The sequence below is a fragment of the Bubalus bubalis genome, chromosome 8, assembly GCF_019923935.1.
Source record: "Bubalus bubalis isolate 160015118507 breed Murrah chromosome 8, NDDB_SH_1, whole genome shotgun sequence".
Lineage (NCBI taxonomy): Eukaryota > Metazoa > Chordata > Mammalia > Artiodactyla > Bovidae > Bubalus > Bubalus bubalis.
The window spans coordinates 58,237,369-58,309,457 of NC_059164.1; the positions used below are offsets into that span (position 1 = coordinate 58,237,369).

The following is a 72,089-nucleotide window of genomic DNA, read 5'->3' on the forward strand; positions in this document are numbered from 1 at the left end:
CATCTTTTAGGGGGGGTGAGTTTTAGAAGGTCTTGTAGATCTTCATAGAACTATTCAACTTCAGCTTCTTAAGCATTACTGCTTGGGGCATAGACTTGGATTACCGTGATATCAAATGGTTTCCCTTTAAACAAACAGATCATTCTATCATTTTTGAGATTGCATCCAAGTACTGCATTTTGGACTCTTTTGTTGACTATGGTGGCTTCTCTATTGCTTCTAAGGGATTCTTGCACACAGTAGTAGATATAATGGTCATCTGAGTTAAACTGATGCATTCCAGTCCATTTTAATTCACTGATTCTTAAAATGTAGACATTCACTCTTGCCATCTCCTGTTTGACCACTTCCAATTTGCCTTGATTCAGCACCAAAGATTCCAGGTTCCTATGCAATATTGCTTTTTACAGCATTGGACCTTGTTCCGTCACTAGTCACATCCACAACTGGGTGTTGCTTTTGCTTTGGCTCTGACCCTTCATTCTTTCTGGAGATATTTCTCCACTGATAACAGTAGCATATTGGGCACCTACTGACCTGGGAGTTCATCTTTTAGTGTCCTAACTTTTTGCCTTTTTGTGCTGCTCATGGGGTTCTCAAGACAAGGATAATGAAGTGGTTTGCCATTCCCTTCTGCAGTGGACCACATTCTTTCAGAACTCTCCACCATGACCCTTCATCTTAGGTGGCCCTACACGACATGGCTCATAGTTTCATTGAGTTAGACAAGGCTGTGATCCACGTGATTAAGTTGGTTAGTTTTCTGTGACTGTGGTTTTCAGTCTGTCTGCCCTCGGATGGAGAAGGATAAGAGGCTTATAGAAGTTTCCTGGTGGGAGAGACTGACTGAGGGGGAAACTGGGTCTGTTTCTGATTGTCAGGGCCATGCTCAGTAAATTGTTAATCCAATTTTCTTTTGATGGGTGGAGTACAGTCTAGACTGAATGGCATTCAGTTTAAACTAAGTTTAGTAAATAAGGGCTATTAAGGACAGCCTCCACATGTTTGTATTGAAATTTATTACTTTTCTGTAATATGAGATAACAAATTTTGAAATGAGAATACACTGAAAATCTTTTTTGGGGCAAATCACTCCCACAGTCCTTGAAGCAGTTATTTGTGAATTGCAATAAACTGATGATTTCACCCCACCATTGCTAATGTAAGATGACATACACCAGATTATATTTAATTTGATGGTGTTGTGTTCATTCAGCAGTCCTAATTAACCATCAAATAGTTGAAATGTTGCTTCTCCTCAGGCAAAGCTACAAAACCTTTGAGGGAAGAGAAAGTTGTTAGCTGTCACTGAATTTTGCTTCTGATATTTTCCTTTGCTCTGTCAAATGTCAGAGCTATAAATCAGGAATTGAAAACCACATCGAAGAAAGGTGAGACCATGTTACAGCAGGCTTGGGCCAACACCGCACCAAGATTCCCACCAGCACAAAGTCTCCTCAGGTGAGGTGCTGTGCAACCTTCCACTGAGATACAAGGTATTGATCCACTTTTTCTGTCATTTTCAGTCACTTTTGTTCAGCTGGTACCCATTAGGTGTAAAGTTCAAATGACAAAATAAGCCTGCAATCATGGGTGGCTAAAGCACAGGTGCATCAGTATGTCCAGTGTCTGTCATTTTGACAGGGCTTGTCACTCCAGGGTAAAGATTGGTATTAACAGACATTTCAATAAATGGCTTTAAAAAAAACGTTCTTCTCTGGATACTTTCATAGGAGAGAATCAAGGAGAAACAAAGGTACATTTTTTAAACTGATGCCGGGGTAAAATATTGATTTGGAAAAGAAAAGTTTTCTTATAAGTATTTGTGAAAATGGTGATCACTCTCTCACTAACCTTCCTGAAAGCTCCACATTGGTGAAAAAAAAAATGCAAACTGAAGGTGTATTTTGTTGGTAGGGCCCCTCCTGAACTAAGTCACACAAGCTTGTTTGTGTGTCTGTCCTGTGCATCGTCTCTCACTCAGCCCTATATTCTCTGTTCTTTCCTTTCCCCCTGCTAGGTATCTGTTAAGCTTCAAAAGGGTAAAAGAAAACAAAGCTGAAAATCAACTTGAGTGTCAGCTTTTCTTCAAGCAGTATAAGAGGCATAGCAATGAGTTCATGAGCACAAGGCCTAAATCGTTATATGGGATTTGACTCTCCTGTTGTTGTTCAGTCACTCAATTGTATTAGACTCGGTGAGCCCATGAGCTGCAGCACAGCAGGCTCCCTGTCCTTCATCATCTTCTGGAGCTTGCTCAAACTCACATCCATTGAGACGGTGATGCCATCAAACCATCTCATCCTCTGTCATCCCCGTCTCCTCCTGCCTTCAATCTTTCCCAGCATCAGGGTCTTTTCTAACGTGTTGGCTCTTCACATCAGGTGGCCAAAGTACTGGAGCTTCAGCTTCAGCATCAGTCCTTCTAATGAATATTCAGGGTTGATTCCCTTTAGGATTGACTGCTTTGATCGTCTTGGAGTCCAAGAGACTTTGAACAGACTTCTCCAACACCACAGTTCAAAAGCATCATTTCTTCAGTGCACACCCTTCTTTATGGTCCAACTCTCACATCCATACATGACCACTGGAAAAAGGATAGTGTAGGCTATACAGATCTTTGTTGGCATAGTAACGTCCTTGCTTTTTAATACGCTAAGTTTGTCAGAGCTTTCCTTCCAAGGACTAAGTGTCTTTTAATTTCATGGCTGCAGTCACCATGAGCAGTGATTTTGGAGCCCCCCAAAATAAAGTCTATCACTATTTCCATTGATTCCCCATCTATTTGCCATGAAGTGATAGGACCAGATGCCATGATCTTACTTTTTTGAATGTTGACTTTTAAGCCAGCTTATTCACTCTCCTCTTTCACTTTCATCAAGAGGCTCTTCAGTTCCTCTTTGCTTTCTGCCATAAAGGTGATGTCATCTGCATATCTGAGGTTATTGTTATTTCTCCTGGCAATCTTGATTCCAGCTTGTACTTCATCCAGTCCAACATTTCTCAAGATGTACTCTGCATATAAGTTAAATAAGCAGGGTGACAATATACAGCCTTGGCGTACTGCTTTCCTGATTTAGAACCAGTCTGTTGTTCCATGTCCAGTTCTAACTGTTGCTTCCTGACCTGTATACAGATTTCTCTAAGGGCAGGTCAGGTGGTCTGGTATTCCCATCTCTTTCAGAATTTTACACAGTTTATTGTGATCCACACAAAGGCTTTGGCATAGTCAATAAAGCATAAACAGATGTTTTTCTGGAACTCTGTTGCTTTTTCCATGATCCAGCGGATCTTGGCAATTTGATCTCTGGTTCCTCTGCCTTTTCTAAATCCAGCTTGAACATCTGGAGGTTCTCGGTTCACATACTGTTGAAGCCTGGCTTGGAGAATTTTGAGCATTACTTTGCTAACCTGTGATATGAGTGCAATTGTGTTGTAGCTTGAAGATTCTTTGACATTGTCTTTCTTTGAGATTGGAGTGAAAACTGACCTTTTCCAGTCCTGTGGCCACTGCTGAGTTTTCCAAATTGCTGGCATATGTAGTGCAGCACTTTCACAGCATCGTCTTTAGGATTTGAAAAGCTCCACTGGAGTTCCATCACCTCCACTAGCTTTGTTTGTAGTGATGCTTCCTAAGGCCCACTTAACTTCACATTCCAGGATGTCTGACACTAGGTGAAATGAATCTGCTGTAGTCTAGAGTTCCTTCCCAAACAGACGTTCCAATGACCTCTTCCTCCACAAGAAGAGGAGCCAATCCAGGGTTAACCGTTCCATCGTCTACCTCGTTAAGTTCAGGTCAGTCACACAGTGGTCTCCGACTCTTTGCCACCCCATGGACTGCAGCACACCACACTTCCCTGTCCATAAACTCCAGGAGCCTACTCCAACTCATGTCCATTGAGTCAGTGATGCCATCCAACCATTTCATCCTCTGTTGTCCCCTTCTCCTCCCATCTTCAATCTTTCCCTGCATCAGGGTCTTTCCTAATCAGTCAGTTCTTCACATTAGATGGCCAAAGTATTGGAGTTTCAGCTTCAGCATTAGTCCTTCCAATGAATGTTCCAGACTGATTTCCTTTAGGATGGACTGGTTGGATCTCCTTGCAGTCCAAGGGACTCTCAAGAGTCTTCTCCAACACCACACTTCAAAAGCATCAATTCTTCGGCTCTCAGCTTTCTTTATAGTCCAGCTCTTACATCCATACATGACTACTGTAAAAACCATAGCCTTGACTGGATGGACCTTTGTTGGCAAAGTAATGACTCTGCTTTTTAATAAGCTGTCTATGTTGGTCATAATGTTCCTTCCAAGGAGGAAGCGTCTTTTAATTTCATGGCTGCATTCACCATCTGCCATGATTTTGGAGCTCTCCCCCCACCCCCCCAATAAAGTCTGTCACTGTTTCCACTGTTTCCCCATCTATTTGCCATGAAATGATGGGACCAGATGCCATGATCTTAGTTGTTTGAATGTTGAGTTTTAATCCAGCTTTTTCACTCTTTCTTTCCCTTTCATCAAGAAGCTCTTTAGTTCCTCTTTGCTTTTTGCTGTAACTGAAGTGGTGTCATCTGTGTATCTGAAGTTATTGATTTTTCTCCTGGCAGTCTTGATTCAAGCTTGTGCTTCATCCAGCCCACCGTTTCTCATGATGTACTCTGCATATAAGTTAAATAAGCAGGGGGACAATATACAGCCTTGACATAGTCTTTTCCAAATTTGGAACCAGTCTGTTGTTCCATGTCCAGTTCTAACTGTTGCTTCTTGACTTGTATACAAATTTCTCAGGACGCAGGTGAGATGGTCTGGTATTCCCATCTCTTGAAGAATTTTCCACAGTTTCTTGTGATCCACACGGTCAAAGGCTTTAGTATAGTCAGTAAAGCAGGAGTAGATTTTTTCTGGAATTCTTTTGCTTTTTCTATGATCCAACTTATGTTGGCAATTTGATCTTTGGTTCCTTTGCCTTTTCTAAATCCAGCTTGAACATCTGGAAGTTCTCCGTTCACATAGTTTTGAAACCTAGCTTGGAAAATTTTGAGCATTACTTTGCTAGCATGTGAGATGGGTGCAGTTGGGCAGTAGTTTGTGGCAACCCACTTTGATATTCTTGCCTGGAAAAATCCCATGAACGGAAGAACCTGGTAGGCTACAGTTTATGGGGTCACAAAGAGTCAGACACGACTGAGCAACTTCACTTTCTTTCACTTTCTTTGAAGATTCTTTGGCAGTGTCTTTCTTTGGGATTGGAATGAAAACTGACCTTTTCCTGTTCTGTGGCCACTGCTGAGTTTTCCTAATTTGCTGCCATATTGGATGCAGCACTAGCACAGCATCGTCTTTTAGGATTTGAAATAGCTCAGCTGGAATTCCATCCCCTCCACTAGCTTTGTTCATAGTGATACTTCCTAAGGCCTACTTGCCTTCACATTCCAGAATGTTTGGCTTGAGGTGAGTGACCACACCATCACGGTTATCTGAGTCATTTAGATATTTTTGTACAGTTCTTCTGTGTATTCTTGCCACCTCTTTTTTAATATTTCCTGCTTCTGTTAGGTCCATACTGTTTCTGTCCTTTATTGTACCCATCTTTTCTGAGAATGTCTTACTGAAAACTCCTTGAAAAGCGGCATGTTGCATTGGCATACTTATCTTCGTGCTATTTCATGAATTCCACCATTTATATCTGCAAGACCAAAATGAACCTTGAGCAGGTTTTGGCCAGCCAGAACTTTTTGGAAACATGCCCTAACTACCATGTTGTATGAGAGACCAGCAAAATAATGTCATCACAGTCTAGAATAGAAAATGTCTGTCCTTAAAAATGACTTAAGTTCAGTACCATGATTCTCTAAAACAATAAATATGATTTTTAAAATATACCTGTGACTGTAGAAAAAATAACTCCTTTAAGTAAAAGGAGTCTAAATACACAATGTGTGTGTCTAACTACACAATGATAAAAAAATAAAATTATATAATAATTAGATCCAACCAGTCTATCCTAAAGGAAATCAGTCCTGAATATTCATTGGGAGGACTGATGCTGAAGCTGAAACTCCAATACTTTGGCTACCTGACACGAAGAACTGACTCATTGAAAAAGACCCTGATGCTGGGAAAGATTGAAAGTGGGAGGAGAAAGGGCCAACAGAGAATGAGATGGTTGGTTGGCATCATTGACTCAATGGACATGAGTTTGAGTAAGCTCTGGGTGTTAGTGAAGAACAAGGGAGCCTGTCCTGCTGCAGTCCATGGGGTCACAAAGAGTCAGACATGACAGAGTGACTGAACTGAACTGCACTGATATGAAATTGCTAATATTCAACCCTTTTAAAAAAAAATTCCAATTTCATGTGGTTTCATCTAATATTAAATTGTTATCTGTATGAGTAAAAGCCTCAAAGATCATGTATGCATCCATCCTTATGCTGTAAATAGATCATTCATTTTCATCATTTAATGTCCAGATATGTCATTATATTTTGAAAGTCTTCTGAAATATTCATTTTGATCAAATTATTCATAGAAATGCTCTACTTTATTTGTTTTGCTCTTTTTTTTCTCAGCATTTAGAAATTGTGTTTAATTCATATAGTATCTCACTCATAGAAAAGAAATATCTATTTTGTACAACTTAAGAAATACACCTCAGTTTTGCTGGGAATTTGAACATTGTTAGTGAAAGCTTATTTACCAAAAATGAGATAAACTTCCCTCAGAAGTCAAAGCTCAAGCCAATTATGCTGAAAACACAATCCTATAACCAGAGCAGTTACCACTGAAAGGTAATTAGGCCTCTGGTCTCTGACATCCAGTGCAGTGGTTGGAAGTAGGCCTTGCAAAAATGCCCTTCTGATACCCCAATCTTTTATTACTTCACGAATAAATGTTAACCCCCTGACAAGAGTGCTCTGTGGGTGATGTCTTCTATTTAATGTGGTCACTGAATAACCAACAGGAATAAAAATGTCCCCTTGTTTCACATCACACTAATTCAGTTACCAAGTTAACACAACAAAATGTGAAATTATACAATGGATGTGTGAAGTACAGTTCACAAACAATGTGAAGCTCTGGTCTTATGGTACAATGAGCAATGTGAAGAGTAGTTACATGCTATGTGCATATACAACTTTATATATAAATGTCATATTATCAGAAATGTTATATATTGTAAGATAGAAATATTAATAAATTAAGGATACCTCTCCTTGTTATTTATGTATTTTCAATCTCTTGTGAAACCTCACATCTGACTTCTGTAACTTTTTACAATATGAAAGTTAGTTGCACAGTCATGTCCAACTCTTTGCAATCCCATGGACTGTAGCCTGCCTGACTCCTCTGTTCATGGAATTCTCCAGGGAAGAATACTGGAGTGGGCTGCCATTTCCTTCTCCAGGGGATCTTCCTGACCCAGGTATTAAACCCAGGTCTCCTGAATTGCAGGCAGTATTTTTATCAACTGAGCCACAAAGGAAGCCTGCTTTTTACAATATAGACTTATTAATTACCCATCTACATGTTTATTATTAAAAAATAATATGTTTTTTAATTTTCTAATTTGTTCTTTGCAAATAATAATATGGATTTCTACTCACCAAGGCTCACCAATCTATGGCTACTAATGAATGCTCCATTGACCAAACAGAGATTGACATTGAGTCCCCAATATGGCTTCTTGGTATCAGACTGATTACTCTGAACCACTTCCACTATGGGAAGTATTTTGTTCTTATTGGAATAGACATTTACTCTGGAAATAGATTTGCCTTCTCTGCATGTGGTATGTCTGGTATAACTACCATCCTTACCCACCATCATGATTTTCAATTATGCATCATGATTTCTGATTCCTTATATGTATACTAAATTTTTTTTATAAGATACTGGATACAGTTTTGGGTTGTGTTTTCATTATTCTTCTTCAAAGCATATTGAACATTTGCTTGCTTATTTTTCCAGGCAGGTATTAATTTATTTTGGTTTGCAGCTTAATTTTTCAACCATTAACTTACTTCCAGATCATCTTGACAATGATGATGATGGCAGCTTTATTCTAAAGTACCTTTTTTCCAGCAAGAAAGTTTAATTCTCCTCTTCTCCTCTGGAGAAGGAAATGGCAACCCACTCCAGTATTCTTGCCTGGAGGATCCCATGGACAGAGAAGCCTGGCAGGCTACAGTCCAAGAGTCAGACATGACTTAGCAACTAAAGCACCATCACCTTTTTTCCCAGCAAGAAAATTTAATTCTCCCCTTAAAGGAAAGAAAAGAGAGTTTAGGATTCTTCACTAAATGTCTCAGGTGTTTAACAAGGTCTCTGTTTTGTCAGATCTCGAATACCTCCCAATCCTGTGTAAGCTATAGGAAATGTTCCATTCATAAATTATTGACAATTGTTTTTTTTTCTGCTCATTTTTCTTTCCTGACTACCTGGAGTCTTATCTTCAAATGCCCACATCAGGACTGTGCAACAATTCAAAGGAACACCTATGCAGATTTGATAGTTACTTTTCTGTGTATCTTCCTCTTATAAATACTTTTCTATTTTAGTTAACCCACACCCTAATCTCTGTCTCTGCAGTCTCTCAAAACCAGTTTTCTGCATGAATTCCCCTTCCTGTCTGTGCTTTGGTAAAATCCTCCTATCAAAAAGTTAGCTGCAGGGCTTACATCATTTGTTCTCTATTCTGAGGGCTCATAGTCTTATGTTGCCTTCATTCAATGCTGGAAAGCAGGATTTATTTTTGATTTATTTTGTTCAAATTTCTGGTTGTTTATGAGAAAAGACTAGTTCAGTTAATCCTTATGGCCAAAAGAAGAAGTCCTGGAGAACAAATTTTAAACGACAAATTCCAATTAGATGGGTCCCTTCAAAGAAGTACAATTTAAAAGAAGGTTTAGGGTAACAAAATGAGAAAATGTGATAGATATAATCTGAATAAATGTTAAGTGATTAGTTAAAAGTGACTGAAGTCATTTGATAATGTTTATTTGGCATGACTAGTTAAACCCACCCTAAGTGTTTGGTTCTTCCCTTCTTCTGTGTGCTAGCTCAAATTTATTCTTCCTTAAAGGTATTAGTAGATATCTTAATAAAGCTATTAGATAGCATAGTTATTTCAGTTCAGTTCAGTCACTCAGTCGTGTCCAACTCTTTGCGACCCCATGAATTGCAGCACGCCAGGCCTCCCTGTCCATCACCAACTCCTGGAGTTCACTCAAATCACGTCCATTGAGTTGGTGATGCCATCCAGCCATCTCATCCTCTGTCGTCCCCTTTTCCTCCTGCCCCAATCCTTCCCAGTATCAGAGTCTTTTCCAATGAGTCAACTCTTCGCATGAGGTAGCCAAAGTACTGGAGCTTCAGCTTTAGCATCATTCCTTCCAAAGAACATCCAGGGCTGATCTTTAGAATGGATTGGTTGGATCTCCTTGCAGTCCAAGGGAGTCTCAAGAGTCTTCTCCAACACCACAGTTCAAAAGCATTTATTCTTTGGCACTCAGCTTTCTTCACAGTCCAACTCTCACATCCATACATGACCACTGGAAAAACCATAGCCTTGACTAGACGGACCTTTGTTGGCAAAGTAATGTCTCTGCTTTTCAATATGCTATCTAGGTTGGTCATAACTTTTCTTCCAAGGAGTAAGCGTCTTTTAGTCAACATTAATAGCACCAGAGATAGTGCTCAACATGTAATTGGCCTTTTGCTCAGTGAAGTGTAGTTGCTCAGTCGTGTCCGACTCTTTGCAACCCCATGGACAGTAGCCTAGCAGGCTCCTCCGTCCATGGGATTTTCCAGGCAAGAATACTGCAGTGGGCTGCCATTTCCTTCTCCAGAGGATCTTCCCAACCTAGGGATCAAACTCGGGTTTACCGTCTGAGCCACCAGACAGACGCTTTACCGTCTGAGCCACCAGGGAAGCCTAAAAGGTATTAGTAGATAACTTAATGAAGCTATTGGATAGCATAGCCATTTAGTCAACATTAATAGCACCAGAGATAGTGCTCAACATGTAATTGGCCTTTTGCTCCCGAAAAAATGTGGCAAATTGAGAACTATTAATAATAGTGCTTCTAGTATTAGCAATCACTTTAATAACATCAGGGCTTCCCTGGTGGCTCAGAGGTTAAGGCGTCTGCCTGCAGTGCAGGAGACCTAAGTTTGATCCCTGGGTCAGGAAGATCCCCTGGAGAAGAAAATGGAAACCCACTCCAGTATTCTTGCCTGGAGAATCCCATGGACAGAGGAGCCTGGTGGGCTACAGTCCACAGGGTCGCAAAGAGTCGGACACGACTGAGCAACTTCACTTCACTTTAATAACATCATTTGGATAACAAGTTCTACTCTTCAAAGTGATTATATATATATATATATATATATATATATATATATATATATATATATAATGTTTTATTGGTCTGCTTGGGTTGTCATGACAAAATAACATGGACTGGTCGATCAAACAAAAGAAACTATTTTCTCAGCCTGATGACTGAAAGTTCAAGATTATGGCACTAACAGACTTGGTTTTTGGTTAAGACCATTCTTCCAGGCTTGCAGAGTGCCACTTTCTAGATATCTTTACATGACCTTTTCTCTGAGAATGTGTGTGAGAGAGAGCTCTCTCTAGTTTTCTTCCGTTTCTTATAAGGACACCAGTCTTGTGAGATTTGGGTCAAGCCTTTATATCTCATTTAACCTTAATTACCTCTTTAAAGACCCTATCTCCAAATGCTGTCAAGTTGAGGATTAAGGCTTCAACATATGAATTTTGAGAGGACATGGTTCAGTCCAAACAAATACCTTATTTCAGGGTTATATATTATATTTAATATATGGGTCTATATTTAATACAATTAAATAGTTTTTACATCATCAAACAAGTATAAAGAATCCATTTTCAAAAATACTACATTGATTGCACAGATAGTCCTTATTTTCAACCTGAATAATAATGATATATACAGAAAACTTGCACGAATACTATATGTAGTACTTAAAGAAAGATACTAATATGAACACTGCTGTTATCCTGCTGATTAAGAGACAGAACTTTTGTGTTCCTTAGATACCACATCATTCAATTCCAAGCCACTGTGTTCTCCCTCCATCCTATCACATCTCTTTTTTCCACAAAAATAACTCCTATCTTAAATTTTGGACTTCCCTGGTAGCTCAGGCTGTAAAGATTCTGCCTGCAAAGCAAGAGACCTGGGTTTGCTCTGTAGGTTGGAAAGATCCCCTGGAAAAGAAACTAGCTAGTCACTCCAGTATTCTTGCCTGGAGAATTCCATGGACAGAGAAGCCTGGCAGCTCAGGCGGTCGCAAAGAGTTGGACATGACTGAGCAACTAACACTTTCACTTTTTTCATCTTAAATTTTATAATAATAATTTTCTTTATTTCTATAGATTTGCTGCATAAATATGTAGACATAAACAAAAATTAATGTTGCTAATACCTAATTTTTATTAATGGATTAATAGTGTGCATATTTTTCTGAGGATTTCCTTTTTGCTTGACATATTTTTGAAATTCATTCTTATTATCTCATGTAGCAGTAGTCACTCATTTCCAATACTATTAATATATAATATTCTGTTGGTTGTGTACATAGTCATTAATTATTTTAACCCTTATGAAGATTTGGGTTGTTTTTGCTGCTGCTTCTGTGATGAATCTGCTCCTATGGGTCTCCTGATGCATTTGAAATAATTCCTTTAGGATCATTTCATAGGTAGAAGTTGGATTTCTGAAAACTGGTGATACACATGAATCCTAAATTGTCTCCAGTATGGTTACCAATCTGCACATTCACCAGCAGCACATGAAATCCAATTTATAAAATCAAGTCTTTCTGAAACTCCAATAGCATCTATGATGAAACTCCTCTTCCTGTGTATGATAGGGACTTCTGTGGATTCCATGAATGGCTTCAAGATCAGTCCATTATTCCACATCTATCTTTGATAAATTTATACGTTCTTCTCTTGAGTTTAAGTTGCTGAGTAAATCTATCCATTGAGTTTCTATTGTTAATACCATGATGTATATATATGAATATATTTAACTCTTGAAGATCTATTTGGGTCTATTTGAAATTTGCCTTCTTTTACTTTTCACTATCAATATACCTCAATTTTATTATTAAGGGCCATCTCCTGGCTGTTTTGTATGCTTTGATTGACTCTGTTTTTGCTTTAAATTGATTCTTAATTCCAAATAATGTGCTTCATTTTCTCTTATTTGTCTGTTTTGTTTTTAATATGATCCCATGCAAGTAATTTCACACTATTTTCTCTATGCTAATAATATTCCTTAATTGCCTCAAGATATTTTGTCAAGTACTTCTGTTTCTACATTTTCTCATTAAAATTTCCTCTTATTAATATTTAGTGTTCTATTAAATTTGCTCAGTATATTCACTCTGAAATTTTAAATACTTTTTAAAAGTCTTAGTCTCATTTAAGCTATCGGTTTCATTTTGGTTAACATAAAAATAATCGGGTATCTATCTATCTTTATATCATTTTTAAATTTAGAATCTAAAGCATTTTCTTCACTCTTAATATGGATTATAGACATTTTCATTAAAAAAAAAAAAGGCCTTCCAACAGGTGTCATTTCTTTCATATGGTTTATCTGGAAATAATACTACACTTTTCTAACAGTATGCAGAATTGGTAAGGCTTTGAAAGATTTGTCATATAATACTAAATAAATTGCACATTTGTTAGACAGGTATATGCCCTGTTTATAACACTACTCTAAGTAACCAAATATGACATAAGATGATACTTCATTACATATGCTCCCCTTCTGAGATAAGAAAAATATTGCCAATGAAGGTAACTATGTTGTATCTGTACTATACATTTAATAAAAGATTAAACAGTAGATTGGTGAAGAAAATAGACACTCAAAATGACAGATTTCTAGGGTTAGCAACATAGTTATTTTTGTTGCTTAGAAATAATAAAACCTAACATACCACTTCACCTTTCATTGTTTTTTTAGTCAATATAGTTCACAATTTTGAAACCTAAAAATTATTATGATAGGTTAATCAATAAAAGTTGCATTAAAAATGAATCTCAAAATGCATAACTCAGCAGCTAATGTGTCAGCATGTGGTTAATTCAAAGGTTTACTGATTTGAGGCAGACTTTCCTATGAAATTGGATGACAGGCACTTGTAAAGTAACACCATTTTTTGGTGAGCATGATTTGAATCTATACTTGATAATAATCACTGTGTCCAAGGGTAATTAGAGTAGACATGAAAGCTGTAAAAGTAAGCACAGGTTCAAAATGTTGGTAATTTAATCATATTGTAAACTTAATTCTTTGCTAGTTTGTCCACTCACTCATCGTGTATCCCTTCTATAAAAGTAGAATACCTCAATCAGGCAGAATAATGAAGACATGCTAGCATATATATTCTATTTTTTTATAGAATCCTTTGCTATTGAGTCTGTTTGTTAAAGACTCATGAGATATTCTTCCTTCCATACTTTTACTACATCATCTTTAATTAATGAGATCATTAGTGTGACAAGTGTTTTAATATCAGTTATGCTTAAATGCAGGAGAAGGTGATGGTACCCCACTCCAGTACTCTAGCCTGGAAAACCCCATGGATGGAGGAGCCTGGTAGGCTGCAATCCAAGGGGTCGTGAAGAGTTGGACACGATTGAGTGACTTCACTTTCATGCATTGGCGAAGGAAATGGCAACCCACTCCAGTGTTCTTGCCTGGAGAATCCCAGGGATGGGGGAGCCTGATGGGCTGCCGTCTATGGGGTCACACAGAGTTGGACATGACTGAAGCGACTTAGCGGCAGCAGCAGCATGCTTAAATGCATAGCTTAATATCTTCATGGTGGAAATATACTTTTCTCTTAAGCTAAAAGCTTTGTTAAAATTACATACAATTACCTTAATGCTGCTAAGTCACTTCAGTTGTGTCTGACTCTGTGCGACCCTGTAGACGGCAGCCCACCAGGCTCCCCCGTCCCTGGGATTCTCCAGGCAAGAACACTGGAGTGGGTTGCCATTTCCTTCTCCAATGTATGAAAGTGAAAAGTGAAAGTGAAGTCGCTCAGTCGTGTCCGACTCTCTGCGACCCCATGGACTGCATCCCACCAGGCTCCTCCGTCCATGGGATTTTCCAGGCAAGAGTATTGGAGTGGGGTGCCATTGCCTTACAAAGGCAGTAAGAAACAATCTTCTCTGCTATAATATGTCAGATTACTATGGAGCAAACAAATTTCTCATTGAAATACATAAAAATACTCTTTATGATTTTCAAATGCACCTTCACTGTAAACATTGATATTTCTGTCAGTAAGTTACCATGTTTTGCCCTTTGACCAAATTACTTCTGACAATGAAGGTGAGTTACTCATTAAAGTTCAACGTTTTTTAATAGACTGATCAAATTTAATTTAGAAGGGATTTCCCTGGTGGTCCCTTGTTAAGAATCCACCTGCCAATGCAGGAGAGATGGGTTTGATCTCCAGTCTGGGAAGATCTCACATGCTGCTGAGCAACTAAGCCCGTGCACCACAACTGCTGAGCCTGCGCTAGAGTCTGTGCTGCACAACAAGAGATCACATCAGATCAGTTGCTCAGTCATGTCCGACTCTTTGTGACCCCGTGAATTGCAGCACGCCAGGCCTCCCTGTCCATCACCAACTCCCGGAGTTCACTCGGACTCACGTCCATTGAGTCAGTGATGCCATCAAGCCATCTCATCCTCTGTTGTCCCCTTCTCCTCCTGCCCTAAATCCCTCCCAGCATCAGAGTCTTCTCCAATGAGTCAACTCTTCACATGAGGTGGCCCAAAGTACTGGAGTTTCAGCTTTAGTATCATTCCTTCCAAAGAAATCCCAGGGCTGATCTCCTTCAGAATGGACTGGTTGGATCTCCTTGCAGTCCAAGGGACTCTCAAGAGTCTTCTCCCAACACCACAGTTCAAAAGCATCAATTCTTCGGCGCTCAGCCTTCTTCACAGTCCAACTGTCACATCCATACATGACCACAGGAAAAACCATAGCCTTGACTAGACAGACCTTTGTTGGCAAAGTAATGTCTCTGCTTTTGAATATGCTATCTAGGTTGGTCATAACTTTCCTTCCAAGGAGTAAATGTCTTTTAATTTCATGGCTGCAGTCACCATCTGTAGTGATTTTGGAGCCCACAAATATAAAGTCTGACACTGTTTCCCCATGTATTTCCCATGAAGTGATGGGACCGGATGCCATGATCTTCATTTTCTGAATGTTGAGCTCTAAGCCAACTTCTTCACTCTCCACTTTCACTTTCATCAAGAGGCTTTTGAGTTCCTCTTCACTTTCTGCCATAAGGGTGGTGTCATCTGTATATCTGAGGTTATTGATATTTCTCCCAGCAATCTTGATTCCAGCTTGTGTTTCTTCCAGTCCAGCGTTTCTCATGATGTACTCTGCATATAGGTTAAATAAACAGGGTGACAATATACAGCCTTGACGTACTCCTTTTCCTATTTGGAACTAGTCTGTTGTTCCATGTCCAGTTCTAACTGTTGCTTCCTGAGCTGCATACAAATTTCTCAAGAGGCAGATCAGGTGTTCTGGTATTCCCATCTCTTTCAGAATTTTCCACAGTTTATTGTGATCCACACAGTCAAAGGCTTTGGCATAGTCAATAAAGCAGAAATCCCACCACAATAAGAAGCTTTCACATCACAACTGGAGAGAAGCCCCCATTTACCACAATTAGAGAAAGTCCACGAAGCAATGAAGACCCAGCACAGCCAAAAATAAATTGATTAATACTTTAAAAATTATATATAAATTCTAAGATGATTATAAAACACTGCTTAAATATTTTATACATCATAGCTAGCTGATTTAATAAAAGTCTGACAATCAAAATAGTTGTGCAAATAAGTTCTATTTACTTAAAAGTAGGCAATTTCTTTGGAGAAGTCACATAATAGTAAATGTATTTAGAGTTTTTATTTACAAAATCTACCTCATGTTGGACAAGTCAACATGAGATTGAGCTTCTAATTTCCAGTGAGATATCAAGGGCAAAAATAGGACAAATTTTTTATGCCAGGACTGGACTACTGTATCAGGACTGTGGAAATGTTTGTATAATGCCTGCCCATGCTATCTATTCTTGGCACCAGTGAATACAATAAATCTTCACCTCAGAGACTCTGAAATGCATTATATAGCTTCTCTTTAAAAAAAATACTGCCACAACTTCCTATAAAATAGGCAAGCTTGTAAAACCTGAATGTTGCAGAAACAATAGACTTCCTGCCAAAAAACATGTGACCAAGAAAAGAGTAATTGACTTCACTAGCAATGGACTGAGCTTTGGATTAATTGTATTTGTATGCAGACATTTGAGCCTTCTTCTCATAAACACATTTAACCAAATAAAGTTTATTGAAGAAATGCCTTTATTGTGATAATTTGGAAAGATCTAAAAAAATATATTCTAATAGAATTATGCAGGGCTTCCCTGGTAGCTCAGCTGGTAAACAATCTGCCTGCAATACAGGAGACCCTGGTTCGATTCCTGGGTAGGGAAGTTCCCCTGGAGAAGGGGTAGGCTACCCACTCCAGTATTCTTGGGCTTCACTGGTGGCTCAGATGGTAAAGAATCCACCTGCAATGTGGAAGACCTGGGTTTGATCCCTGGGTTGGGAAGATCCCCTGGAGGAGGGCAACCCACTCCAGTATTTTGCCTGCAGAATCCCCATGGACAGAGGAGCCTGGCAGACTACAGTCCACGGAGTTGCAAAGAGTCAGACAGATTGAGCTATTAAGCACAGCACAGAATTATCCAATGTTTAGAAAATGAATTTTACTTCATTCTGAACTTTTAAAAATGCCTTCATTTTGGTACCTTATGACTGCATAATTTATGCACAGGTGTGATTGGATCTATTATGCATTCCAACTCTTCAAAGGCTTAGAAATGTCATGAACATTACTCTGATTAATAAGCAAAGGAAAACCCTCTCTACCCATTCTGGAGAATACTTTTCAATCAATTTTGTAATCCATATGTGTCACAACTTCACTAAGAAAGGGCAAGCTTTCATCTGTGTTCTTTCTTCAATTCTGTCCATTGTCCATTTTTTAAATAGACATGTGCTATTATTACCATCAGCCTACTCATTGGATAAGTCCCTGATGCTGGAAAAGACTGAAGGTAGAAGAAGAGAGCATCAGAGGATGAGATGGCTGAATAGCATCACCAATGCAATGGACATGAACTTGGGCAAACTTCGGGAGATGGTGACAGACAGGGAGGCCTGGCGTACTGCAGTCTATGGGGGTTGCAAAGAGTCGGACACAAATGGGTGACTTAACAACAAATTATTACCATCATCAAGACCTTTTAGGGTTAACATGTAACTGGCATAATAACATATGTATCCAGTTCCAGTTCCAATTCAGTCACTCAGTCGTGTCAGACTCTTTGGACCCCATGAATTGCAGCACGTCAGGCCTCCCTGTCCATCACCAACTGCCGGAGTCTACCCAAACCCATGTCCATTGAGTCGGTGATGCCATCCAACCATCTCATCCTCTGTCACCCCCTTCTCCTCCCACCTTCAATCTTTCCCAGTATCAGGGTCATTTCCAATGAGTCAGCTCTTCACATCAAGTGGCCAAAGTATTGGAATTTCAGCTTCAAAGTCAGTCCTTCCAATGAACACCCAGGACTGATCTCTTTTAGGGTGGACTGGTTGGATCTCCTTGCAGTCCAAGGGACTCTCAAGAGTCTTCTCCAACACCACAGTTCAAATGCATCAATTCTTCTGTGCTCAGCTTTCTTTATAGTCCAACTCTCGCATCCATACATGACTACCGGAAAAACCATAGCCTTGACTAGATGGACCTTTGTTGACAAAGTAATGTCTCTACTTTTTAATATGCTGTCTAGGTTGGCCATAACTTTCCTTCCAAGGAGTAAGCATCTTTTAATTTCATGGCTGCAATCACCATCTGCACTGATTTTGGAGCCCCCAAAAATAAAGTCAACCACTGTTTCCCCGTCTATTTGCCATGAAGTGATGGGACCGGATGCTATGGTCTCAGTTTTCTGAATGTTGAGCTTTAAGCCAACTTTGTCACTCATATGTATAACTTTTTAAAATATTCTTCATTATCTGCAGCAAAGTCCAGTGTTTTGTATTTAAGAAAGAAACCAGATTTTTAAAAAATAATGTATCCTTCAAAAACACTTCCATCACTAATCATCTATGATATTAAATGTAGATGGCATGTCATTTACACTTAAGCATCATTATGATGCTGTTCTTCAGGTGTGAGTGAAGGTTGCCCATTATAGATAGTATCTAGTATTAGGGAAATTAGTAATGATATTTTAAAAATTCTATTCTCTCACAAGTAGATACGCAGCAAGTTTTAAGCATAACTTTCTGGTATGGCGAGATAGAATAAAGTTTCTTGAGATATTTTCTGGTTATATGGCATCTTGTACCATACATGTAAATATTGGAAATGTCTGGAAGTGAACTGAAGAACTGTTTTCCACCTTAAGGCTGAACAATAGCCATCTTGTGAGCCACGGACATGTTTCTCAGAAGGAGCATATATTTGAGGTATTGAAAATTATGTATTAGATTACATTAAATCAACAAGTTCATGGAGCTCAGAGTAGGTTATATCTCTTTCCCCTGAAAATGCTAGTTGAACAGCTGATAATACTCTTTAACAGATATTTGAAGGCAAAATATTAGATGGTGGTTGACACAATCCTCAAGATTTTCTTTTCAAGTCAGAATGATTGACAAGGTTTTTGATTGCAAGTGTTGATTTAAACTTTGAGACTGCCTAGTTATTAAAATAAAGGCAGAATCTAACACCTTTTAATAGAGGGAAATGTGAGAGCAAGACAGTTGCAATGTAACAAATATTCTTGGCAGCTCAGACACTCATTTTTCTTCTATTACAACCAACAGCAACATTTTAGTCAAATAAAAAAATATTTTATCACTTTTCTTGGTTGAAATAATTTAGACTTCATTTTTTTTATAAAAGTGATTATAAATGTTAATCTCCCTGATGAATTCAGAGATAATTTGCTACTGAGAATTATCAGTCACAAGTGATAATTTAACTTCATTGGATTTGATGACATTGAATCCACTGATGCTTCACTAATAATATTTTAACAAAAGATGGAAGAGTGACCTAAACTAATTACAGAAGAATAGTTCAAAATTGAATGATATTAGAGTTCTAGGAAGGAAGTATATGATATTACAATATAGTAATTGTTAAAGAATTATTAACTGGGAACATTTTGATGAAACCTAAACAAAAAATCTACAAAGTTTTCAGACCCCCAGTGAAATGTATATGTATAGTGTAGATGTATGAAATGCAGATGCATAGATCTTACAGATCTATACAAAATTTGTATGTTATTGTCATGGTTGATCACTTTTTACACTTAGGTAGAAGTAGGTAGAAAAAACAAACATAAAACACTGGATCAAATTTTGTCCTGATTTCAACTTTCATATCATTTTCATTTCAAGCTAGTGATTTGCCTGTTACCCAATGGCCAGTTTCCTTATCTACAAATAGGAGAAAATAATGCTTACTTTATTATATGAACATTTCAATTTAATATATTTCAGAAGTATTTTTAAGCTAAGTTATAAGTTATTATTATTATTGGAGTTGCCAATTTTATACTTAGTGAAATAATAAGACACAGGTGGTCAGATATTACTGTTACTCCAAAATACATTGCTGAAAATGATTCTACTCTAAACTGACATCTAAACATTTTATTTTAGCATAGGTAAATGAAATTGTGATATTATTTAAGTATTGACAGCAATAGAACATGAATACTATAATAAATTTATATCACCATCATTCATTTAAAGTATACAAGGGGACTTCCCTGGTGATCCAGTGGCTAAGACTCTACGCTCCCCATTCAGGGGACCTGGGTCTGATCCCTGGTCAGGAACTAGATCCCACATGCTACAATTAAAGACCCTGCATACCACAACCAAGACCTGGTGCAGCCAAATAAATAAATAATGAAAGTGAAAGTGAAGTCGCTCAGTCATGTCCAACTCTTTGCGACCCCATGTACTGTAGCCTACCAGGCTCCTCCCTCCATGGGATTGTCCAGGCAAGAGTACTGGAGTGGGTTGCCATTTCCTTCTCCAGGGGATCTTCCCAACCCAGGGATCGAACCTGGGTCTCCTGCATTCCAGACAGATGCTTTAACCTCTGAGCCACCAGGGAAACCCAAATAAATAATAAAAAGTATTATTTTATTTTTTAATACCAAATTATTATTTAATAGGAAATTTTATACCATTAATTTTGTCTACTTGAATTTTTATTACCATTCAAATTCTGCAACATTAATTTATCCTAAAGTATGATTTTATTTATTTTTTCTTTTTTTTAATTTTATTTTATTTTTAAACTTTAGATAATTGTATTAGTTTTGCCAAATATCAAAATGAATCCGCCACAGGTATACATGTGTTCCCCATCCTGAACCCTCCTCCCTCCTCCCTCCCCATACCATCCCCCTGGGTCGTCCCAGTGCACTAGCCCCAAGCATCCAGTATCGTGTATCGAACCTGGACTGGCAACTCGTTTCATACATGATATTTTACATGTTTCAATGCCATTTCTATTGACCATCTTATTGTATTTTTCTACAGATATTTATTTTTAAATTTAAATATTATGTAGCCATAAAGCTCTATATATCTCTTAGCGTGACTTTTTATTGAAGTATTACTTGTACTTGATTTACTTTAAATAGGAAAAATATAATGAATTCTAATAAATACTATTTTTATAAGTAAAATTCATTTGAGATGGTCATGGATTACTTGAAACGGTTGTGGAAATGTTCCTATATTTGCCATTCTGGAGATTTTTCCACATCAGGACAAGCACTGGAGGGAGTTTTGAGATTGCCATATGCCTTTTTAAAAAAATAATAGTGAAAAAGATTATTATGTAAGGGGGAAGAGAAAAGAAAAACCTTCAAGGCAGACAACTTTTCAGGTGAATCAATTTTATAATAGACTACAAATATAACTTAAGAATACTATATCTGATTTCTTTAAAACTATTAATACTTTAATTTAATAGCCCTTTGTTAAAACTTTGGGAACTGCTAAGAGTACAAATTAGAAAACGATTTTCCTAACACTCCATTGCTCCCTCAAAACATCAAACCTCTGACACTCTTTATTGATTCTGAGTAGTCAATCATCTTTCCAGTCTATTTCCTTCAGTGACTGAAATTGTCTTAACAGTGATTGAAATGGAAAAAACATAATTCAAGAGCGGCCAGGTGGACCTAAGTAAGGCTAGCCTAGGTAGAACCTAGTCAGATCACCTATGGAGAGAACATTTGTGTGTTTCCATTGAAAGTTTGACTGTGAAGAAAGCTGAGCACCGAAGAATTGATGCTTTTGAACTGTGGTGTTGGAGAAGACTCTTGAGAGTCCTTTGGAATGCAAGGAGATCCAACTAGTCCATTCTAAAGGAGATCAGTCCTGGGTGTTCATTGGAAGGACTGATGCTCCATTGGAAGGACTGAAACTACAATACTTTGGCCACCTCAGAATGCGAAGAGTTGACTCATCGGAAAAGACCCTAATGCTGGGAGGGATTGTGAGCAGGAGGAGAAGGGGGCGACAGAGGATGAGATGGCTGGAAGGCATCACCGACTCGATGGAAATGAGTTTGAATGATTTCAGGGAGTTGGTGATGGACAGGGAGGCCTGGTGTGCTGTGTGATTCATGGGGTCACAAAGAGTCAGACACAACTGAGCGACTGAACTGAACTGAACTGAACTGAAGCCTAGCCTATTCTCTCTAGTTTTCTATAGCTCAGAGAATTTAAAGTCTCGGAAATACAGGGGTGGAAAGAGCCACCAATGTAATTAACAGAAGGCAATGGCAACCCACTCCACTACTCTTGCCTGGAAAATTCCATGGACGGAGGAGCCTGGTAGGCTGCAGTTCATGGGGTCTCAAGGAGTCAGACATGACTGAACGACTTCACTTTCACTTTTCACTTTCATGCATTGGAGAAGGAAATGGCAACCCACTCCAGTATTCTTGCCTGGAGAATCCCAGGGACGGGGGAGCCTGGTGGGCTGCCATCTATGGGGTCGCACAGAGTCGGACACGACTGAAGCGACTTAGCAGCAGCAGCAGCAGCAGTATTTATTGCACAACCTATCACGGAGGTGGATTGGCATGAGGCTTTAAAAACCCTCAGGTTTTAAGTCAATGTAGAGAGGCGAGAAACTAACTTTATGACATTGAGTCCAGAGAGCAGCCTGTGGTGAAGAAATCTCCAAATACCAGTCTCCTCAGCAATAATTTCATATTAATAATTTGCTAAAGAAAAAACCGAATTTAAAACCACATACCCATTAGTTCTGTTTGTTTGTTTGTTTGCTTGTGTAGCTCAAGCAGAGACATTTTGAACTCAAGTTTAATTACCTTGACAGAGGAAGCCAAGATGAAGGAAAAAGCTCCTTTGTAAAGTGTTTTCAAACCTCTATCTTCTGTAAGACCTTTGAATCACCCTAATTAAGGGCATTGTATGCTCTTTTGTGGCTCTTGATTTATATGCATAGATTTTAGAGTAAAACACAAGAAAAGAGCAATCACCTGGACCCACACTTTTATTTGAAAAAGATAAAACAGTAAACCTGGGATAGTAAATACCTTCTCCAAGATCACACAGGTAATGTCAAAACATCTCAGTTCAGTGCTTTTCCCCTTTGTTTTCAGGCTAAGGTAGTGCTCAAAGTATGGTCTCTGGACGAGCAGCATAAAAGTCAACTGGGAGCTTCTTAGAAAAGTTAATTTTATAGCTCCAGACTGTTGGATCCAAAACTCTGGGTCTGGTACCCAATAATCTTTATTTTTAAAAGTCTTCTAAGTGATTCTAATGTAATATAACATTTGCGAACCACTGTTTAGAAACTAGAGATCAAAACTTTAAGTTCTAATGGTGTTGTCTTAAATGGCCTCGGTTTTGGTTCAATGGAGCAATGTCTGTGTCCTGATTCTGGAAGGGTATTGATCACCATCTTATCACAAAATAGAAGTTGTACCATGTAGTATTCAAATTTTGAGCTATAAATATCAGTTTCTATGTCCACCTCTCAATTTCTATATTATCTTGGTAAAAAAGATTTTTAGATTTTGAATTTTAATAAAGTTTTTTGTAAAGATCTATATAGTGAAATCGCTCAGTTGTGTCCGACTCTTTGTGACCCCATGGATTGTAACCTACCAAGCTCCTCTCTCCATGGGATTCTTCAGGCAAGAGTACTGGAATGGGTTGCCATTTCCTTCTCCAATATGAAGAAGAAGTAATAGAAACAAACAATAGCTAGAAGACAAGGAAGACTACCTCAGTTCTTAACACGTAAATATAATAGGTTATTTTCTACATGTGATAAAAGAAGGATCAACTCTACTACTAGTCCTTCACAAAGGGCAGCCTTATGCTCACAACTGAGAAATATTTCAAAAAGCTATATGAAGGGGAAAATCTGATCATCCATATGTTTGAATAGATCAAGTTTACTTTTTTAAAAGTTAAAAATAAATGTATTTTGAAAAGAAGCTAGTTATAGTAATTGTTCAAATAAAAAGAAGGTGAGAATGATATGGAAGTTCTATGAAGGATCCTGATTTAGAATGAATTTTATGTTTTTCAGAATATGTAATTCGAAGTAAGTTTGCTTATAGAGGGACTGATTTCCTCACCAAAGTCCAAGGAATAGGTGTACAGTATTGAGAGAACAGAATGAAATATTTTAAGGAATGAACTGTTGTTTATGTAAAGTGCAATAATCTCTGATACTCAGCTACTCTATAATCACATTTATAATCCAATACAAAATTTAAACTCTTGTTTTCAAGTCTTTACTTAATTTGCTGAATTATTCCTGTTGCTCAAAGCAAATATACCATAACAAATTATACCATCATTTCACAGAATAATCATACAATTAGTATACAATACAAATAGATTATTCATACATTAAAAAATATTTTTAAATTGTTAACAGGTGACAATTTACTATTTTCTTTATAGCCAAAAAATTTTAATCATGAAACTAGTTGTAATTCAACAAGTAAATTATTTGAGAATGCTTTAAAGAATTATCAATTTTTACTAAACAATGAACACATCCATACACCTTTATCAGTCCTATTTATTTTTATTGTTCAATAAATTTAAAGCTACATAAAGAAGAAATGAATACAGGCTTTCTAACCATCTTTCCCATATGCTTCCAATATACAATTTGGAAGGTAAAAGAGTGGTTGGTAGCTAAATTACCGAATATATTTCCTTGCAGTAAAAAGAAAAGTGCCTTTGTAGAAATGCTGTGGAATTTTCCTATTAAACATGGTGGAATAATTTCTTACCATCTGTAGCATCCATTTAAAATATGTAAACAGTGGTATATTTGCCATCTGTTTGAAGGAGTTTTTATGATACTTTTGAATCTGTCATTCAGTGATATCACCAATTTTATCATCTATGGATGATGCTTAAAACTATGATCAATGACATTTTTGGTAGCCAGACTTGCCTGCTGTGGAAATGTAGCAGCAAAGAACTATAAAAATGGCCAGTAACAACCATAAGAGTTCTGTTAACACCAATAAAACAGTACAGAACAGCTATTTAAAAACATTTAACATCTTGCTGAAGGTGAAGAGAATAATATCTGCAGAATGAGTGCTGTGTATCAGCTTACTCCAGGTAGCTATTAAACAGGTACATTACAATCCAAGCCCTTCCCACATCCTTGGAAACGTGTTGAAAAATGATTCTGCCCACAGAAGTTCTCACCAGGTTTTCTACCCAGCCTAATGTTCTGAGATAATTAGTGAGTTTCTCTACATGTCTGAGGAAGTAAAATATGGACTAATTAACAGTTTACTGAATAAAAACAGAATAGATAGATGTAGACATTTATCTTCAAGAAAATGCCAATAAATCCATTAGGATTTCCTATGCTGAGGTGGCATAAATACTCAGATATTCATAGACTAAGTTTTCAAGGTAAGTTAATAGTTATCATGGAATTCAAAGACCTACCAGGTTCTGAGGCTTGGAATATTTAGACAAGAGTAAACAAAACCAGTTCCTTATGATAGCACATTATTTAAGAAGAAAAGTTACTCTAAGATGTGTTTTCTTCAAATTAGAAAAATTTCACTAGTTCTTGGGTGGTTCTTCACCACCTACTATTTTTGGCCTGGCACAGGGTAGTGAGACAAACAAATTAAAGTCAGTAGAATTACAGGAAAGAAGGTTGTATCCTTAGTGAACTTCACTTAATGGTAAATACAGCTTTAGCCTATATTGACTGATCTTCAAAATGATGTCTGGATTTTTTTTTCCAGTTTTGAATATTAGACATCTTTCTAAAATTCTCTGTTAAAGGTGAACTTTAGAGATTTCACTTCTATATGCTTGGTCCTTTCCTGAAGTTAAGGATTGGGGTTTCCTAAAGCATTTACTATTTTATGATAATTGTGTAGCAATATAATACAGACTGACTTTGAAATGCAATTCACTACTATTAGAAATCAGATTCAAGAATGATCTGTATAAAAAGTGGGGAAAATAAAATTAGAAAAAAATACATATTAAGCTAAAAAACATTTATGTGATATTGTGGCTGTGCATTGTCAACTGAAAGAAAAATGCACCCTATAAGAACTGTGAGTTGAGTTTTATTCAGGGTCTTACTGAAGACTATAGCTTGGGAAGCAGCCTTTCAGTGAAATCGCTGAGAGAACTGCTCCTGGGAAGTAGAGGGAGAAGCCAGTTACATACAGTATTTTGCCTAGGGAATACAGGCAGTCAAACATGCGTGTGTGTGCTAAGCTGCTTTAGTCCTATCCAACTTTTTGCGACCCTATAGACTGTAGCCTGACGGGCTCCAATGTCCATAGGATTCTCCAGGCAAGAATACTGGAGAGGGTTGCCATGCCCTCCTCCAGTATATTTTCCTGTCCCAGGGGTTGAACTCAGGTCACTTATGTCTCCTAAATTAGCAAACAGTAAAGCGTCTGCCTACACTGTGGGAGACCTGGGTTCGAGCCCTGGGTCAGGAAGATCCTCTGGAGAAGGAAATGGCAAGCCACTCCAGTACTCTTGCCTGGAAAATCCCATGGACAGAGGAGCACGGCAGGCTACAGTCCATTGGGTCGCAAAGAGTCGGACACAACCAAGTGACTTCACTTCACTTCTTTACCTCTCGTGCCACCTGGGAAGTCCATAGTCAAGCATACTCCTCTGTAAAAAGGTCACTGCTAATTACAAGGAACAGCTATCTCAAAGCTTTTAGAGCTTTTATGTGTATAGGAAGATTCAAGAATCTGGACTCATTAAAATTCTTCTTTAGATTTATCTAACTATCTAGCAGGTCTGCTTTTCCAAAGCACAGAGTGCCTCATGCTGTTTTTCCTTCTGAATTCCCTTTGGGGTATACTGTTGGTCAGCACCTGCAGGCTAATGATTTAATCCTTGTAGAACCAGGTGATGAGCAACATTCTTTGTTTTACAGTATTATTTGTGTTAGCAAAAATATATTATATTTAAATAGCCATTTGTATTTCCTCTTATTGATATGGGTTTTGTAGTAGTTATAATTTCCAACAGTATATTATCCAACAAGACATCACTAAAGTATATTGTCATCCCAGAGGAGAATGTGGCTAGGAAAGTTTAGCTCTGCTAATATACTGATATATTTATTTAAATGTAGTATTTTATTTGGGAGGAGACACATGGGAGATTTTCAGGCAATACCATTTTATTCCTAAAATATCAAGAAAAGCATAATATTTACAGTACAAAGGACTATAGTAAAATAGCTTGGCATAAGATAAATGCACAAAAATCAGTTATTTTCCTATATAAGACAGTGAAATTATTTTAAAAATGTGAATTCATTCACAATGAAAATGAAATCACTTTAAAAAACAACTAAGTAGGTATACCAAGAAAAGATGAAAACTTTTCAAAAAATAAAAAGACTGAATAAAAGGAAAGACATATCATGATTTGAATGAGTAATAAACTATAGTATGTTAATCATACTCTAAATTCTCTTTGGAAAAAAACAAGAAAGGTGATTCTAAAACTATTTGGAAGAAGACTCACAATATCATAGGTCAGGAATTATTGAATATGATGATGCATTTTTGTGACTTATAAGAACTATATACATTCAGATGATCAAAATGTATTTCTCATATGTATCTTATCTTCATCCACAGTTCCTGGCTCACAGTTCTCCAAATCCTTGGAATTTCCTAAGTGTTGACAGTGACAAATGTGTCTCTTGTTATATTAATGAAGTGCCTTTCTGGACCCCATCTAAGGATGGGACTGGTTGCTAGAAGAACCAACCATACAATTAAAGGGGTGGAACTTTCAGTCCCATCCCCTGACCTCCAGGGAAGCCAAGGGACTGGAGGGTGAATCAGATGCCAGTGGCCAATAATTAATTGACCATGACTATGTATTGAAGAGCTTCCCAGGTAGTGCAATGGTAAAGAATCTACCTGCCCATGCAGGAGACACAAGAGATATGACTTTGATCCTTGGGTCAGGAAGATTCCATGGGGAAGGAAATGGCAACCCACTCCAGTATTCCTGCCTGGAAAATTCCACAGACAGAGGAGCCTGGCAGACTACTGTTCAGGGGGTTGTAAAGAGTTGGACATGACTGAGTGACTGAGCACATGTATTGAAGCCTCTATAAAAACCCAAAATGATGGGGTTTGGAGAACTTCTGAGTTGGTGAACACATAGAGTGTGAGGAAAGGGTTAGCTGCTGGAGAGGGCATGGAAGCTCCTCACTCTTCCCCCCACCTTGTCCTGTGCATCTTCTCTCTGGCTGTTCCTAACTTAGATTTTATTTATATAATAAACTGGAAATCTAGTTAGTGAAAAGATGTTCGAGTTCTGTGAGCCATTACAGAAAATTAGTTGAACCCAAGGAAAGATTGATTGTGGGAACTTCTGATTTATAGCCAGACAGTCAGAATTGCAGGTAGCAACATGGGCTTGTGACTAGCATCTGAAATGGGCCTTGGGGCAGTCTCATAAGACTGAACCCTTAACTGGTGGAATGTGATGTTCTCTGAGGAAGATAGTATCAGAATTGAGTTGTGTTGAGTTAAATTCTTGCATATACTATTGGTGTCTGAGAGTTGCTTGTTAGCGTGAGAAAATCCTCCCTTCTATACCTCCCTCCACCCCCGCCACCTCCACATTGGACTTGACTCCAGAACTCTTTTAATGAGGTGTGAAAGGAATTTTCTCATTCTATTGGCTATTTAAACATATGATAATTTAAACACTGCAGTATTGTCATAAAATTTGAAAAGTGGACAGAATATAAGAAATTGCCTCCAAATGGATATTAATATATATAATGTAATATTTAAATAAAGAAACATGTTTAACTAATAATATAGGGGAAATTGTGCTATATTAAGAAAAGAAATAAATCAAATCTTCACCAGAAACCACACAAAACAAATCTTTGACAGATATAGTTAGTTAAAACCATAAAAGCCCTTAGAAGGGAGTGTTAGATGAACAGTTAAATTTCCACTGAGGTAGAATTTTCTGAATATGCCAAAGAAGCTATTAAATAATATTAAAACTGTTTTCAATTATAATACATTAAAATATACCATAAAAGCAAAAAAAAAAGCTAGTAAGCATATTTGCAATAAATATGACAGCATATTACTTTGCTTAATATAAACAGACTTTCAAGAGTCATCAAGAAAGTACTATAAGAAGTAGTGTCAGCATGAAAAAATAATTCACAGGAAAAATGGGAAATAAACAAGAAAAAGCATGTAATTTTATTGGTAATTAAAGAAATGGAGAAGACTTGTGAGAGTCCCTTGGACTGCAAGGAGATCAAACCAGTCAATCCTAAAGGAAATCAACCCTGAATGTTCCCTGGAAGGATTATTGCTGAAACTGAAGCCCCAATACTTTGACCACCTGATGCAAAGAGCAGACTCATTGGAGAAGACCCTGATGCTGGGAAAGACTGAAGGCAAAAGGAGAAGGAGGCAGCAGAGGATAAGATGGTTAGCAGCCCTGGCTCAAAGGACATGAATTTGAGCACAGTCCAGGAGACAGTGGAGGACAGAGGAGCCTGGCCTGCTGCAGTCCATGGGGTCACAAAGAGTCAGACATGATGTAGTGATTGAACAACAACAGCAAAGAAATGGAGATTATAACAGTGAATGTGTGTGTGTTAGTCACTCAGTCATGTCTGACACTTCATGACCCATGGACTGTCAGGCTCCTCTGTCCGTGGAATTCTCCAGGAAAGAATACTGGAGTGGGTTGCCATGTCCTTCTCCAGGGGATCTTCCTGACCGAGGGATCGAACCTGGGTCTCCCAAATTGCAGGCAGATTCTTTACCATTTGAGCTACCCAGGAGGCTTTTTTTTTTTTTTTTTTTCCCTTGTCATATTATAAAGGTTTAAGAATTTGGCATGCTAGGCGATGGCACCCTACTCCAGTACTCTTGCCTGGAAAATCCCATGGACGGAGGAGCCTGGTAGGCTGCAGTCCATGGGGTCACTAAGAGTCGGATACGACTGAGCGACTTCACTTTCACTTTTCACTTTCATGCATTGGAGAGGGAAATGGCAACCCACTCCAGTGTTCTTGCCTGGAGAATCCCAGGGATGGGGGAGCCTGGTGGGCTGCCGTCTATGGGGTCGCACAGAGTCGGACACAACTGAAGCGACTTAGCAGCAGTAGCAGCAGCAACGATCTAGTAATTTCAGTTTTAGCAACCTTCTCTAATAAGCTAAAGATCCAAAACTCATTGCCGTATTAGAGGGAAAAATTCAAGACTCTTAAGGTATTAAAGACTAAAAGAATGAATTTAAAAAACATGGCACAAACATAGAAAATAATACAGCTGTTAAAATTTGTAATTTTGGCTTCTCTTCATCTTTCCTTCTATTCATGAACAATTTGGACTCAAAATCATGAAACGGGGAAGAGAAAGGTAGGCATTTCAATATCTGTATATTGAAAACTAAAATTTTGTTCCAGTATCTTCAAATCTAGTCCAATACCACAGAGTCTATTTTACTTTATCCCTTTCCAATTTTTTCAGTCCCTTTTCCTTAGGTGAAATTCAACTTTCACTGTCCTTCACAGATATACTTTCTGTATTTAAGTGTGTACCATGATGAGAATTTTAGATGCCCTGAGTGGGATATTGGTAACCAAGTAGGAGGGGAAAGCATGTTTGTTTGGTGTCAGAGCCTGGATAAGGTAAGATTAGTAGGGTGCTAGAGCTGGAGTAGGATAAGGAGAACATCCATGTAGTGGGTCAGGGCAGTCATGTGTGAAGAGTTAGTGTCCAAGTGTGTGAGAAGGGAACCTATCTCAGGCTGCTGGAGCCTGAGCAGGGTGAGCAAGTCATCCATGTAAGGAAAGTAGATACAACAGAAAGTATAGCTGTGAGGTATAGTGAATGCTGGTTTCTCACTGAAGGAGAAGGCATCGCCAAATTTGGAAAGGGAGAAAAGCAGAATAAATTACTGGTATTGCATTAAGATTAAAGGTATTGGTATGAACTTGTAGTTTTCAACATATAGATATAGAGAAACGTAGGAATAAGGAGTGTGTGTGTGTGTGTGTGCTTGAAGTAGAGAAAGGAAGTAGAATGATTATACTGAATTTGTGCGGAAGAGCATTCTTGTTTGTAGAAAAAATATAAAGAAATTAGGAGGTAATAGGATATCACATCAACACTATATTTTTTAAAATACATTAAGACCTTTTAAAACATTTAAAACTTTGATTTGTATAAATTTAAGATTGTTTCAAAAATCTGTAAATATAATTTCAAATATTTTAATAATATAAGCAAAGTATCATATACACATAAACACCCTTATATATGTGTGTGGGGGACATTAGAAGTTAAAATGATGGATGTAGTTTTCCATGTAAATGATCAGAGCTTCAGTTCTCTGTAATGAATGTTAAGCAGCAATGCCATATGCATTATTAATAAAACTGTTAGTTCATGAGTATGCTTCACATTTCCCTTCAGCTGTGTTGTAATTATGAATTCTTACTCTACAGACCAAACTTTGATGAGATACAGTTTGAGATTTTCAATTTGAGTTGATGGATTTACCCAAGACTAAGGATATGATTTTTATTTGTTTGGAACACCAAGAAATTAACTACAGGCATAATAGAAAACGGGTTAAGAGCACACATTGTGGGTCCACTTAAAACTAGTTTGAAGTACTAACACCTGCCCTTAAAAGCCATGTGACAGATTAGAAGAGGAAAGTTAATTTCTCAGAGGGGTTAATAAAACCTTTGTCATAGACTGTGAGAGAATTAAATTTGCTAATACATGGTATCTGTCATACGATAAGTACCCAGTACTTATCTGTTATAAATTACTGTTATAAGTTACTGTTATAAAATGCTGTTATAAATTACTACGATCTATGTATGAATCAGGGAAGGCTAGTTGCTGCAACAACTGTCTCAGAGGTTTAACATGACAAAATAAAATTATCCCTTATTTTATAGTCTGACTGAAGTCAGAAAGGAGGCGTTGCTCTGTTCAGTCAGGAGCCTACTAGACTCTACTCATTGAGCACTTTTGTCATTTTCTGAGGTCTTTGATTTTTTGTGTTTGCTGTTACACAAAAGAAAAAGAGTAGAACATGTGGCAGGTATATCCCCTCTTAATAACTTTGGTAATTGTTAGCACATATTTTCAGCCATGGTCTATTCATGAGAACTAGTCACAGAACTTCACATAGTTGCAAGAGGTGTGAGAAGTGATATCTAGTGGTAAATCGAGGACAAAGACAAAGAATGGATATTAAACACATTTGTGGTCTTTGTTACCATCTGCCTTTCTGGTCTCCAATTATGAAACTCCCTTCTTTGCAGAGAGAGACCATCTCAGTTCAATTCAGTCTCTCAGTCATGTCCGACTCTTTGCGACCCCATGAATTGCAGCATGCCAGGCCTCCCTGTCCATCACCAACTCCCGGAGTCCACTCAAACTCATGTCCATTGAGTCAGTGATGCCATCCAGCCATCTCATCCTCTGTTGTCCCCTTCTCCTCCTGCCCCCAATCCCCCCCAGCATCAGGGTCTTTTCCAATGAGTCAACTCTTCACATGAGGTGACCAAAGTATTGGAGTTTCAGCTTTAGCATCATTCCTTCCAAAGAAATCCCAGGGCTGATCTTCTTCAGAATGGACTGGTTGCATCTCCTTGCAGTCCAAGGGACACTCAAGAGTCTTCTCCAACACCATAGTTCAAAAGCATCAATTCTTCGGCGCTCAGCTTCCTTCACAGTCCAACTCTCACATCCATACATGACTACTGGAAAAACCATAGCCTTGTTTTTTAATATGCTATCCAGGTTGGTCATTGGAGAAGGCAATGGCACCCCACTCCAGTACTCTTGCCTGGAAAATCCCATGGACGGAGGAGCCTGGTGGGCTGCAGTCCATGGGGTCACTAAGAGTCGGACACGACTGAGCGACTTCACTTTCACTTTTCACTTTCATCCATTGGAGAAGGAAATAGCAACCCACTCCAGTGTTCTTGCCTGGAGAATCCCAGGGATAGGGGAGCCTGGTGGGCTGCCATCTATGGGGTTGCACAGAATCGGACACGACTGAAACAAGCAACTTAGGTTGGTTACAACTTTCCTTCCAAAGAGTAAGCATCTTTTAATTTCATGGCTGCAATCACCATCTGCAGTGATTTTGGAGCCCAAAAAAATAAAGTCTGACACTGTTTCCACTGTTTCCCCAACTATTTCCCATGAAGTGATGGGACTAGATGCCATGATCTTAGTTTTCTGAAAGTTGAGCTTTAAGCCAACTTTCTCCTCTTTCATTTTCATCAAGAGTGTTTTTAATTCCTCTTCACTTTCTGCCATAAGTGTGATGTCATCTGCATATCTGAGGTTATTGATATTTCTCCCAGAAATCTTGATTCCAGCTTGTGCTTCTTCCAGCCCAGTGTTTCTCATGATCTAATCTGCATATAAGTTAAATAAGCAGGGTGACAATATGCAGCCTGGACATACTCCTTTTCCTATTTGGAACTAGTCTGTTGTTCCATGTCTAGTTCTAACTGTTGCTTCCTGACCTGCATATAGGTTTCTCAAGAGGCAGGTCAGGTGGTCTGATATGACCATCTCTGTCAGAATTTTCCACAGTTTATTGTGATCCACACAGTCAAAGGCTTTGGCATAGTCAATAAAGCAGAAATAGATGTTTTTCTGGAACTCTCTTGCTTTTTCCATGATCCAGAGGATGTTGGCAATTTTATCTCTGGTGCCTCTGCCTTTTCTAAAATCAGCTTGAACATCAGGAAGTTCACGGTTCACGTATTGATGAAACCTGGCTTGGAGAATTTTGAGAATTACTTTACTAGCATGTGAGATGAGTGCAATTGTGTGGTAGTATGAGCATTCTTTGGCATTGCCTTTCTTTGGGATTGGAATGAAAACTGACCTTTTCCAGTCCTGTGGCCACTGCTGAGTTTTCCAAATTTGCTGGCATATTGAGTGCAGCACTTTCACAGCATCATCTTTCAGGATTTGAAATAGTTCAATTGGAATTCCATCACCTCCACTAGCTTTGTTCGTAGTGATGTTTTCTAAGGCCCACTTGACTTCACATTCTCAACTGTCTGAATCTAGGTGAGTGATCACACCATCGTGATTATCTTGGTCATGAAGACCTCTTTAGTACAGTTCTTCTGTGTATTCTTGCCACCTCTTCTTATTATCTTCTGCTTCTGTTAGGTCCATACCATTTCTGTCCTTGATTGATCCCATCTTTGCATGGAATGTTCCCTTGGTATCTCTAATATTTTTGAAGAGATCTCTAGTCTTTCCCATTCTGTTGTTTTCCTCTATTCCTTTGCTGCTGCTGCTGCTGCTGCTAAGTCACTTTGCTAGCCATCCCTAAAACAGACAACTCCAAATCCCACTATGTTACTCTCCATGAGTACCTCATGTTGCTGCACATCTTGTTTTGGCCTTTGTTCAAAAATTGTTATGTTCCAAACTGTTAAGAGTGTTGCAGAGCACACAAGTTGGGGAGACAGAGACAGTGTCTCCCTTCAGGCCAGAGGTCAGAATTGTTTGCTTTCCAGAAGCAAATACAATAAATCATCATCATCATAAAATATTATTATTATTTTGTTTACAAAGCTTTGCCTAGTATTTATTTCTGCATAGCCTTTGGGATAATGATAGTTTTCTCTCTGTTGTGGTGGATAAAGCAAATAAGTGTTCATCTTATACATATTATTCGATACCATATGTACATATTTATTCACTTTTATATAAGCATGTTACCTAATTTTTTTAATGTAAAAAATACTGGGAAAAACATGTATTTCTTCACAAATGCCTATCAGTAATACTCTGCACTTTAATCTTTTTTAGTTAAAAGGACAAAATCCACATGTTCCTATCAATAAATGCAGAAAAATCGGTTGATAATTTTTAACCTTCATTCATGATAAAGTTGGAGAAGGAAATGGCAACCCACTCCAGTGTTCTTGCCTAGAGAATCCCAGGGACGGGGGAGCCTGGTGGGCTGCCGTCTATGGGGTCGCACAGAGTCGGACACAACTGAAGCAACTTAGCAGCAGCATGATAAAGTAAATCCTTTGTTGTGAACTAAGATTACAAATGATAACTCTTCACCCTGTTAAGATTATTGATCAAAAACCTCAACCAAACATTATATTTTAATGATAAAAATTTTTAAGCCTTTCCTTCAAAATCAAGAACTGAATGAGACAAAGTGAAATTCACTCAGTCATGTCTGACTCTTTGCGACCGCATGAACTATACAGTCCATGGAATTCTCCAGGCCAGAATACTGGAGTGGGTAGCCTATCCCTTCTCCAGTCGGTCTTCCCAACCCAGGAATTAAACCAGGGTCTCCCACACTGCAGGCAGATTCTTTACCAACTGAGCTATCAGGGAAGCCCAAGGAATGAGACAAAGACACTGCTGATCACTGTTCATATAAGTATCATACTAAAGGATCTAGTTAAGGAAATATAATTAATACATAAAATATGAGTTTAAGTAAATGATATTAGCGAAGCAAAAGTATAATTTTAAAAATAAATTTACTTCACAATAAAAGATTAAAACAAAAATCTTTGCTTAGAGTTAAATTTAACAAAAATATTTGTGAATTCATGGAGAAAATATAATAATAGAATTCTAATAAAAACATTAAAGTAATACAAATAAATTGAGAGGTAAGCTATTAAGTTGAATTACATGCTTGAGAAACCTATACGCAGGTCAGGAAGCAATAGTTAGAGCTGGACATGGAACAACAGACTGGTTCCAAATAGGAAAAGGAGTACGTCAAGGCAGTATATTGTCACCCTGCTTATTTAACTTACATGCAGAGTACATCATGAGAAACGCTGGGCTGGAAGAAACACAAGCTGGAATCAAGATTGCTGGGAGAAATATCAATAACCTCAGATATGCCGATGACACTACTCTTATGGCAGAAAGTGAAGAGGAACTAAAAAGCCTCTTGTTGAAAGTGAAAGAGGAGAGTAAAAAAGTTGACTTAAAGCTCAACATTCAGAAAACGAAGATCATGGCATCTGGTCCCATCACTTCATGGGAAATACATGGGGAAACAGTGTCAGACTTTATTTTTTTGGGCTCCAAAATCACTGCAGATGGTGACTGCAGCCATGAAATTAAAAGACACTTACTCCTTGGAAGGAAAGTTATGACCAACCTAGATAGCATATTCAAAAGCAGAGACATTACTTTGCCAACAAAGGTCCGTCTAGTCAAGGCTATGGTTTTTCCAGTGGTCATGTATATATGTGAAAGTTGGACTGTGAAGAAAGATGAGCACCAAAGAATTGATGCATTTGAACTGTGGTGTTGGAGAAGACTCTTAAGAGTCCCTTGGACTGCAAGGAGATCAAACCAGTCCATCCTAAAGGAGATCAGTCCTGGGTGTTCATTGGAAGGACTGATGCTAAGGCTGAAACGCCAGTACTTTGGCCACCTCATGCAAAGAGTTGACTCATTGCAAAAGACTCTGATGCTGGGAGGGATTGGGGGCAGGAGGAAAAGGGGTGACAGAGGATGAGATGGCTGGATGGCATCACCAACTAGATGGACATGAGTTTGGTGAACTCCGGGAGATGGTGATGCACAGGGAGGCCTGGCATGCTGTGATTCATGGGGTCACAAATAGTCAGACATGACTGAGTGACTGAACTGAACTGAACTGATATGATACTGCTGTTTTGTTAGGTCAGATTGGTCAGATATCAGCAATTTCATATGGTTCAACTCAGTATATCCCTGAAAAAGACACAATGTTACAAAACTGATATTTTCCCAACATTAACGTATACACACATTTCTTTTCCCATGAAAAACCAATATAACATAATTATAAAGTCTATAAAATTTCAAGAAAATATTTTTAACACTATAAAAGGATATTATGTAGCCCTACCAAAATTATTGTAAAATTGTAATTATAGCTAAACAATAGTATTTGTATATGGATAGTGAAATAGCCAATGATCAAATATTAAGATCCCATAAGCAGATTCTTACTATTGCAAATCTTGGTATCAATCTGATTTGCTTCTAAAGATCAGCTGGAAAAAAAATGGACCATTTATTGAAGGATAATTGCGCACTTAGCAAAAGATAATTTTGGAACCACTTTAGACAAAACTGGAGTGGGTACCTGTTTCTTTTTCCAGGGAATTTACTCAATGCCAGGGATTGAACCCAAGTCTCCCACATTGAAGGCAGATTCTTTACCAGCTGAGCCACCAGGGAAGCTCAAGAATACTGGAGTGGGTGGCCTATCCTTTCTCCTGCAGATCTTCCCGACCCAGGAATCTAACGGGGGTCTCCTGCATTGCAGGCTGATTCTTTACCATCTGAGCTACCAGGGCAGCCCATAGGTTGTACAGAAAAATTAAATCCAGATAATGAAAATCTGAAAATGTGAAAAACTTTTAAGGCTAATGTAATGTAAAAGTAAATGTAGGAAAAAATGTCATGAAATTAAGGTAATAACATATTAAGCAAGATATAAAAAGTACAACTCATGAAAAAATTACATACTTAAAGCCTTCACTAATCAAAGAGAAAAATTTTAGATTAAAAGCTGCACATTGAACATATGTCTTTTAACAGACAATACTGATAAAGGCATTGTATCAGAATGTATCATTTACTGTTACAAATTAGGGTGTGAAATTAACCAAATTAAAAATTGGGTGAAAATCAATGCCATTTATTTTAAGTGAGAGAGGCACACATAACATACACAAATATGAAAGCATGGTAAATTCATGGGGAACTTTGTGGAAATTGCAAATCAAAACAATACTAAAGTACAATTTCACATGAATCGGATTGACAGAACTTTTTTTGCCTATTTTAGGGGTTATTTTTGGATGTGGTGCATTGAGAACTATCACACAGAATTGGCAGGGATGTAAACTGGGAAACTACATTTCAGATAAACCTAAATTCAACCAGTTGATGATGTGAGTCTTATGGCCCAGCAAGTCCATTCCTAGGCATATACCCTAGAGAAATTCTATCCCAAATGCCCAAGGAGTCATATAAAAGAATTTTCATAGCAGCATTGTTCATGATGTCCAAAAAACTAGGAACAATCAAAATCTTCATCATCAATGATACTTTTCACATAAAGCCCCAAAACATGCAAAACTAAATAATGTATATTTTAAGAATACATACATGTGAAACAATTCTTTTGGAAAAAAATCTATGATAAATACAAAAGTATGGATCATGGTTTTCACAGGGAGGAGGAGAAATGGACCAGGGTCAGGGAGGAGTGTATAGAGCGTTTCCCTAGTATTGATAATTCAATTACTTGGATTATTTTACTATTTTGCCTTGCTGCTGCTTCTGCTAAGTCGCTTCAGTCATGTCCAACTCTGTGCGACCCCAGAGACGGCAGCCCACGAGGCACCACCACCCCCCACCACCCCCACCCTCCCTACCCCCCCCACCCCGTCCCTGGGATTCTCCAGGCAAGAACACTGGAGTGGGTTGCCATTTCTTTCTCCAATGCATGAAAGTGAAAGTGAAGTCGCTCAGTCGTATCCGACTCTTAGTAACCCCACGGACTGCAGCCTACCAGGCTCCTCTGTCCATGGGATTCTCCAGGCAAGAGTACTGGAGTGGGGTGCCATCGCCTTCTCCAACTATTTTGCCTTATAAAGGTATTAATGGACATGGAACCACAGACAGTTTCCAAATAGGAAAAGGAGTACATCAAGGCTGCATATTGTCACCCTGCTTATTTAACTTGTATGCTGAGTACATCATGAGAAACGGTGGGCTGGAGGAAGCACAAGCTGGAATCAAGATTGCCGGGAGAAATATCAATAACCTCAGATATGCAGATGACACCACCCTTATGGCAGAAAGCAAAGAAGAACTAAAGAGCTTTTTGATGAAAGTGAAAGAGGAGAGTGAAAAAGTTGATTAAAGCTCAACACCATCCAGTCCCTTCACTTCATGGCAAATAGATGGGGAAACAGTGGAAACAGTGACAGACTTTATTTTGGGGGGCTCCAAAAATCACTGCAGATGGTGACTGCAGCCATTAAATTAAAGACGCTTGCTCCTTGGGAGAAAAGTTATGACCAACATAGACAGCATATTAAAAAGCAGAGACATTACTTCATCAACAAAGGTCCATCTAGCCAAGGCTATGGTTTTTCCAGTAGTCATATATGGATGTGAGAGTTGGACTATAAAGAAAGCTAAGCACCAAAGAATTGATGCTTTTGAACTGTGGTGTTGGAGAAGACCCTTGAGAGTCCCTTGGACAGCAAGAGATCTAACCAGTCCATCCTAAAGGAAATCAGTCCTAAATATTCATTGGAAGGACTGATGTTGAAGCTGAAACTCTGATACTTTGGCCACCCGATGTGAAGAACTGACTCCTTTGAAAAGACCTAATGCTGGGAAAGATTGAAGGCAGGAGAAGAAGGGGACAGCAGAGGATGAGACGGTTGGATGGCATCACCAACTCAATGGACATGAGTTTGAGTAAACTCTGGGAGTTGGTGATGGACAGGGAGGCCTGGCGTGTTGCAGTCCATGGGGTCGTGAAGAGTCAGACACAACTGAACAAGTGAACTGAACTGAACTGAAAGGTATTAAAACATCCCCAGGTATTAATGAAATGTTTCACAATAAATTCTGAGACAGAGAATGAATTACTCCCCAGAAGCCCAAAGTGGGTTAGGAGACAACAGTTTCAAGTCATTTTAAATCAATTCCACTTTCTTGGATCTCATAAATCCAGCTGTCTTTAATCATGATTTAAAATCCAGGCCAGCACCATCCCTGCCGTTGCACACAGAAGCACTCATATGTCTGTTGCTCTACATCACTTAGACTTATAAGACTCTTAAAATGTAATCTTAAAGTAACTCTGTCCCCTTTGTCTTTTTTATTTTTTTTTTAATTTTATTTTATTTTTAAACTTTACAATATTGTATTAGTTTTGCCAATCGAAATGAATCCACCACAGGTATACTCATGCTCCCCATCCCGAACCCTCCTCCCTCCTCCCTCCCCATACCCTCCCTCTGGGTCATCCCAGTGCACCAGCCCCAAGCATCCAGTATCGTGCATCGAACCTGGACTGGTGACTCATTTCATACATGACATTATACATGTTTCAATGCCATTCTCCCAAATCTCCCCACCCTCTCCCTCTCCCACAGAGTCCATAAGACTACTCTATACATCAGTGTCTCTTTTGCTGTCTCGTACACAGGGTTATTGTTACCATCTTTCTAAATTCCATATATATGCATTAGTATACTGTATTTCTGGCTTACTTCACTCTGTATAATAGGTTCCAGTTTCATCCACCTCATTAGAACTGATTCAAATGTATTCTTTTTAATGGCTGAGTAATACTCCATTGTGTATATGTACCACAGCTTTCTTATCCATTCATCTGCTGATGGACATCTAGGTTGCTTCCATGTCCTGGCTATTATAAACAGTGCTGCGATGAACATTGGGGTACACTTGTCTCTTTCCCTTCTGGTTTCCTCGGTGTGTATGCCCAGCAGTGGGATTGCTGGATCATAAGGCAGTTCTATTTCCAGTTTTTTAAGGAATCTCCACACTATTCTCCATAGTGGCTGTACTAGTTTGCATTCCCACCAACAGTGTAAGAGGGTTCCCTTTTCTCCACACCCTCTCCAGCATTTATTGCTTGTAGACTTTTGGATCGCAGCCATTCTGACTGGCGTGAAATGGTACATCATAGTGCTTTTGATTTGCATTTCTCTGATAATGAGTGATGTTGAGCATCTTTTCATGTGTTTGTTAGCCATCTGTATGTCTTCTTTAGAGAAATGTCTACTTAGTTCTTTGGCCCATTTTTTGATTGGGTCATTTATTTTTCTGGAGTTGAGCTGTAGGAGTTGCTTGTATATTTTTGAGATTAGTTGTTTGTCAGTTGCTTCATTTGCTATTATGATACGGTATCTGAAATTTGCTTCAATAAAGCCAAAACTGGTGGTATAGATGAAACAGGCCAGGCATAAATTGATGCCTGTTCTAATTGGTACTAGGCTCATGTGAGTTCATTGTTCACTCTGATCAAATGTTTGAAATTTTCTGTAATAAAAAGTAGAAAAAAGTCAGTTTTCAGATTTTTTCCTTGCATGTACATGAAAACTCAGTCCACTGGCTTTTCTGAATACTCATAGGTAATAAAATCATATGACTGTTTTAAATCAGGAAATACTGTCTCAATTCAAAAATTATAACTGTAAGACCTATATGATTAAACTCTTATATTATACAATTAAATCTTCCCCTTCATAGTTATGCTATTCTACAGGCAAGAGGCCAGCAAATAGTGTAGGGTGGTATTGTGGTTCATATTTATTTTCCTATTCGATTTGCCCACTTGCAAAAAGAGAATTCTGATGGCTCTTGGGTTTAGTGTAGAGAGGAGAGTAAGGGGGAACAGGAAAATTCTTGACTGGTGCTGTTTTTCTATGGCTTTACAGTCTCTGGGCACTGTTGGTATTTGATGCTAACTCTTTTAAGGTACTTTTTAATGGATTTTTAGAGGTCCCACTGAGAATATCCACTGCACTGCCCACAAAACATTTTCTGCTCACTTTTAATCCTCTCCTCATTTTGTTTCTTGCTGGTCAATTCTACAGAGACTCCTTTCAGATTAAAATACTACCAGGTGATACCAACCATCACCCCCTTGTAGCCCACCACTCATTCTGGGAAACATTCACATACTTTTTGCTCCAATGAACTCTGAAAATGCATACACCTCTGGTTCAACTCCTCTATCAGATGCTAAAACATTTTAACCCTTGTATTTTTCAAGTAGAAGCTAGACAGAAGCCCACCATTCAATATTGTAGGTCATGTTATTAAACTTTCTCAGAAGTTTGTTGAAAAGTCTCCACACCAGGCTTAATCAAGTTCCACTCTTACCCTACAGGTCTCAATGGCTATCTCCAAAAAAATCCTCTTCATAAATCCACCTTTATTTATTTATTTTTCATCTCAGTGACATGAACAATGGCTTTTGGTGTGCAAAAGCCAGTTTTGATTTTGTATTTTGAAAGCATCTACAACAAAGAGACCCCACAGTCAGTCAGTTCAGCCACTCAGAAATGTTTGACTCTTTGTGACCCCATGGACTGCAACATGCCAGGCTTCCCTATCCATCACTGATTCCCAGAGCTTGCTCAAAACCATGGCCATAGAGCAGGTGATGCCATGTGATGTGAGAGACACCCATGATGTCTAATCTTTTTCAATTTTCTGTTTTATAATGAAGAGACATACTGAGGTAATCTAGGTGCGGAGTTGAATGGTGTTTGAAAGATGACAGTGAATGGAAATATAGTCAACACAACAGATTAGTAAATATCATGATTATTATTTTTAAATGAGCTTTCTGAAACAAGAGCTAAATGGTAAGAGTTGCTTGTTGGAATTGCTAGAATGGATTGGCAATCATATTTTGATTATAGTTAGGCAATAAAATATTGAGGATGAGGAGCCAAAGTGGGCTAGTAATAATAGAAAGAGATGTATTCATATATATAGATCTAAATATAGATATTTGCCAGTGAAAACAGTTATGTTGTCATGAGATTAGTAAGGCATTTCACAGTTTCTTTGCTACCCTCAGTTTTCAGATTAGGCCTAATATACGTGCTGAAACACAGCATATGAGGTACTTTGTTTAGTATTGCCATAAAAAATTTAATCTTAATTATGTCAGAAAAGAAGGAAGTCACCAATGGAATACTTTAATGGTTATTTTAATTGGTGATTTAGGTAGAAATATAGATAGATAGCTACTGTGCAAATAATACATTAATAGATTTTTATTTTTATGTAATGTGTAACTTCATAACTAAATTACCAATTAAACTTCATTTTCCATCATTTGCTGTTTTGCCCTTGACCTTTGAAACTTACAATTTAAAATGGCAAATTACCTCAAACAGCAACGGTTGACTAATTAGTTTCACATATATTATTATATGATTAATCCATACTATTAATAAGCATGTGTTTCTCAAACATTCTGGAAATCAAATTTTTAGCTCAACTATACAATAACAAACCCAAATGTGTGGTGATATAGCAAAAAAAGTTAATAAAAATGAGACTTGAAAATGAGCAAAAGTATTTTAACAAAGTATGTCCCTTCTGGAATATGGGGCACAGAGTACTTTGGAATGCCATGTGATAGAGCTTCTTATTAAGGAAAACCCAATAGTAATAGGTGATACCTCTCCCTTTTTGTCAGTAAGGTTTTCTCCAAGGTGTTTATACTCTAATTTAAAGTCATAGATCATATGGCATTTAGACTACCACAGCTAGTTATCTTTATTGCTCTGCTGGGAGCAAAACTAAGCACTTCCTCTGAGTCTTTTCCAAATGTAAGTTCAGACAAACCTTAAGCATTTTTGAAAACTGAGGTAACAGAGCAAACTTTCAGGAGGAGAAAAAAGCCCCACCCGTATTTCCTCTTATCTAATCAACATTCTTCCACAAGCCCATCTATATCTTTGAATTTTATAGCATTTAATAGAGTAAGTTAAAATAAAAAGAAGCAAGAAGATGACTAAAGTAATTTAAAAATAATTTTTAAAAGTAGAAGTGGCAGCAGAACAACCAAAAAAAGAAAAATGCTCAAAATTTATCAATAAAAATCTCTAGCAGTACCTAGGGAGGAAAACCCAAAGCAGAAATGTGTCTTTACTCTTCATTTCTCTTCACATAGCTTCCAACTCATGGGCTGAGCCTGCTTCTAGATGAACAACAACACGAGACCCTCACATGTCAGGATTTCTAGTGACTTCTGCTGTTCTTTTAAAGAGTGGTAATTGTGCAATTGTGCTTTTTAAGTTAGAAAACTGTATAGTCAGCTATGTTCTAATCTAAAATTCAGTGTCCAAATCACCTCACATTGCAGACTTTTTGAAAATGGAAGCTTATTATACAGTGAGATCACAGTCCAATTAACACTGAAAAGTGATATCATTTTAATCAACATTTTCTATCTGTCTATCAGGCTCTGTGTGTGTAAATGTGTGTATGTGTGTGTGTGTGTATGTGCATGTCTGTGTGATTGGCATCATCTCATTGCCAAATTATCTACATTTAAAAGTATACTTAGCTCAAGAATAAGGAAATTAAAAACTTACTATGTCAGAAAATTATATCTCTGAAAATCCTAGTCATGTGACCATAACTCATAGGTATAACTCCAAGAAAAAGGAAATAATTAGAATGTTAGATAAGAGCCAATATACACTAATACAGGAATATCCTGAAATGCTATAATCAGGGTCAGTGTTGGGAGAGGGGTTAGCAGGAGGAGATATGAGGCAAAACAGGTGCTAAATATATTGTAGGCTCATTGAAATAAAATATTTTTATTAAATTCTGCTTGATAATAAAATATATTATAGAAAATTTACACCTATCTAGTTAAACCAAATAATAGTAAGAACTTCTGCTGGATAGAAAGAGAAGTTTATTTTGAATTTCTGTTTTTGTGGATTCTAAAAATTCAAAAAATCTGTCCCAAATTGTGCTAAAAAATAGATAAGAAGAAAGTATCAAGAAAGATGCTGTGAGAAAGATTAATATATGTGGGATTTAAGTATTTATACCATCAGATTATTCTGTGTTGGAACTGGACCACAGGATCTAATTGTCAAGTTTAAATTAAATGAAATAACTTTAGCAATACAGTCCACATGAACCAAATGGCTTGGCAGGCAGTAAAAGTGTTAATATATGGACTTTAAATTTCCCAGTCCTTAAATTCCCTGGAATAAAAGAAAAGGGAAACAGTAAGAACCTGAGTGAGACCATTAAAATTCATTTCTGCACTTAATCTGATCATGAACTCAGGAAAGAAAAAAACAAACCACTATGAATCTGTGTTCTTTAAGTTAAGCAATAATTTAATGTAACCCGTTCATTAACTCTGAGGTTTCTGACTTTCAAACTTTTCTAACCACAAACCTAAAGAGTATGTCTTCTCAGAATCCAGTGCATAAACATGTGCACACATACTACTGAGAAAAAATGTTGTGATGTGTGTGATGCTTTCTGTGATGAAGAGTGTGACTCAGCTTTTGATACTTGGCTACTGATAGCCTCCGTGTCCCAACATACTCCCTTTCTGTCTTACCTCACATCTGGGGAAACTAATAAGTTCCCTCCTTTGGAGCTAAGAGAGGTGTGGGATTTCAAGCCACTCAAGGTCCAGTTTGCTCATGGGAATTTTTGCCACATCTCCACTCCTTAACACCATGAAACCCCACGCTACTCCCCTTACATAACTCTCTGAAGTCATTTTTTTAGCCTACTTCAAGTTGCTCTACTCTCCCCAGAAAGCCTATTATGTGGGTAATATATTTTTTCATACTTTCCTGGCATGGGTGGCATCATCAGTCACAACATCTGAACCAAACTTGGGGGCCATTCCATGTCTTCAGGGTGACACAGGATTTACTAACCATGTGTAATGAATTTTCATATTTTCTACTTCATTCTATGCTATTTCATTTAAAATAATACTGATTGTAACTTTCTGCACTGATTTTACAACAATTTCAAATGAAAATTCTAGTTCAAGATAAGAAAAGCATAAAAATTCTGACAATGATTTTTAGGTCCTTTGAGTTTTAGCATGTACTTGGATAACAGTAACAATGACTCACATTCCAGACATATTTCAAGGAAGGCATCTCTAAGCAGAGCAAGACTCCAGTTTTTCCCACCTCATTCCTATGACTCCAGCCACATTATACCTGGTGTGAAGGTTACAGAGCAGTGCTTCTCAGAAGTTCATAACATGCCAATTACCTGATGACCTTATAAAGATGCAAGTTTTTGAACATTAGATCTTAGGTAGGACCAAAAGTTCTGCTTGTCTAATGATTTTCCAGCTAGTGTCCATATTTCTCATCCAGGGAGCATACTTTGAGTAGAAGGTCAGACAGGATCCCCATGGAAATCTCCCAGACCGTGTGCCTGCCCCTATGCCTATGACCCCTCAGTGCCCTAGTGCTGAGTCCCATTGTCCTAAACCCTTCCTTTCTGATATGTGGGCATTTGTATTGTCATTCCCCTCATTTCTCTGTCCATACATCCTTTATAGTATCTAAATCATTTAACAGTAAGTGTTGTGCGCATGACACTCTTCTACCCCTAAATACTTCAGCATATATTTCCTAAGACTCACAAAATTCTCACACGTAGTTAATTCAGAAAACTGACATTAAACCAGCGCTGCTATCCAATTTACATTCCTTATTCAAATTCCAATTTACCCACTAATGTTCTTTATGGCAAAGGAAACAAATTTCAGGTCTAAAATCCAAGCCAAGACCACATGTTGCATTTAATTGTCATTCCTCATTAGTCTTCTTTAATCTGGAACAGTTCTTTAGTCTTTCTATTGTGTCCTTGACATTTTTGAACAGCGCAAGATCTTTATTTATAGAACTATGTCTGAGGTATCCTCAAATTTAAATTCAAGTTATACATTTTGGGGAGGAACACCAGAAAAGAAATGTTGTACTTTTGATTAATCATTCATTAGGAGACAGTTATCCCATTATTGTTAAAGTTAGTTATGATCACCCGGCTACAGTGGTGTCTGCCAGGTTTCTACATGGCAAAGATTCTGTTATTGTGCTTATAATTAATTAGTATGTTATGGGAGGTACCGATGATACTCTGTTTCTTACAATTCTCTCAATTTAGTAACTATCAGTACCTCTTGTCTAAACAATTATTATTGTGGTTGTTGCCAAATCGTAGTTTTCATATTTCATATCTCTTCCACCTCAGTTGCTACTTTTAGTCAATAGCATTTCAAGATGACAATGCAGCAAATTTGAAAGTTGTCGTGAATTTTTCACTTTTACTAATTATCATACATCTAATCATGTAGTAACCAACTGAGTAATGCACAGCACATAAAGAAGGTAAGGTATTTCCATTACTATGAAATCAATGTTATATGGAAAATTTTAACTGGCTTTTGTTAAGTCACAGGGCATGGATGATTTTACACCATCAGCTATCTGAGAAAATCTGACACTTTGTTGAAGAATCAGTGAAGCAGCTAAAGACTTATTATCTATGAAATGGATCATAATCAAAGGATTCAAGAATCTGAATCCTTTTATCCCATTATATCCTTCACACAGAGTACTCATCCTTGTCTATGGTGGGAGGGTCATTAGATGTGCCCAGAGCTATACTTTCCGTCTTAGACACTAAACTGAGAATTGATTTTACCAAATGTGTGCAATTATTTATGAAATGCTCAAACCTTCATATAGCAGCCCCTGAAGGTTTTCAAAGAGCACAAATCATATCCAACTCATTGTTGGATGAGAAAGAATCATCATTGGTTTAACTTAGTACTGAGAAAATCTCTCTAACAGATACCCCCAAACAGCCATTGCCAATAGAAATATCACTTAAGAGTTACCAGAATGGGTTTTCTCTCCTCATCATGACTATCTTAGGTTTAATTCATTTAAAAGCATCCTCACATATAAAGAAAAAAATTCTCAAATTTTCCTCCAGCAGCTTATATACTGGATTGGCCAAAAGGTCCTCCATGGTTTTCCATGACATCTTACAGGAAAAACTCGAACACATTTTTTGGCCAATCCCATAAAATGGTCACAGAGCTGTAACATCTGCTTGGCAGGATTAGCATAATACATTTGAAAGTCAGGTTATCAGAGGCATTTCTGCCTACAGTTGCATTGTTTTTCTTGTTAATGTCCTATAGCTAATAAATATTTTGTCCCTTAAAAAGCAAAGCTCAGGTTATCTGATTAAGTTTGGCACCAAGAAGAATAATGATCTGAATTATCTGAAGATATGTTGATGCCTTTGTGTATCACCATCCACCTGTGCAACACCATGACCACGTGCAAGGAGGCCCACCAGTCTGAGTCCATCGGGCACTTGGTGCACGCCTCCCCATTTACTGCCACACACTGCGTCCTGCCTGCCCCAGTGAGGCTCTCTAGCCCTTGACTTACCCTCTAAGAGTTTCTTGGAATTCTTGGCTTATGTTTACTCTCAGCATCAAAGCTGATTGTGATTTCTTTTGAGTGTTCATTTAAAAAAATCATAATAAGTATTTTTAAATTTGTCTTTGTTTCAAAATCACAACCTAAGCATTATAGCATGTGAAATAATGCATATAGAACAAAAAACTATGTGGCATTTCGCTTAGTGGACAGGCACCTAGCTAGGTTTACTCACTAGCTAAATGTACCACAAATTATCAGGGAAACGCTAAATCTGCAATGTGCAGTTAGTACTAAGATCAGTGGGATAATCATCTTTATTTCTTTTCAGCGGATAGTGAATTGGCTCTAGAAGGCAGTGGCCTTCTTTTTGAGTCTTGTGCAGGATACCTAGGTTTGATCCCTAGGTCAGAAAGATTCCCTGGAGAAGAGAATGGCTACCCACTCCAGTATTCTGGCCTGGAGAATTCCCTGGACAGAGGAGCCTGGTGGGCTACAGTCCAGGGGGTCACAAAGATTTGAACACGATTGAGCGACTTTCACTTCACACTCCTTTTATGACATTTGGTCCACATTCATCTATAGTATTCCCCAACCTTTCACAGCTAGTAAGTATTCTGAACCAGACTTTCAGTTCTCTTATTCAGTTTATCGCACCTAACTTTCTTGAGAGAGCACTTCATCTTTCCTTAAACAGATTATTTCAAACAAGGTTTTACTTATTTAAATGATTATTTCACTATCACCATCTGAGATGCTCAAGATTTTATATGGAATACAAAAAACTTATTCTAATATAATTATTCTGCACTAATAACTTTTTAATCCTACTTCACCCAGACTACTCAAGACTGCGGCCTTTCTTTAATTTTCTTCAAAAAAATCTCAAAAATAATTAGCTATGAAAGTTGTGCTTGACAATATGAATGGGCTCTTTCAAATGTAAATACTGAATCTTTACACAAATTATCTTGTAATAAAGGAATAGTTGTAAGTCCCCTTTTATAAGTCAGAGAATGAGGAGAAGATGGAGTAGGTAATTTGCCAAGTATCACTCTAACCACCTGCCATCTAACCAGTCTTTTAGGAGACTATTGGCCACGGATTTTATTTTTTAATTTGAATTTGCTTCTAGTCCTGCTTTATTTACAAACTGCACAACAAAAGCCACATGTGAATAGTAAAGCTTACCAGATGCAAACCAATACTTAGTGTCTCAGAATAAAAAGGGGAAAAGATAAGAAGCACATTTAACTTTCACATTATTTAAATGATGGCCCTAAGTATTCATTCTGTGTTAATTGGGCTACCTATTAGGATATGTTTGAAAACTATTAACATTAAAAGCCCAGACCATTTTAAATCTTCTATAAAATGTATTATTACATCCAATTTAGATATTTAAATGCTCATGCATTAGTGATCTTTTGCACCTTATGAATCAATCATGCCTTTAAAACACCTGATTTCATGGTATGAATCTAAATGTCAGATTCTTATATTTAATTTCGTTTATCCTTTCAAAGACAAAGAAGATGTTGGAGTGGGAAGAACACAGGCAAGAAGTCAGGACACTTCTTGCCGCTTTTAACTACAGTATAAAAAATGTCACATAATCTCTAATGGCATTTGTCTTTTCCCTCATGTCAACAAGTAAATTAGTGCTAGAGTATTTCTAAGCTCTCTTTTGTCTAATCAATTATATAAAATTATTGTGTCTACATAAATGCACATCTTTCTTTGTAAACTATCACCCTATCCTAAAACTTGTACTTTTAAAAAAAGCAATTTCCTTTTTTACTTTACAAAAGGATAAACTACAGAGATCCTTCTTACATCTGTCTCTGGTAGGGTCCTTACTTTATTTATAATATTTGTGATTTAGACACAGCTTTTTAGTATAACTATCCATCGAACTGCACCTGTTGTAATGATAATTTTGCCTGTTTTCTTTTGACATAGAAGCTACATGACAATATTGCTAAAATGGCTTGGAAGAGAAATAGAATAAGAATCTCATGTCTTCTTACTATCACTCATGACCTGCTTCATGAATTAAAAGAAGTCACTTATGACATTTTAGTGAAGGCTACACTTCCTGCACCATTTCCTCTGATTGAAATGTGCTCCATTTCTTCAAAATGAAATACAGTAGCCATCCTGTGAAGGCAAAGAACTGTGGCTAAGGATAATGAATCCAAATGCAAGCTATGTGAGAGTATATCTGTAAATTGTTCCCTTTTGATTTTGAAGATGGACACTTCTTCACTGATCTGCAGTTATAATGATAGAATCTACTTGACTTTTGATGAACAGAGAGGGAAGCATTAAGTGAACATCAGAAAGGGGTTTAAGTTGTAGAAAGTGCCCACTCAGGACGACAAAGCACCAATGTTGACCTAATTATTTTCATGTGTTCATTGTTGCTAAGTCATGTCCAACTTTTGTGACCCCATGGACTGCAGTATGCCAGGCTTCCCTGTCCTTCACCATCTCCCGGAGTTTACTCAGATTCATGTCCACTGAGTCAGTGATGCTATCTAACCATCTCATCCTCTACCACCCTCTTCTCCTTTTGTCTTCAATCTGTCCTAGCATCAGGGACTTTTCCATTGAGTCAGCTCTTTGCATCAGGTGGCCGAGGTATTGGAGCTTCTGCATTAGTCCTTCCAATGAATATTCAGTGTTGATTTCCTTTAGGATTGACTGGTTTGATCTCTTTGCTGTCCAAGGACTCTCAAGAGTCTTCTCCAACAATTCAAAACCATCAATTCTTTGGCACCTCATTTTGTGGTCACCAGTTAGTTGTGGGCTGTATTAGCAGGAAAACTGGTTAGAATCACTGTAGGATGTCATTTAATACTGATGGCTGCCCATCTCACCTCCGCAGACCAGATAAATCAGAAGCACTGGGTTTGGGGCACAGTAGAGTAGACTTGAAATGTCCTCAGGTGGTTCTAACATGCAACTGGAGTTAAGAACTAATGCTCTAGAGAAGTGGTTTCCAGACTTGACTGTGTATTAGATGTTCCTGGGGAAACAGAAGCAATACCAAATCCCTCCAGTGAGGCTCATTGTTTAGGAGTGGCCAAGGAAACTGAAATTTTGACAAGCATACCAGGTTCATCATGCAGGTGATTCATGGACCTCACATTAGTCCAGCACACTGTGAGGTAAGTTTCTGATAACAAAGAATGCAAGAGAGTACTTGTTGACCAGTCTATACAGTCAGTTCCTAGACAGGCAAAATCACAGGTTTAAATAAAGCCAGGTATAGTGAATTTATCTATAAATGAACAAAGAATAATCCATTTGAAAAATAATATTCCTGGAAAAATCAGCCTTTGGGGGTTTGGAGCAATGGAATCTGTATTTTTATGTTTCTTAAGCATTGAAAATATGCCCTGGTTTTCTTATTCCCTGGTCTACACCCAGTGCTTCCTCTCAGACACTTAAATGACTTTTTGAGTAATTGTAAGGAAGCAACCAGGGTGGCTAGCCTTCCTTTGTAAGAAGAATATAAAATAAAACAGTCAATAGCTCTTATTTGAGATCTCTATTTTTATAAAGACCTAAATCCTGAAAGTGACTAACTTCTCTGGATATACTGGCCATTGGTTGTAGGGATCAGGAAATGGGTCTGTGCTTGGGGAAATTTGTGAATAGGAGGATCCAAGGATAGGCGAAGGGGGAATAAAATTCTAAAACACTACCAGGCCTGATTGGTCTAGACTTCCTATGTGTATTTGATTATGATTAATTCCAAGGGGATGTGTTAAGAATATGCATTCCTAAATTATGTCACAAGATCAAGGCCAATATCTGTAAACTTTAATATATGTATATATAAATCACTCAGGCATCTTTTTATTTATTTTAACTTTTAATTTTATATTAGAATATAGCCAGTTAACAATGTTGTGATAGTTTCAGGAGGACAAGCAAAGAGACTCAACCATACACACACATGTATCCATTCTCCCTCAAACTCCCCTCCCACCCAAGCTCTCAAACATCTTTTTTAATTGCAGATTCTGACTCAGCCTGTCTGGGATGGATCCTAAGAATGCTCTCAATTATTGTTGATGCTGCTGGTTCATGGGCTGTTATTTGAGTTGCAAGGATCTAGGCAATTTTTGGATATAGGCAATTTTAAAATGGCTGTCTGAGGAGGCCTTATAAATAGCTGTGAAAAGAAGAGAAGTGAAAAACAAAGGAGAAGAGGAAAGATATACCCATTTGAATGCAGAGTTCCAAAGAATAGCCAGGAGAGATAAGAAAGCCTTCCTCAGTGATCAGTGCAAAGAAATAGAGGAAAAAAATAGAATGGGAAAGACTAGAGATCTCTTCAAGAAAATTAGACATACCAAGGTAACATTTCATGCAAAGATGGGCTCAATAAAGGACAGAAATGGTATGGAAGTAAGAGAAGCAGGAGATATTAAGAAGAGGTGGCAAGAATACACAAAAGAACTTTATGAAAAAGAACTTCATGACCCAGATAATCACGATGGTGTGATCACTCACCTAGAGCCAGACATCCTGGAATGTGAAGTCAAGTGGGCCTCAGGAGGTATCACTACAAACAAAGTTAGTGGAGGTGATGGAATTCCAGTTGAGCTAATTCTAATCCTAAAAGATGATGTTGTGAAAGTGCTGCACTCAATATGCCAGCAAATTTGAACAACTCAGCAGTGGCCACAGGACTGGAAAAAGTCAGTTTTCATTCCAATCCCAAAGAAAGGCAATGCCAAAGAATGCTCAAACTACTGCACAATTGCACTATCTCACATGCTAGTAAAGTGATGCTTAAAATTCTCCAAGCCAGGCTTCAGCAATACGTGAACCATGAACTTCCAGATATTCAAGCTGGTTTTAGAAAAGGGAGAAGAACCAGATCAAATTGCCAACATCTGCTGGATCATGGAAAAAGCAAGAGAGTTCCAGAAAAACATCTATTTCTGCTTTATTGACTATGCCAAAGCCTTTGACTGTGTGGATCACAATAAACTGTGGAAAATTCTGAAAGAGATGGGAATACCAGACCACATGACCTGCTTCTTGAGAAACCTGTATGCAGGTCAGGAAGCAACAGATAGAACAGGACATGGAACAACAGACTGGTTCCAAATAGGAAAAGGAGTACGTCGAGGCTGTATATTGTCACCCTGCTTATTTAACTTATATGTAGAGTACATCATGAGAAACCCTGGCTGGAGGAAGTGCAAGCTGGAATCAAGATTGCCGGGAGAAATATCAATAACCTCAGATATGCAGATGACACGACCCTTATGGCAGAAAGTGAAGAAGAACTAAAGAGCCTCTGATGAAAGTGAAAGAGGAGAATGATAAAGTTGGCTTAAAGCTCAACATTCAGAAAATGAAAATCATGGCATCTGGTCCTATCGCTTCATGGGAAATAGATGGGGAAACAGTGGAAATAGTGTCAGACTTTATTTTTCTGGGCTCCAAAATCACTTCAGATGGTGATTGCAGCCATGAAATTAAAAAACGCTTACTCCTTGGAAGGAAAGTTATGACCAACCTAGACAGCATATTAAAAAGCAGAGATATTACTTTGTCAAGAAGGGTCCATCTGGTAAAGGTTATGGTTTTTCCAGTGGTCTTGTATGGATGTGAGTGTTGGACTATAAAGAAAGCTGAGCACTGAAGATTTGATGCTTTTGAACTGTGGTGTAGGAGAAGACTCTTGAGAGTCCCTTGGACTGCAAAGAGATCCATCCTAAAGGAGGTCAGTCCTGGGTGTTCATTGGAAGGATTGATGTTGAAGCTGAAACTCCAATACTTTGGCCACCTGATGCAAAGAGCTAACTCATTGGAAAAGACCCTGATGCTGGGAAAGATTGAAGGCAGGAGGAGAATTGGACAAAAGAGGATAAGATGGTTTGATGGCATCGCTGTCTCAATGGACATGAGTCTGTGTGAACTCTGGGAGTTGGTGATGGACAGGGAGGCCTGGCGGGCTGCAATTCATGGGGTCACAAAGAGTCAGACACAACTGAGCCACTGAACTGAACTGAACTGAAAACAAATAGACTGCCAGTTTTTCTCCAGAAAGGATGGGTTTATTTTAGATCATTAGAAAATTGCAGTGTGGGAATTGATACCATATTAGCCATTTGCAAGTCCTTGCAGAGCAAGGCAAGGAGAGGGGAAAAGAAAGTTTGGAGAGATAAAGTAAACAGAGTTTACTTCTTTCTCTCTCTCTGGCTTTTCATAAGCTGAGTTTTTGGCAGAGAACAAGGGGAGTCTTTCTTCTTCCTGTTGGGTTCTGATATTGTCTCAAGGCATGAGAATTTTTCTGCTGATCTCCTGACTTTAATTACCGTTTGTTTGTTAAATTTTTACAGACCGTAGAATAAATTCCCCTGAGAGTATATATAAATATATATGCATTCCTGATGATTCATCACATCATCCTCTCTTGGGCTGGGCTTTGATACTCCTCGCCTCTGGGAGCCCCTCAGTGTTTTAGCATCTTAGCAGCCACTCAAAACAATTGATTTTACAAATATTGTCACATTTGTGATTTATAGAAACCATGGGAAGTCAGTGCAACATTAGCAGCTTTACAAAAGAAAAATCAAGTTTCCAGATAAGTTTCAAAATTTGTCCAAGGAATTTCCATGGCTCAACTCATAAAAATCATAAAGATTCATTTTTTTAATTTTATTTTATTTTTAAACTTTACATAATTGTATTAGTTTTGCCAAATCAAGGACCTTCAATATCAGGTTCAAAATTATTTTACCAAAAACCATAGTTTCCTGTGTAAAATATAATGTTCTAATTCTCTTTACCTATTTGGACAATATAGCAGCAACATAAACAAACAGGACTCCCACGCATAACTTTATAGATTTGGATTTAAAACTCTACATAAATTTTAAGTAAACTTCACAATACCCCCATGCAGTACAATTATTTTCACATTAGTATAAGAGAGGAATGAAACAGATTGCGAAGTCATCTAGTTTGCCTGAAGCCAACAGAATGTGAAATACAATTTTTGATATATTCAAATAAGTAATCACCTTCCATAGTCACACATTTTATAATAGAGAAATTATAACTGGTTCACAGAGGGATACCTGTGAAACTCATTCTGTGGGTTACAAGGAGTGTTAGTTTACCTAATTAGCCCCTTTTAGAGGGAGCTGGTTATTGTACTCAATGAGTAATAGTGTTTGTTGCAATTTATTATGTAACCCAAAAATTTAAACAAAACAACATTTTTATAAGAAGTAACATCTAGTACTATGTAATGTGATTCCTAATGGCTTCAGAAGATGATGTGTTTTTAAAATATCAATATAAATTTAAAGAGAAATTATCCTCCACATTTTAATTATTTTACATTCTAAAATCAATGGAATTCCTTAATTAGATACATGTTTCCCTCTGCAATCCCTGTGACCTGTGTTGGAATGTCTATATCTCCTCTGGAGAAAACACACAGAAGGATGGAAAGGCAGAAGACTAGAAAGAACTTAATAACTCTGTACCAAATTATGATGGAGAAATAAGGCCTCATGAAACCTTTCCATTAAATTTAGGTCTTTTCAATATATCATCAAGCCAGTGATTTGAAGCACAGTTGATGATAATGATAATGTTTCATTGATGGTTATTTTTACCAATTCTTAGCACTGTCACTTCAGTGGCCCTGAGTGGGTGAGATTTCATATAATGTCTATAGAAAACCTTAATGACCAAATTTCTGACATTGTTCACATTATTTGAAGTTTATTGGCAAGGACTTCTTCCTTTCAGAAAAATGAGGAATGGGACATTAGCTATGTCCTATCCCTTGGTACAGTGACCTGCAAGTATTTTCTTCCATATGTTAATATTATCATTTTTAGATTTTTTTTTTCTTTCTAGCAGACTTACTAAATTGATAATTGGAAAACATGAAAAATTATCTGAGACAACAAAACAAAGAGGGTATATTATAGATATATCATTTATATAAAATATAAATGATGTGAAATAATATAAATAATGTAGGCTAATGTGAATTTTCAAAAAATTGAGGAGGTAAAATATATATGTGTGATATCTGAAAAACATTTTATAGTACTTCTGATATTATCTTCCTCTCTTCCATTCTTCCTTTATTATTTTTGCTTTCATTTTGATCATATTACTTTAGTTTTATACTGAGTAGTATATATCATGTGAAAAGAAACTTTAAGTTGAAGTTTTTAAAAATATATATCATCACAGTTACATTACATTGTGTGATTCAACCAAATTGCTTAATCAAATTCAAGCTGCTTTATTCCCTGAATCATTTAGTTAAGCATAAGGAAGTTAACCCAGCAGAATTGTACTTTACTTATGGTTTAAACACAGTTGAGACACATTAACATTATCAAGTCTGTGGAAAGAATAATGGATTTTGCTTTGTTATGATGCTTTTCACTTCCAGCTCCCAAGGACAATTACTGTACACTTTTGTTTATGATGTAGGATATTGTCTGTGACACTTGGCCATTTGGAACACTGCATTAAATTGAATATTTTAAATTATTTCCTTTATTTAGAGGAAAGAAAAAGACATTGAAAATACAGTATGAAGCCTTCTAGATAAAATGAGACTTTATGAGTTTGTTTCCTGTGTTCCACATTTCTATACTTTTCTGCTATTTCATTTTAAAAGAGCTCTTGATTTAAAAGAGTAGATTCCATTTTGAAAATGGGTCTCTGGACCCATAAAAAAGCAAAAAGTCTTCATTACCTGAACACTGGCCAAAAGTGAAATAGCTGTAAAGGGTAATTATGTGGATTTGCTATAACACATATTTCTAGATTGATACTAGTATAGGGCAAAATAAAATTTCTAAGATACATTTCATTCTGTATTTCATCGACTTCTTTATATGCTTCCTGCCAATTATCTCTTTGAAGAATATTTGTTAGTTTGAATTTAATGCATATAAATAAACCTAATTTCTAGTGTCAGTAAATTGTATATCAAAATGTATTAACACCAAGAGAATTCAGAAACTTGACATGGTATTAGAAATAAGTAAATGCCGTATTACTGGATGTCTATAAAAAGGCTAACTTTCTCCTAACACAGATTCTTATATAACAAATAAAAATAAAAATAATAGTTGGTGCTAAGATAATTGTATAATGACTTTATGAAAATCTCAAATGACCTCAGTGTAGATCATGCCTCAAATAGAAGGGAGTTTGCTTGCAAATTCCTGGTTCCAAATACATGAAGAATACTAATAAGTTCAGTTCAGTTCAGTCACTCAGTCGTGTCCGACTCTTTGCGACCCCATCAATCGCAGCATGCCAGGCCTCCCTGTCCATCACCAACCCCTGGAGTTCACTCAGACTCATGTCCATCGAGTCAGTGATGCCATCCAGCCATCTCATCCTCTGTCGTCCCCTGCTCCTCCTGTCCCTGAGTCTTTTCCAATGAGTCAACTCTTTGCATGAGGTGGCCAAAGTACTGGAGTTTCAGCTTTAGCATCATTCCTTCCAAAGAACACCCAGGGCTGATCTCCTTTAGAATGGACTGGTTGGATCTCCTTGCAGTCAAGTTACTTCGTAGCAAAGGCAGATATAGGCCTTCCTAGTTTCTTTGAGTAATGTATGTGATAAGCTTTTATCATGCCAGTCCCTAGAGCTATTTGGAGGAGATTTTTCTTTTTCTCTAAAATTCCATATGATTCCTTTGTCTGTGAATACCAACCATGTTCATATATGAAGTTCCTAAACTAACTATAGTGTTGGGATTCTCTTTTTCTTACAGATGACACCAATTTTAGTCTTCTTGGGCAAGATGTAGATTAGATGGAGCCTGTCTCAACTTGCTAAAATACTATAAAATAAATATCATAAACAATCCAATATGAAAAAATTGATATTATCTTGAATATAAGAGGACTTGGCATTAAGGTTTATGGATCTGGAATAAAAAAAATAATCTTCAAAATACAACCATAATTAATTTTCATGATGTGTCCCTGTCCATGTTTAAAAAACAGCTTTTCAGGGGGAAAAAAAAAAAAACTACGAGAATACTCTGGTCCTCCTCCTTTCTTTTCCCTCTGACTCACAAAACAAAGATGTCTAAAAACAAACCAAACAGGGGACCCCTTCCAACAGAGTGTAGAAAATGATTTTTGAGGCAGCTAGAGCACATGTCCCAATGAGATTTTTATAATTCATGGGTTTGAATCATATGAAATTGCCTATATCTGAATGCTTTTTGGCTTCCCAGGTGGCGCTAGTGGTAAAGAACCCACCTGTCAATGCTGGAGATGTTAAAGACACGGGGTTTGACCTTAGGTGGGGAAGATCCCCTAGAGAAGGGCAAGGCAATCCATGTCAGTATTCTTGCCTGGAGAATTGCATGGATAGAAGAACCTGGCAGGCTACAGTCCGTAGTGTCGCACGGAGTTGGACACAACTGAAGCAACTTCGCTCAAATGCTCTTTGCCCAAATGGCAGAAAAATTCAGTTTAATCTAGTATATCCTTTCAGAGACACCAACTTCCCAAAACCACAGGGTGTGAGAGAAGAATAAGTGCTTTTAACTGTTTCATCCAGAGTCAGGCGATACCCTTGAATTTTGTTGAAAGTGGGTGTTTCTTTTGTTTTATAAATTTTAGCTTTCTGGGAGAAAGAAATTCATAAAGTTAGAAATAGAAAAACATATATGTTATAAATAACCAAAAATCTTGTTTATTTTTACAAAAAATACAAAGTAGGCAAACCAGTTATCTAACCTAATCTATAAAAAAGTAAGAAGTCAAAATATACATGGTTGGTATATTTTTTTTAAATGTAAGAAATTAATTATGACATTACTTTGCAGACCTATCTTCAATGAAATTAAAAATTGTAGATAAAATGGATACTATCAAAGGAAGATATGCTATTAGTCAAAATCTACCCCATTAAAGATAGAAAGTTCAAACAGACCAATATTCAATAAAGAAAATTTTATTAATGAACCACCAAAAAAAAAAAAAAGATCAGCAAGCCCAAGTAGATTCAAAAGGGAATACTACTGTTTCACCAAAATCAGATTATTTCAATGCTACACAAGTTGTTCTAGAGATTTTAAAATGAAGGGAAATTTAGAAGCTCTATTTTTAGTGAATAAAAATAAAATGACATTATGATCACATAAAAGAAATTAATTGGCCAATATCATTCATAAATACTGATCTTAAAAATTATATTATCACTGCAAATAAACAATACATCATGATAATATGAAATTCATTTCAAGAATTAAAAATTTTAATAGGAAATACATTAGTTCAATACATCAGAAAAAAAGAATCAGTATGCACAAACAGCAACAATAACATATATATATATATATATATATATATACACAGACAAAATTATAGCAAAACTATCACATATCACCAAAGAAAATAATATCATTAAAAATCATTAAGTCATTAAAAACTATGAAAGGAAAATTTTTAAGCACTCATGAAATGTACAACAGTAAATTTGAGCAGATGGAAAATTATCCTTTCATTCTTAGATGACTCCATTTCATAAAGTAGTCAGTTCTCTCCAATGTAACTTACTCATTTTATAAAATCTCAAAAGAAATAACACTTTTTGAAGAAAGCAGACAAATTGATGCTAAAGTTCATATAGAAAGAAAAATAATCAATGATATCTAGAAAAAACAAAGGAGAAAAAAGCTATGGGGAGGGATAAGGGATAAGCCCTGCAGATACTAAGTATTTAAAAGCTCTGTAAATTATATAATGTAGTACTAATACGTGAATTTTTTTTTTTCACGTATTAGTACGTCTAGTCAAGGCTATGGTTTTTCCAGTGGTCATGTATAGATGTGAGAGTTGGACTGTGAAGAAAGCCGAGCGCCAAAGAATTGATGCTTTTGAACTGTGGTGTTGGAGAAGACTCTTGAGAGTCCCTTGGGCTGCAACGAGATCCAACCAGTCCATTCTGAAGGAGATCAGCCCTGGGATTCCTTTGGAGGGAATGATGCTAAAGCTGAAATTCCAGTACTTTGGCCACCTCATGCCAAGAATTGACTCATTGGAAAAGACTCTGATGCTGGGAGGGATTGAGGGCAGGAGGAGAAGGGGACGACAGAGGATGAGATGGCTGGATGGCATCGCTGACTTGATGGACGTTGAGTCTGAGTGAACTCCAGGAGTTGGTGATGGACAGGGAGGCCTGGCGTGCTGCGATTCATGGGGTCGCAAAGAGTCAGACACGACTGAGCGACTGAACTGAACTGAACTGAATATGTGAATAGACAAACCAGTGAAATATAGTCCACAGAGTGATCCAAATAAATAAAATATATATATATGTAAGTTTAATGATAAAGAAGCCATTTCAGATCACAAGGGAAAAGATGAGTGTTTTAATACATGAAACTGAGGCAACAGAATAGCCACTTGGAAAAGAAGACAAATTAAATTTCATATCACATCACATCCAAGAATATGGTCCAAATAGGTCATAGGTTTAAATGTAACAAATGAAACCATACAGGCCCTAAAGAAAACACAGGTGTATTTTTCTATAATCTGGCACTGGGAAAAGTTTCTAACTATGACCTAAAATCCAGATGGACAAAGAAATATTTGACTAAATTAAAATAATGAAAAATATCTTTGCTTAGGGAAAAAATATCACAGACCAGGAGACTAACTTGCAAAAGTACTTCACAGACAGTGTTTATGACAGATATCATAGGAATAGAATACTATGCATAATACACATTTTAATATTAAAAAACTGCAAAAATCCTATAGAAAAATAAGCAAATGAAATTAACTCAAAATTTTAAGGAAAATATATTAATACCATCATTAAACATATGAAAATATATTCAACTTCACTCATAATAAGAGGAATAAAAATTAAAACTATGCTGAGACTTCAGTGTTTTCCCACCAAAATTGTCAGAAAATAAAAACAAAATTAAAAAAAAAACACTTGAAAATATCTTCTGCTTCTGAGGCTGTCATACATTGCTGGTGAGAATATAACATGGTACAAATTTTGTGAAGAAGAGTTTGAAAATACCTTTTGATCCAGCAGTTTCTTTCACAGAGATTTTTTCTAAAGATTCAACCCTATCATAAGAAAATACAATTGCACAAGATAATTCATCAAAGCATCATTTATATTTGAAGAATATTGAAATGACCTAAAAGCCCATACTTGGGATATTGCTGGAATATCCTATGGTACAATGGAGCCCTAGGCAGTTATTTAAAAAAATGAGGAAGATCTCTATCTACTGATGCATAAAGATTTCCAGGTTATATGTTTTTAGTTTGTTGTTTGTTGTTTTTTTTTTTTTTTTAAGTACAATACTGATTTCCTATCATGATAACTTTTGAGTAAAAAATGAAAGGTGAAAATAAAATTAAACATCCATCTATCTATTCATCTATTGTGAGAAAGAAATACAAGGGATAAACTGGAAAATGAAGTTGGTTAATGTCAAGAGTGGTGTGAAAGTGGACTGGTTGGTGGGTGGGTCAAGTGGCTCTTTTTTAGTAGCATACATTTTGTAGTTCTTATATTACAAACCATGGTACATTCTGCATACTTAAAAAATCCTGAGTACAATGCAAACAGAAACAGGAACCTAAACATATTGATAGCATGACCTTACTAAAGGGAGAGAAAACAGTACCAGTTGACGTAACTTTTGAACTCACTGTTTTGAGTCCATATATTCAGCCTAAAGTAGGGAAGCAATGTAAACATTGCATTTTTAACTATAGATAGAATTTCTTTCCTCAATAGTATGGGTCAGCAATTCTGAAAATACATTTTGTGTATGGCTGATGGAAAGAGGTGATAAATATGTTAAGATCAGTGGGATCCAGGTTCCTCACTACCTGATAAGACTGTCATTAACATGGTGAGAGGATGGGTTGGAAGAACTTTGAGGTGTTAGATTGGGATTGGAGAGATCAGCATTAGCTCATGGTTTGTGGTTTTAAGACAGATAGGTGATAGATAATGAAGATATATATATATATATATATATATATATATATCTTCTAGATTCATCTTCTAATTAGTCTAGAAACAAAAACATCACATAACAATGAGCACAGAAATTCATAGATCCGTTTTTAAATGGATCAGAGATCATTTGAAAAAATCGGTGATTCCAGAATTGATACAGGAAATTACAGACTATTAGAAGTAACCAGAAAAAAAAAAAACAGTCACTTAAATACAATGAATTGTCAAATAATGAATAAAAAAATAAAGCAGTCAGCATAGAAGAATATTTGAATTAATGACTTTGGAAAGTATATTCTATGTATCCTAAAATAAATAATTTTTCTTTTTTCAAAAAAAGTTAACCTACAAGAGAAAAAAGAACAAAAGCATTTGGCTTGTGATTTCTCCTTAACAACAATACAAAGAGATAATGCAACAACACCTACAGTATTTTGAATTAAGGTGGCTGAGTGCTAAGTCACTTCTGTCATGTCTGACTCTTTGTGACCCTATGGGCTATAGCCCACCAGGCTCCTCTGTCCATGGTATTTTCCAGGCAAGAATATTGGAGTGGATTGCCATGCCCTCCTCCAAGATATGTTATGGTACTCCAAAAGTAAGATCATCTTACAGTTATTAAGAAAAGAGAAAAAAATTCTTATCAAAATTTCCTGTTCTATTATGTACATCATAAAAACTCTATATATGACCACAAGGAAGTATTAACTGGCTATATCATTTTGGTTGTATCCACCCTCCATTTCATTCATTCACTCAGTTCAATTCACTGAGTTCAATTCATTCACTCAGTCCTGTCTGACTCTTTGTGACCCCATGGACAACAGCATGCCCTGTCCATCACCAACTCCCACAGCTTGTTCAAACATATCAGTTGAGTCGGTGATGCCATCCAACCATCTCATCCTCTGTTATCCCTTTCTCCTCCTGCCTTCAATTTTACCCAGCATCAGAGTCTTTTCCAATGCATCAATCCTTCACAACAAGTGGCCAAAGTATTAGAGTTTCAGGTTCAACATCAGTCCTTCCAATGAATATTCAGGACTGATTTCCTTTAGGATTGACTGGTTGGATCTCCTTGAAGTCCAAGAGACTCTCAAGAGTCTTCTCCAACATCACGGTTCAAAAGCATCAATTCTTCGGCGCTCAGCTTTCTTTATAGTCCAACTCTCACATTCATACATGACTACTGGAAAAACCATAGCCTTGACTAGACGGACCTTTGTTGGCCGAGTAATGTCTCTGCTTTTTAGTATGCTGTCTAGGTTGCTCAGAGCTTGTCTTCTAAGGAGTAAGCATCTTTTAATTTCAAGGCTGCAGTTACCATCTGCAGTGATTTTGGCGCACAACAAAATAAAGACTGTTACTGTTTCCATTGTTTCCCCATCTATTTGCCATAAAGTGATGGGACCTGATGCCATGATTTTAGTTTTCTGAATGTTGAGCTTTAAGCCAACTTTTTCACTCTCCTCTTTCACTTTCATCAAGAGCCTCTTTAGTTCCTCTTCACTTTCTGCCATAAGGGTGGTGTCATCTGCACATCTGAGGTTATTGAAATTTCTCCCGGCAATCTTATTCCAGTGTGTGCTTCATCCAGCCTGGCATTTCTCATGATGTACTCTGCATATAAGTTAAATAAGCAGTGTGACAATATGCAGTCTTGAAATACTTCGTTCCTAATTTGGAACCGATTTTTGTTCCATGTCCAATTCTAACTGTTGCTTCTTGACCTGCATAGAGATTTCTCAGGAGGCAGGTCAGGTGGTCTGGTATTCCCATCTCTTGAAGAATTTTTCACACTTTCTTGTGATCCACACAATCAAAGGCTTTGGTTGTCAATAAAGCAGAAGTAGATGTTTTTCTGGAACTCTTGCTTTTTGATGATCAGTTGGATGTTGTCAGTTTGATCTCTGGTTCCTCTGCCTTTTCTAAGTCCAGCTTGAACATCTGGAAGTTCATGGTTCACATACGATTGAAGCCTGGCTTGGAGAATTTTTAGCATTACTTTACCAGCATGTGAGATGAGTACAATTGTGTTGTAGTTTGAACATTATTTGGCATTGCCTTTCTTTGGGATTGGATGAAAACTGAAAATGAAAACTGAAAACTGAAATATTTTCCAGTCCTGTGGCCACTGCTGAGTTTTCCGAATTTGCTGGCATATTGAGGGCAGCACTTTCTCAGCACCATCTTTAGTATTTGAAAAGCTCCTGGAATTCCATCACCTCCACTAGCTTTGTTTGTAGTGATGCTTCCTGAGGCCCACTTGACTTCGCATCCCAGGATGTGTGGCTCTAGGTGAATGATCACACCATCTTGATTATCTGGGTTATGAAGATCTTTTTTGTATAGTTCTTCCGTGTATTCTTGCCACCTTTTCATAATATCTTCTGCATCTTTTAGGTCCATACCATTTTCTTTCCTTGATTATGCCCATCTTTGTATGAAATGTTCCCTTGGTATCTCTGATTTTCTTGAAGAGATCGCTAGTCTTTCCCATTCTATTGTTTTCCTCTATTTCTTCACACTGATCATTGAGGAAGGCTTTCTTATCTCTCCTTGCTATTCTTTGGAACTCTGCATTCAAATAGGTGTATCTTTCCTTTTCTTCTTTGCCTTTAGCTTCTCTTCTTTTATTGGCTATTTGTAAGGACTCCTCAGACAACCATTTTGCCTTTTTGCATTTCTTTTTCTTGGGGATAGTCTTGATCACTGCCCCCAGTACAAGGTCATGAACCTCCATTCATAGTTCTTCAGGTACTCTATCAGACCCACCATTATGTGGCTTAATTGAATAGTTACACACAGTATATGCTAAAAGTATAAGGAAAAATACAACCTTATGAAAACAATGGCAGCGTTCTATTAAAAATAAGTACTGTTATTTATTAAAAAATAACCTGCTTCATTTAGATTTTTTTCTTTAATTCCAGTCAATACATCTCCACCATCTAAAAGATTATATTATTGTCTTTCTGAAGGGTAAAGATAGCAATTCTGAACAGGTCATTTAATAAAAATGCTTCTGTCAATTCAATAAAAGGAAAAATAGAAAAAGAGGAAAGATGAAAGTAGGCAACAATATATGTGGCAGGTATAGGTATGATTTCATTAAATTATGATATAAAATTTCAAATTATAAAACTTTTTTAAATAATTTAAAACTTTAAAAAATCAGTAAAATCCTAATATTATTACAGCAAAATATAAAATGGAAATAAACTATGTGAAAAATAAAGAAATAAAGGATGTAAAGAATGGATGATCATCTACCCAGAGCAAAAAGATAATCATTTAGCCAAGTGTGAGAAAGTTGCTGAATTCAAGAAGAACTACAGATCCGTTAAGTTTCCTACTCACCAACATAATCAATAGAAAATGTAATTTAAAATATCCCACAGTAGTCACAAAAATATATAGTACATAGTTATAAAGTAGAGAGTATATTCAAACTAAATGGGAAAATACATATATAAGTATAAAACCCAAATTAAATGTAGAAATATAGCATGTTCATGAATGGAGATAGTCAATATTACAAGTAATTATCCTCAAATTAATTTCTGCTATCAATGTGTCTCTATCAAATCCTGATTTTTATTCTACAGATGGTGACAAAGGGAAGCTAAAGTTCATACAGGAAAGTGTATGCAAAAATAGCAAACATTTTTTGACAGAGAAAAATCATAGAAAAATGTGATGTGAAATTTTAATAATTGAAGTCCCATGGTATTTATGTATAAATAGATGATATATGCATACATAGGCTTCCCAGGAGGCACAGTGGTAAAGAATCTGCCTGCCAATACAGGAGACTCAGGAGATAAGGGTTGATCCCTGGGTTAGGAAGAACCCCTGGAGGAGAAAACGGCAATCCACTCCAGTACTCTTGCCTGGGAAATCCCATGGACAGAGGAGCCTGGTGGGCTACAATCCTTGGGGTCACAAATAGTCAGACATGCCTTAGAGACTAACCACACACACACACATGTGCATATACAGAAATGCATTACATTAGACATGCTCTGCTTAGAAAAAATAGCTAGGCACTTTTTTTTTTTTTTTTTTTTTTTTTTTTACCACTGAGCCCCTCATCTTGCTATGTATTTGTCAGGTAAGTTCACATTCTGAATACAAAGAGGAACACTATAAAGTATTAGCGAAAAATATAAAATAATATCTATTAGACATAGGGTAGGAGGATTTTTTTAAAAGTAAGATTTAAAAAGCAAAACTTTTAAAAATTTAGCTACATTAAAATTTCAAACAAATACTGTATATGAGAAAGCACCATAACCAAAGTTGAAAGTTTAGCTATAAACTTAGGAGAAAACAAACTTGAATCCAAAATTTATTTATAGCTAAGTTAAAGATAAGCAAACAAAAATTGCTAAGCATAAAACCAAAACAAGTTACCTATAAAAGTTGCAAATATACATATGAAAAAGTTGCTCAATCCAACTAGGCAACAATGAGCATGCAAATTAAAATATCTATTAAATAATATCTCTAACCCATTATGTTGGCAAAAATCAAAAAGCTTAAGTATATAAACTATAGATAAATATATAAAGATACAGTCATACACTGCTAGTGGCTGTAGCACTTTAAGCAGTCACTTTGAATGGCAATCTAACAATATTTAAACATTTTAAATATGCATGCTCCTAAGTCGCTTCAGTCGTGTCCGACTCTGTGCGACCCCATAGATGGCAGCCCACCAGGTTCCTCTGTCCCTGGGATTCTCCATGCAAGAATACTGGAGTGGGTTGCCATTTCCTTCTCCAATGCATGAAAGTGAAAAGTGAAAGTGAAGTCACTCAGTCGTGTCCAACTCTTCGAGACCCCATGGACTGTAGCCTACCAGGCTCCTCCATCCATGGGATTCTCCAGGCAAGAATACTGGAGTGGGCTGCCATTTCCTTCTCCATTAAATATACATACTATATGACAATTCCTTTTAATTTTTCCTACTCCAGAGAAACATTCATATATACACCAATTGAAACATTTACAGGATATTAATTTTAAACAACTCAAATTACTATCAGAAAAATCTAATTAAAATGTATTTTATACAATGGAATAATACTTAGCAGTTAGGAGCAAAAGGTAGGTACACGTACCTCAGGTGGCACAGTGGTAAAGAATCTGCCTGCCGATGCAAGAGACCCAGAGACACAGGTTCGATCCCTGGGTTGGGAAGATCCCCTGGAGGAGGAAATGGCAGCCCACTCCAGTATTCTTCCCTGGAAATTCCATGGACAGCCTGGTGGGCTACAGTCCATGGGATGGCAAAGAGTCAGACATCACTGAACGGCTGAGCACACATACATACATAAATAAAACTTCAAGATATTGCTGCAAATAAAAGGCAGGTTGAAGGATAATTCATAAAAAAATAACACTTCTGAAAAACACACCCAAACAATCTTATGTTTCATGTGTATCTGTATTTGTGTATGTGTGTGCATGTGCATGTATTAAAAAGTAGGTAATAAAAATAATGGTCTTGAGGTTAGTGATCTGAAGTCATATGTGCTTTATCTGTAGTACTTTATTTTTACAGCAGTAGTTATTCACATGTTACTCATATATGAAAAACAAAGAGATAGTATACAAAAATAGAAATATGCATATTTTTATCAAATGTAATATATGCTTGTCACACATACTTGAAAAATGCAAATTATGTCAATCACACCTGTTTTATAACATCTATTTCTCATAAAGATTACAAACATTAACTATCTCTTGGTAAAAGTTCTGTCAAGAGGTACTTTCAAACCATCTTAGTACGAGTATATATTGCTGCATCTTCTTTGGAAGATGGCCCTCAGGGTAACTTACTCTTCACTGTATACCCACAATTATAGTTTTAGACTTTTCAGTTTCTCCTTTTTACTACATGCACGTGTCAATGATAACAGAAAATATAAGAATTAGAAATTAACTGTTTAGTGATTAAGACTAAAATTTAATAAAGCAAGAAAAAATATATATTGCATAGGGAGGGATAATACCTTTAATCTGAAGATGATATAACTGAATCTTTAAAACCCAAAGAATCCAGTAATATTGTGAATGATTAAGCATATCTCTAGAGTGACATGGTGACAAAGATACTTTGCTTGAACCAAGCTGTAGTCAAGCTCCTGTTCCTCCTCCCAGTGTCGATCTGTGCACTTCGTTATAAAATCCAGCCTTAGCAAGAACTCGGCTAATTTAGTTTAAGCAGAATTCTTTCCCTGGATACCTGATCACCAGTAATATCTGATCAAATTCTTCATTCTCTACCACTCCCTAGGTGATGTCTGGTAGGTAGGTTAGCTAGAATCTCTCATTACCCCTCAGGTTTCCTCTTAGTAGTTATGGAAAATGCATCTGAAATACCATTTCAGACTTCAGAACTTTCAGAGGTCTACTAGAGGGATCTGAAAGAAGACCTGCAGACCTTGGAGATACTGAGATAGTAAGTTTCAGATTGAACTATTTGTGTGACCTCATTCTTAGCCACAAGGTCTGAGGTATATAAGTATGTTGATTCTATTATTATTAATGACAACTTACTTCATGAATTGCTAAGAAGTAAAAGATAGATGATATGAAAGCTAAACAAAGATGACAACTTTAATATCCTGCAATTCTCTGAATAGTGAACAAAGGCTACATCAACTCAAATTGTATAGAGAAAAGTTAATCACCATAAAATTAAAGTCAAGCCTACTCATTTGCTCTGTTTTAGCCAGTGCTCCACTCTTTCTGCCAGTGCAGCGCAAGTATCCACAATATGGCAATGAGGAGATGTAACAATCAATACAAAAAGTAAGCAAGTAAGTCTGATGGAATCAAAGTGAATCATAAACTATCCTCTCTGGTCAACAGTACATCAGTGCGACAGTGAGGTAGGTGGTGTGTGTGAGTGCATGTGTGTGTGTGCACCTGTATGCACAAACACCCATGTGTTTATACATGCATGTATGTAAGTGCAGAACAGGCTGCGGAAAATCCAAACGTTAAGAATCATTAAATGACATTTATTGCTGACTGTCAAGACTTATTTTTGAAAGCTGTGTAAGCTCTATTAGATATAGGGCATTTTTATTTCTTCATTTGGTCCTGGATTTGGTAATTTCTTCCTTAATCATGTGTTATTTCTAAAATAAAAATTGCAATATGAATCTGTTAGGTGCTATTTCAAAAAGAATTAAAATTATGAAATTAAGCCAATCAGAGTCCCAGACAATGTTCCTGCCCTCATGGACCTTAGCAGTGTGTTCAGAGCCTCAAAGAAAGAATGACCTTTGTGCTCATAGAGCCACACATTCATATCCACACACATTGTGGCTTTGTGGTTATATAAACAAAACACATTTTTTTCAAGATGAACTAAAATGATGAGACCCTCTTTTGAGATTAAGAACATATCAACAAAAATAGCAATGAAACACATATGCTCTTCCTTACAAAGTAGAAAAGAAGTGTGTTATAGTTCTCGTTAGTATAAATTTAAATGAAATAATTTCAAAAAACACTGTTTACATTAAATAAACATCTTCAAGTAAATGTGAATATATACAGTTTTCCACTTTGTGTGTGTGTAAAATAAGGGGTAAGAAAAAAAAGAACCAACGAAACATTGTGCAGTGTGCCTATTCCAAGCACAGTAGGTGTGTTTAGAACAGTTCTGTGTAATAACATGCATTACCTGCATTTTACAGATGAAGGAACACTTATGTTGTGAAGACACTGTCTGTTTTACATTTCTAAAAATTTATGTTTGAAAATATATTAAGTATTTCTTGTTAGCTTATAAAATGTTAATTGCAATACTGAAGTTGTAGAGTGATTTAAATTTGAAAGAAAATTACACATTTCTGCCTGACTTCACTCAGTGCTCTATTAAAACTTTCACAAGTAGAAAAGGTCTGAGAAGCTAAACAAACTGAGTGCTAGAAGGAATAATTATTGGAAAGATTAGTGAAAGTAGTGTCCCAACTTTTAAAAAAATCTATGTCCTAGAAAAACGGTCATATCTATAATACATTGGTAGTTATCTCAAGGTTTTACCTAGCCAAAATCATAAACCTGGAGGTTTTCAAGTACTTTAGTGTGATCATTCAAAAAGTTCTAAAAGAATATGCTTTTTGATTGGCCTACCAGATCCAACTACTTCAGTATCAGACTAAGACATTATGAGGACTTGGATTTTTACCCTTTTCCGTGTTCACCCAATAGAAAGGATTGGCTTTAAAAATGGGTTTTGACCATGGTTGGAGATGCAAAAATGTTGTCTCCTTAGAGTGTTATCCTGGCACCAGCTGAGGGTAATGGCAACAAATAAGCAATATGACAATGCAGAAAATAAGAGAGATAAAAAGAGCAAAGTAGAAATAAGAGGCCACAACAAATAGTTCTCTTTAGGACAGGCTTAGAAGGGAGAAGTATCGGAGAAAGGTCAGAGAAAGGTGTGCTAGGACTAAATGCGACATAAAAATTGTAAGTGGAGACTAATTATGGTAAAAACAAAAAAGTTTTTTAAAGGCATCTTTGAGGAAAAATTAATTGGATTAAAAATAAATAAATGAGTGTTAAAATATTTGCCTTTACTGTAAATGAAGTATCTGGAATTAAATAAACCAAATCTTTGGGAGAATGTCTTAGAGGGCATAAAAATGACTTGGAAACATTTAAAGTTAATGTCCTTATTTTAAAATAAAGATATAGGAACAGTTTCCAATTAACACATGGTTGCCTTTGTAAGAAAGTGGATGAGTGCAAGTTATCTGATGATGATTGAAAAGTTCCATCTATGAAATAGTTTAAGAAAGCCTCCTACCAAGCTGTATTTGCTGTTAATTTGTTTGCTAAATTTTTCTTTATTTGGCCAAAAGTTTTTTGGGATTTTTTTATAAGATGTTACAGAAAAACCCAAGCAAACTTTTTGGCCAACCCAATAGCTACTCTAAAGGAAATGCTATATAACCACTTTTAAAATTATAAAATAAAAATGGTTGAAATATAAATTAATGAGCTTTCATTTGTGACTCAGAATACAAAACTACTTAACTTCTAGAATAAGAAGATAATTTAATAAATATAGTAAAACTCTGGGTATTCTGCTGAGTGAGCTATGCTAAAAGACATTGCCATCCCTTAAAAATGACAACAACTTTCTAAAGTCCTGTGCAATAAACATTTTAAAGATTTCTAGCAATTTATATTATTAGGTGAGAGAAAAACAGAGAAATAATCAGGAAGGACATAGAACTGTACAGAGTATGGAACAAAAAAACATGTGCTTTGAAAACAGACAGACAGATGTGTGGAAATTTGGATTTAACTTTTGTCTCTGCCACATGTGACTTGAAGGTGCATGGCATCTGAACTTCAATTTCCCCATTTTGTATTCAGGCATAGCCACTCCAGATCAAGGCATTGCTTCCTTTAAAACAGTACTCTAAGTGAACTAATATCATTAATATAATTTCACTGTGCCTGTATCTCACAACTTGGAGTTATGGTAGTAGTATGGAGAAAAAGATCTTCTATTATAATTATCCTCTTTTATTTATTTATTTACTTACTTACTTGTTAAAAATTTTTATTCTTGAAATGACTCTTTACAATCTCTTGTCAAGACATATTTCTTTTTTTCTAATGATGCATTTTGGAGACAACATTGGGGCTTTATAGAAAACCCTTCAAGAACAGAAGAAAGCCTATTTTGGCAATGGATATAGCAAGAGAAATTTAATTAGATGGATTCAAATCATCTTTTGATGCTAAACTCATAACTTTCTCTATGAAGTTTTTTCAGATCTTATTGGTTTGGTTTATTTGATTCAAAGTAAATAATGTTTGCTAAGAGGAACTAAAAAGCCTCTTGATGAAAGTGAAAGAAGAGAGTGAAAAAGTTGGCTTAAAGCTCAACATTCAGAAAACTAAGATCATGGCATCTGGTCCCATCACTTCATGGGAAATACATGGGGAAACAGTGGAAATAGTGTCAGACTTTATTTTTCGGGGCTCCAAAATCACTGCAGATGGTGATTGCTGCCATGAAATTACAACGCTTACTCCTTGGAAGGAAAGTTATGACCAACCTAGACAGCACATTCAAAAGCAGAGACAATACTTTGCCAACAAAGGCCCGTCTAGTCAAGGCTATGGTTTTTCCTGTGGTCATGTATGGATGTGAGAGTTGGACTGTGAAGAAGGCTGAGCGCCAA

At 37.0% G+C, this 72,089-nt stretch overlaps 1 non-coding gene across 1 annotated transcript; it reads right to left on the reverse strand.

Annotated features, from left to right (window-relative positions):
- Window positions 1-20,242: 20,242 nt before the first annotated feature.
- On the reverse strand, window positions 20,243-20,314 carry TRNAS-GGA. The gene has a single exon. It is a non-coding gene; the product is annotated as a tRNA-Ser (tRNA).
- Between the last annotated feature and the right edge of the window lie 51,775 nt (window positions 20,315-72,089).